The 72,089-nt window shown below is 43.4% G+C and overlaps 1 protein-coding gene across 1 annotated transcript; it reads right to left on the bottom strand.

Moving 5' to 3' along the window:
• Positions 1-22,495: 22,495 nt before the first annotated feature.
• Positions 22,496-56,088, bottom strand: LOC147718263 (nicotinamide N-methyltransferase-like). The gene is made up of 3 exons (XM_086966667.1): positions 55,929-56,088; positions 35,390-35,597; positions 22,496-24,910 (listed from the first exon to the last, which is right to left on the bottom strand). The coding sequence occupies exons 1-3, from the start codon at positions 56,074-56,076 to the stop codon at positions 24,457-24,459; spliced, it is 810 nt and encodes a 269-aa protein (XP_086822793.1). The 5' UTR covers positions 56,077-56,088; the 3' UTR covers positions 22,496-24,456.
• Between the last annotated feature and the right edge of the window lie 16,001 nt (positions 56,089-72,089).

Genomic DNA, 72,089 nt, shown 5'->3' on the forward strand with positions numbered 1-72,089 from the left:
CTTGCTAAGCCAGCTGTTGACCTCACCCTCCATGACTAATGATGTGATTTCATTCTTGAGTCTCGGTGTTGGGTCAATGGTAAGAGGGGCATAATGTCTGGTGTTTCTTAATTGTCGTCTGCACTCAGTATTATTGTCTTTGGATGATTGAATGACAATCGCACCCCCCTTGTATGCTTGCTTGATAGTAATAGTTTGATCTTTAGAGAGGGTCCCTATTGCAACTCTTTCTGCATTGCTTAAGTTGTGGTATAAGGGAGTCCATGGCATCCTTTCCAGGCCATTCAGGACTGCGCCCTTGAACTCCAGGACCTCAGTAGGGACCATGTTGTTAGTAGGCTTGAACGTAGAGGGGTTGCGTAGGCCCGTGTCATCTTTGTCTGGTTCATCTACACCTTGGAAGAACACCTTAAGTCGCTCTTTCCTGAAGAATTGTTTAAGTTCACAGGTCTCGTTAAATCTGTCTGGGGTGGGCGTGGGGACAAACCCCAGGCCCTTCTCCAAAACTGACTGTTCAATGGGGGTGAGGGTTCTAGTAGATAGATTAACTACTAAACTCTCCTTCCCCTGGTCGTGCTCCTGATCTCTACTTGTGGGGTCGGCTGGTCCTTCTACTGCACACCCTTATGTCTTCCCCTTCTGCACCCTCTTCCTTTGCCCCAACCTCTGCCTAAAAAAGGGGGGTTGCTCATGGGATAGTGTTATGGGGGGCTTGGTGGTCGATGGGGTAGTGCCACAGAGGTCGGAGGTGTGCTTGAGGCAGTCCATGGTACATTGGACCATTGTCAAAGCGCTGAAAGGGAGGTGGTCTCTGTTGATTGCGACTGCCCCAGCTGCCTCCGCTAGAGTCGCTATTGGTTGACCCCCTACAGCTGGCTACATCTGTGTTTTCGTCTGAGGAATAGCTGGTCTTAGATATGGTAAAATCGTCCTTGAGATAGGGGTAAACCTTCTCTTTGTCAACTGTAGCCACATCTTTCTGGAGTTTGTTAATTTTCTGTTTTAACAAATATTCTTTATTTTCAGGGATCTCATTATTGATTTCAGTTAGTTTGGTGGAGAAAGCAGTTTTAGGAATAGACCCTTTGAGTGCAGCCTCTGCTGCTTGTATTTTCACAAGGAGGGCATCCACCAACCTCTTAGCAGTGTTAACGATGAGGAAGAGCAGGTCTTTAGTGCACTTCCAGGAGACCTGCCACCAATCCTGTTTGAAGGGTCCATCCTCAAGAAAAATCCTGGGAAGGATGTTAACTATGAGCCTGTGAGGTGCTATGTTCGCTCGCAGGTATTCAGTCATTAGGGCCCCTTGGATCGTAATCCTGAGCCAATCTTTTTTCAGTTGTGTTATCGTCACCCAATCATCCATTGTAGAGCTGAGGCTACTGGTCCCCCTGAGCCAAACAGGGAAGGGGCTGTCCTCAAATCATTGGCTATGGCTTCTTCATCGAAGCTGAGTCCTGGGATATCCTACGTATTTGGTAGGAAAAAAGCTGCTATCCAGACTCCTAGGAGTGATGGTATAGTTCGTAGTAGAGCAATGTGCGAAGCAGTGTATAGTACACTGTTGGTAACCTCAGTGCAGTCCCACGGGGTGGCCCGTGCGAGGATCAATCAACAAAGAGAGGGACAAATAGGGCTATTTTACCGGGGTCCAGTGTACAAGCCCTATAACTCAGTAGACAAAGGTACGCAGGTCCCCAAAGTGTTGCACCACAATTAATTCAAAAAGGTTGTGAAGAGGCCCCAGTGAAAGAAGGGGGAAAAGAAGGGGAACTCTCCCTTTCGGGACTAAAACCCTCACACACCCAGCAAGCTAGGTATCATGCTTCATCATTCGGGTTTTGCTCCTCGTCAAACTGGTGGTGCAATGTCTGACGGGCACACTAAAAGGGGCTCTTTATCCGAGTTCTTTTGTCCCTGCCAGTTGGTGCTGTGGGTGTTAGGCCCCTAGGTGAGGTGTAGCTGTAAGGGAGTGGTGATTATTTGATTTAAAAAAGGTTAGGTAATCCAGTATGCAATTTTAATGTTGTGGCTATCTACCTTATTAAAAGCAAAATAGGAGAGGTCACTATCCGGTACAAAAATCCAGGGAAGTACACTCAACCTAGTGGTCAACATGCTTCATGCTTGGTGCTGTAGGTGAGCAGCAGCTTGTTCAGTGGGTCAGAACTTAGATCAGGGCAGTCCAGTCCTCTTGAAGGTTGAGTCCAGAGTTTAGGCTGTCCGTTTTTAATATCCATTTAAGCTGCTGCTCACCTACAGCCCTCTGCTCTGGGCTTTTCATATGTATATAATGTTGCCCTGCGAATGTCCTTAACTTGCCAAGTTGTTCGTGTTTTATTAATTGTTACTAATGTAATTCTCCAAAATTGCTCACTGTCGCCGTGCACTATTCACCTGCACAAATGCACTTTCTCTTTTCTCACTCAAGCGCTTCTTCCTTGTATCCTACACCCCAATATGGCCACCACGCTGTGAACCCCTTGTCAATTTCCATGCCCTGACACTTCCCTGGAACTATCAGGATATTCCTACCCTTTCTAACACCCCAATATGGCCACCACACTGTAAACTCCTTGTCTATTTCCATGCCCCGGCACTCCCCTGGAACTATTACCCAATCAGGATCTTCCTACCCTCTCTAATCCTCTCCCCGGCAATCCCCACGAGGAAGCCAGGAACCAGACCCATCTACCGACTGACCCGGTAAGTCCAGCTACCCTTGGAGTACGGAATCCTCCCATTCCCCACTTCTCTCAATTCCCTAACGTCCATTTTTCCTTGCAGGTATACTCCTGGTACCGCGGAATTACACTATTGTAACGCGGTTATACTGAATTTCGCCCGATTGTGGTAAGAGTCCTCCCGTGCTCGTCCAAACACACCTCCGTGTGATGGCTGCTCCGGTTTTAATAGTGTCCCCCCTAATTCATTTACAGGGCCACTCTGCCTTCACTAGGCCATCATCCCGCTCGCTGCTGTTCGTACCTACCGGGATATATCCACCCGGTGAGTCCCCTTGAGCCTCCCCCATTCCCCCACTGCGCCGTGAATCCTCGCACTCGCCCTTTTTATTATCGCCGATATACCGAATGAAATGCACAGCATGGTTGATCAGTTTATTCAGTAACTAGTCTCTTCAGTTCCCATTTCAGTCCGTCGCCCACACTACCGGTTTTTCAATATCACGGGAACCTAGACACAGGTGTCATTTTGTTGAGCTTTCCCACTGCGCCGTAAATCTTCACACTCGCCTCTTTATAACCCTGCCGGTATACCGAATGAACTGGCTAAATGCACATTATGTTTTATTAGTTTAATTGTCGCTCCATATTCCATTTCAGTGCGCCACCCACACTACCTGCTCGCCAATGGCACAGGAACCTAGACACAGGTGATCACTGCCCTGTCACTCCTCGTTGTACCTACGCTTAACCTAGTCATTAACGCCACTTCAACAGGAATTCCCCAGCTTACTCTGGTTCTTGTTTCTCCAATCGATCGATGTTGATCACGACTCTCTGTACAGAGGTAGAATTGAGTAGCTAACTCTACTCCTACAGGCAACCCCTTCACCCCTTGTCTTTGGTAATATGAGACACAGAGTCCACCCATCCTCACAATTAACCACTCGACGCCACGTACACTTCGTTGTGCGGTTTTATTTTAAGTTAGGCTCACCTTACACTCAGTCACCTATTAAAATATGCAAATATTATTATGTACATGTCCCAAACTAAATGTATGTATGCCTTCTCTTTTCCTCCCTTCCTTAGGCATTAGAGGCTTAAAACATTAAGGCATTTACTAAGTGTCCTGATAATGGTCCCCATGATTAAGTAGTGGGACCGAAACGCTGTCGACCTGTTGTGCACCTTATACAAAAACTTGATTTATATGTTATGTATATGTAATGGTGCTTACCTGATATTTCTGTACACTTGAATTTTCACAGAAATCGCTGTTTTTGCCTTAAAACGCCCTGTTTTGTCTTGTGTCAACCTTCTGTACTGATCTGATTGTGTCTTGGTACAGGCTTGTGCCCCACACTGGTGATTTGTTGAAGGTATTCCTTCTGTATATAAAACTTTCAATTGAGTAACAATTGAAGACCTCTGTCCGGCTGGACATGTCGCTCCAAATATAGAATTGATTTCGTCTATATTCATTGCTCCGCATATAACTTCTATGCATGGGACCGTTGTTGTTCTACAAAGTATGCTCCCCGAGGTCCTATGCTGACTCACTTGGGGCCCCTTGTTGTCCTTAACATTCAAAGTCTGGAAGGCTTGTTCTGCAGCGTCAGTCTAAAGGAAGGTGGCTCCTTTTCTAGGAAGGTGAGTTAGAGGTTGTATTATCTTGGAGAACTCCTTAATAAACCTTCTGTAGAAATTTGCAAAGCCTAGGAAACTCTGCAAGGCCTTCACACAGGAATAGTACTCCCACTGGATGATAGCTTGTATTTTCTTCTGGTCCATTCGTAGTCCATTAGGTCCAATGACATATCCCAGAAATTCTACTTCTGTAGCGTGGAATAGGCATTTCTCGAATTTGGCATACAGGTCTTGCTTCTTCAGGCGCTCTAACACAGCTAATACGTGATGGGCGTGCTCTCCCTGTGTAGTGGAATATATGAGGATGTAATCTATGTGAACGATGCATGAAACATCCAACAGTCCTCTGAGCACTTCATCCATAAAAAATTGGAATGCGGCGGGGGCGTTACAGAGGCCAAAGGGCATGAATTGATATTCATAGAGTCCATATTTTGTGCGAAAGGCAGTTTTCTACTCGTCCCCCCGCCACACTCGCAGAAGATGATGCACTCCGCCCAGATCCAGTTAGAGAAGATCTTTGCATCTTTTAAATAGTCCAGCAGGATCGGTATCAAAGGTAGAGGGTACTTGTTGTTTTTTGTGACCCTGTAGTCGATACTGCCCCGCAAGCCCCCCTCACGTTTTGGGATAAAAAACACGGGCGAGGACGCAGGGGAGGTTGATGGATGTATGAATCCTAAACCTAATAGTTTCTTCAAATATGGTTGCAAGTAAGTAGTATCTGCCTCAGTGAGGGCATATATCCGACTACAAGGAATGCTCGCACCAGGTTCCAGCTCTATTACACAATCATAATCCCTATGTGGGGGCAGTTTATTGGCCTCCTGTTCGCTGAAAACATCTTTGTATTGTATATAGGCCTCTGGAAGTATGGAGACCAAACAAATGCTCAACTCCCGGCCTCTGCTGGCTAGCAGGGTAGCAGGATTCTCCATCTGGTATTGCTTGTGTACTTGGTCCTGAGTACAATGTTCAAGATAATATGTGGAGTTTAAGGTCACCGTGAGAGCTGCCCATTGGACTACAGGGTCATGTTGCGTCAGCCAAGGCATTCCCAAAATGAGTTTAAGCTGAGGAACATCTATAAGATCCATTTGTATATGTTCATAAGGATTTTGTCTGACTTGCATGACGAGTTGACGTGTATGAAAACACACAGGACCAGATGTTAACTACGTACCATCCACTGCCTTTAGGGGTTAAGGAATCTTTTTTCTTATGCACTGTACTCCCAATCTCTGTGAATATTGTCTGTCTACACAATTACCAGTAGCCCCAGAATCCAATAATGAATGCACCATCACAGGCTCCACTCCAGGCCACTCTATAGAGACACACACATTCACATGAGGCACGGAAGTTTGTATAGTGTTTGCCACTGCATGAAAGACCTCTTCATTATTAGGACTCAAACAAGGGTTCTCTAACTTGTCTGAGCATAACCGTTTCCCGAAACAGTAGATGGGTATTCCACCACGGGTACAGTTCTAGCACTCTTGTCATCTTTGTATATGGCCTTGGTCTTTGATTTACAATCCTTAATAAAATGACCTGCCTTCCCACAATACATGCACAGTTTTTGTCTACGTCTTCTATTTCTTTCGTTGGTACTCAGTGGTCCACGCACACCTCCTATCTGCATAGGTTCAGTTCCATCACTTGATGAAGAGGCTCCTTCAGTGAACGCCCTTGGTCAGGATATTTGATACCTAACTTCGGAACGCTGTTTATCCCCCTTTTTCTCCAATTGTACCGTAAGATTGATGAGTTCTTCACACGTCGCAGGCATATGAACTACTTGGGCCAGGACGTCCTTCAATTCTCCTCTCGATCCTTGGTATTACAAGGAAATTCTTTTTTCTACAGGCCAATCAGTTTAGATGACAAGGCGATTAAAGCTGGTAATGTAAGTCAAAAGGTCTTGTGAGCCCTGTTTAAGTGTTATGAGTTCTTCAGCTAGTGATAGCATATGTGCTTTTCTGTCGAATAGTTTACTCATTTCCTCACAAAAGTTATTAAAATTCAATAGCACAGGATCGTTTCTCTCTTTCAAAGGAAATGACCAACTTACTGCGTTTCCTCCCAAATAGGACATCATAAAAGCTGTCTTTGCTTGGTCATCAGGAAACACAGCGGATTTGCATATGAAATGCAGTTTGCACTGCCCTACGAATGTGCCAAACTTCTTAGGATCCCCAAAAAATCTCTCAGGAGGAGCTAAGGGTAACTGTAAAGGCTGAATAACCTGAATGGTAGAGGGACCTTGTCCTCCCTGTTGTGTGGTGGAACCGGAATGTGCAGGTGGAGGTAATGTATAATCCCTAATGTAACTAACCCCTCTGGTAGTGGTAGGAATTGCTCGGGATAGACCCACAACCTCACGTCTTATGGTACCAATCTCATTACTCATTTCCAGATGCTCTCCTCTAAATGCGTCCACCTCCATTCTTAAGGCTGTTAGGGTTTCCAACACGGAAGATAGCACAGTGTTGGCATCCATCGCTGGTCGCTAGGTAACCGTGGGTGTGTATCTCTGTCACAACAGAGTGTGGTTAACAAACCTTGAAATGCCGGGTACAGCAGGAGCGATGATGAAGCTAGTTAACCCCTACCCTGATTGCGGAACTACCTGCTAGTTATAAGTAATCACTCCCCAGATATGACCTCAGGAGGGGAAGGGGAAAAAAGGGATAAACAAAACAAAAACCCTGACAGCCAGATCACTCTACAGCATGGGTTGAAGGAGTTGTAGGCCTCACTCCTATGACTGTGTCCTGTTCCCTGTGCGTGAGACACAATAGACAGGCATGAGTATACCCCCTTCACGCCCGATATGCAGTCTTTATATATATATACTGAAAAGGTGACCAACTCACATAACATCTGCCAGAATCTTCATGAGAACAAAAAGGCATAAAAATGTAAAGATAAAGTAAAGAAAAGAAAAGATTTCTTTGCCTTTAATTGTTCAAGGTTGCACTTTGTTTCAGCAAGTAAATGTTTCAAAAATTTAGAAAGTCACGGAAGACATCTACTTATCTGAAAGTGCTGTTGTGAGTCTTTCGCTATGCTTCTTGCAATTTGAAGGTATTTCTTGATTCCTGTAACACAGGGTTTAACATCAACACCCTGCTGCTTATCCAGGAAATAAGTTACTGAACCAAGCCTCTCAACATCTCCCATAGGCAATAATCACATGTGTGAAGCAATTTACAAAAGATGTTTGCTTGAAAGACTCTTTCCTGTTGGTGAAACAACCCCATGAATAAAAAGAAAACTAGGAATCTGATTGTTTCCTCACGAGCACGTTTAGGTGGGCCCAGGGAGCAGGAAAGTATCCAACTGGGGAAAAGAATATCCGGGCTCCGACTTGTTCTTGCGCACAAGCGACACAAGTTAGAAGCCCTCCGATGCTGCCAGACGCTGCTGGCGGGTCAGAGGTCAAGGCTCAACGTAAACAATCCAGGTAACGCTCGCGGCTACAAGGTTCCACCGGCGAGAGTACAGGAAGCCTCCTGGACTCACCTAAGACAGGTCTGATATCGATGCGGCATCCTCTCGGCACATCAGCAAACAAGCAGGCAGAAAACAACCACAGCGTTCTTCTCCTCATGAACAGACTTCACCATTGGCCACAGGAGACAAGCACTGCCCCACAGTAAAGGAGGAGCATATAAAGGAAGTAGCAGAAAAAGATAGTAAACAGGGAAGACAGAGCTAATCTCCAGATTTTCTGGCATATGTAGTTCTAAATCTCTTTTCCACATTTATTCCTTCAACCTGGCTTAAACGTGACAGTGACCAACAACCAGAGTGGCCCTGCTGTCTTGATTGTCCCTCTACTGCAGCTCTATTGACAACCCTCCAGCCTGATTTCATAACTTCTGACTGTGTTACCTTGGCCTACAGGTCCTACATCCTGAGCCATCTTTGGTTTCAGTCAAACTTGTCCCCTTGTCTCCCATTGCAGATTTTGTTCTAAGTCAATAGACTCTACTCGGATAGCGCTAGAGGCTACCATCCTGACCAGCACCTCTGCACCCAGACACAACATGACAGGTAAAGATAAATTGCAGGTGGTACTTTAGATCTTGGCCCTCTAGCAACTTAAGTGCCAAATGTCACCTCAGAACTCCTATTTCAAGTGTTAAATCTCTTTTTTTGCAGAAATTGGTCCTAGATTTCCTATTGAGTGTGTGAACCATTTATTGACTGTGTGTACAACAAATGCTTAACACTCCCCTCTGAAAAGGCTAAGCTTCCCAACCACACTACCATATATAGAGCACTTCAGATTATTAAAGTAATAACAAGGGTCATCTGTACTTTCTGTATCATATGCCATTACATTGGCATCACTAAATAAAAGATATATTCCTACAAGCGTCACTTGAGGCCTGTCTCCGAGATTGAGCCTGCTTCTTGGCCGTTTTCAAATGGAGCACATTTAGGCCCACGGGTTTTGGAGGAGCCCCTACTGGATCCCTGCTGGTAGCTCTGGAGCCATCCTTCCAGGCCAGAGCCTGAGCCTTATTGTTATGTGCTAGGACCCGAAGAAGAGTGGGAGGGGTCTTGAACCTTGACGAATACCAGTCATATATTACTAACATGGCCTAGTATGGACTGGATACCTTTCCAGATAGTGCATTACTTTCTCCCCTCAACAAATCTATGGAGGAGGGAGCATTATTTGTAATGGTGTTGAAGAGGGTGGCTGAGGTACTGGACATTAACATGCCCTCTGTAGCAGTAAAGACTAAATTTTTAAGGGCAGTGCTTTAGTTAAGAGTGTCCCCTTGAGAACCAATTTTCCCATTTAACAAAGTACTTAGTGATGTTGTGCTTGGGACCTGGCTCAAGCCCAACACAGGGGCTCTTGTGAACACGACAATAACCCACCTCCACTTCCTACCCTGGAGACCTTGGTGGCCTGAGCTTCAACTTCCAATGCAAACGTGGCACATTCCCAATGGCACCCCGAGATCAGAAATCCAATACATGTGGATGGGAATGTTTTCCCAACCCACATGATATCTGTATAAAGCTGGGGCTTGTCTCAAAGTTTTTTACTGGTGTAGATTTCCCTGCTATCCTAAGAGGCTAATCTTCTTCCACTAGGATCACACCACCATCATCATCAGATATTTGTGACCAAAATATTGCCTTTACTAAACATGGTATGTCCTCTTCAAATTTGTAGGTTTAGATTGTAAACCCTATCAAGAAAATGTACATGTTGAGCTGGAGTCTCGATCTGTATGTATAACGTCATCATTTAGATTTGCTTTCAGAAACCACTGAAGCATCTGATGCACAATAGTAACGTTCACTGTACTGTCTAGAAGTAGTCCCACCCAAATCCTGTTTCGCGGGAATACTTGTAGCTGTATCATCATGTTTCTTAGAAAGTCCTTCTACTTTCTTATTCTTTACTGGGGTTATAGAGTCCAATCCTTTCTTTTCCATCTTTAGGCAAACATTAGTCTGGCATACTGCTTTACTTTTCTACTGTACTCTTCCATTCTTCTGTACTTTGATTGGTTTTCCCACTCTTTTCTTTTAATGTCAGTGTCCTGAAAAAAACATTAAGAATCGCTATCATATTACTGCTACCTTACAGCATTTAATTTTTTTCACTGTCTCTTAAGTCATGACAACTTCTGCCAGATTCATGTGAAGTGGGTGATCCAGTGCATCATTATTCTTTGTCTTTCTGATTTTTCTTCTCTTCCGTGGCAGATTTCTCTTTATTGGGACCCTCTATATCATGCTGTGCCTATCTCTGCTTTGCCGATCACCGCTGTGCTCTTAGCAGCTACAGCACCACCAGCGAGACTTACCACAACGCATCGCCCAGGTAATGAGGGGTATGTCATCAACCCTTTCCGCACTCCTGAGCTTCACAGTGCTTATTGCACCTCCTGCCACCAGAGATCTCCATCCGCTGACGACACTGACCCAGCTCCCGAGCCTCCAAGGGCCTGTTGACAACCTCCTGCAGCCTGACATCTGTACTGATCCAGCCACTGCAGGCTCCCAGTTTTTCTCAATGATAAAAAATGTACTATGCTTGCCAACTTGCAATTCCTTTTAGCCCACTTCCCTGCACCAGAACATGACCCAAGTGGCTCCCCAACCCATCTTTCAAAGACTTTGAGGTAATTTTGTAATTTTGATATCGGTCAGTAGCCCTCGTGGATTATGCTCTACTTTTCAACTCTTGAGTATTCCCTTCAGTCCAGTATGACTATGCACAAACAGTGAAGTACAAGTAGAGCCCGGAGCATTGCATTTTACTTTTATAACCTGAAATGTGCCTATCTTGAAAAGTACATATGGTATTTAAATCGTTTTGGTCTTTTTTTGGTCCTTATACACATATCTATTTTTATAACAAAATTGTGGAGTCTTTTCGTGGTGTATTCATTCTGTCTCTGAGTATGTGTGTTGCACAAATTCCTCGCACATTGTCTCTTTTGATAAGCCTCTCTGCTCTGATCCATGCTACCATAGGGTGAGTACAGGTTATCTCACTTGTGTATCTAGCTTATTCTGACTAGAGTGGTGGTGTGCGCGGGACTTGGGTATATTACCTAGCCAACAAAATCTATTGTTATTTCATAAAAGTGGAGCCATTGTTCAGAAAGACTGACCTCTCATCCTGAGTCTTTTGGTATGAGGTATAAGAACCAAATTCATGTTTCCTGCACTGCAGCACCAGTGATGCCAAGCTAGGTGGCCACTCTTTCTTCATACAAGTTTACAAAGAAGCTTAAAGATGGGGCAACATTGAGGCAGATGAAAAAGTGTTCTTGCAGCTGAGTTCTGAACAATCTGCAGCCCATTTTTACACACCAGATGAAGAATGTTTAGAATAGTCACAAGAGATTTAGAGACTATATACTGATTTGCTGAACCTGGTGATGAAAAAAGCCAATAATGTAATGTAAATTGATACTTGTATAGTGCACTACTCAGCCGCAAGGGTCTCAAGGTGCTTGTACGAATACCGCTGTGGAACCCATCCTGGCTTTCCCTGAGAGGCGTCCACTCCTGGGAACCCCCAAGGTGGAGGCCAGGCATCCTTAGGGGGCCGTTGTGGGGATTAAGCAAGCTATTGCCCAGAGTTGCACAGTGGGACTCCATGATTGGAATAGGTACCGAGGCGCAAATGATCAGGTCCGTGGAATTTTTTTTTTGGAGCCCAGGACCCGCCGACGCGGGGAATTGAACTCTGGTCCCGGGCTAGACCTCTGCATCAGGGTCTGACGCTCTAACCATTGAGCAACACTTCTCCTAATGGATATTATGTTTCTGACAGTAACACTTGTGACTCAAATGATAGTTAATGATTAAGCCTGATGCGCACATATTTTACAGCAGATTTCCTCTTAGGAGAAAGCCTTAACACCCTTAGCCTCCAGTGGTCATACAAGACGTGAGAGTGCTTACCCATCAGGAGAATTCCCATTTTATCAACATTTAGCTTCAGACAGTTAGAATGCATCCAATTAGCAATGGTGGTCATACAATCCTGGAAGTTGACAACACTCTCCATAGACCCCGCTAACTAATTCTATAAGCTGAGCATCATCAGCGTAGGATAACAAAGACAACCAAAAAGATTTTACCAGCCTAATATAGATGCTAAAGAGGGTGGGGCTTAGTGTCAATCCTTGAGTGATGCCATGCTCTAAGGCTTTTTGCACTTGAAAATAGCGATCTCTTATGAAAGAGGTGTACCAAGCCAAAGCCTTGCCCTGCACCCCGATCTCTTGAAGTACTCATAGCAGCACCTCATTAGATACCCTATTGAAAGCAGCACTTAAATCTGAAATAATAAGTGAAGTTGTGCCACCATCACCCGCAGGTAGACGCAATGCCTTAGTACCGTAAGAAGCGTGGATTCTGTACTATAAGAGGGCCTACACCCATTCTTTGAAGAGTCTAACAATTGGTTCTTCTCTAAGAAGGCTGTCAAAAGATTGCTCACATTTCTATTGACTACCTTCAGAAGGAACGGTAGGAGTGAGATTGGTCTATATTTTTCCGACTGGCCGGGTCAAACAAGGTTTTTTTTCATAAAAGCATTTGTACCACCTCTGCGGACAAATTGGCTACCCTTAAAAATGCAGGCATCATAAATCCCTACATTTCAAATATCAGCTCAGGTTTAGTCAATGTTCTTACAGCATTAAGTTGAAGTTGAAGTTGAAGCTGAAGGGTGTTGTTGAGCGCTCTACTACCAGGCGGTTTGTTGGCGCTGTAGGAGGAATCTGAAACTAAGGGAAAGAGGGGAGGGGTGTTAAGAGGAGTAAGTGTTAAGAGGTGTAGGCAGAAGAAAAGAGATGTGTTTTCAAAGCTGCCCAAAAGTCAAGGTAAGAGGGAGTGGATCTGATAGCTAAGGGGAGGGCATTCCAGAAGAGTGGAGCGAGTGTCAAAAACCAGGAAACACCCAATTTCTTTTTGCAGAAGCGGGGGACCTGAAGGAGGGACTGGGTGGAGGAACTGAGAATTGTGGTTGGAGTATAGGCAGTGATTTTAGATCTGATGAATGCAGGGGCAGTGCCGGCTAGGGACATGAAAGTCAGGCAGCCCATTTGAAAAGTGAGCGTTCCCTGATGGGGAGCCAGTGGAGGGTCTTCAGCAGGGGAGTGATGTGGCTGAATTTGGGGAGCCTATAGATGAGGCATGCCGCTTGATTCTGGATGAGCTGTAGGCGCCGGCACTCATAGGCCGGGATGCCTACATAGAGGGCATTGCCGTAATCTAGGCAAGATAGAATCATTGCCAGAGTGATGATTTTGAGGGCTTCGGATGAGAAGTAGCGTGAGACTTTGCTGATGGTTCTCAGGGAAACAAAGCAAGAGGAGACCACCTGAGCTGATTTAACATAACCATGAGGGCCATTAGATCAGGTAATGGTTATTAACGCAGCAGCTTTCTGATGCAGGCAAGATAATCAGCTGTTTGACCAGCCCAGGTTTGACCATACAGTACAAAAGGGGTTGGTAAAGGACGGAGCATCTGAACCAATCAAATACTCACACCCAGTCAAAAGATCTGGGTTTAATCCATCACCGTTCTTTAGCCCACTCTGCCACCCCAGTTCAGACATGGCTATGTGCAAATCAGTCTGACCCTGTGCCTCAAGGGAACAGTCCAGCCCGAACTGCCAAGCCATGCCTTCCCTGGACCGGAAACAAGCTTCCGAGGACCGGTTCTGGCATTCCAGCCGTCTTCAGCCCGGCTTGCTTGAATCCAGTGGCAAAGTGAGCAAGGGACTCACGTCTGAGCATACCCTGCCACACTTATGGTGGCCAAAAGCGGTACAAAAGGGGGTGGTAATGGACGGAGCATCTGAATCAATCAAACACTCACACCCAGTCAAAGATCTGGGTTTAATCCATCACCATTCTTTAGCCCACTCTGCCACCCCAGTTCAGACATGGCAATATGCAAATCAGTTTGACGCTGTGTCTCATGGGAACAGTCCAGCCCGAACTGCCAAGCCATGCCTTCCCTGGACCATAAACAAGCTTTGAGGTCCAGTTTCTGGCATTCCAGCCGTCTTCAGCCCGGCTTGCTTGAATCCAGTGGCAAAGTGAGCAAGGGACTCACGCCTGAGCATACCCTGCCACACTTATGGCGGCCAAAAGCGGTACAAAAGGGGGTGGTAATGGACGGAGCATCTGAACCAATCAAACACTCGAACCCAGTAAAAAGATCTGGGTTTAATCCATCACAGTTCTTTAGCCCACTCTGCCACCCCAGTTCAGACATGGCTATATGCAAATCAGTCTGACCCTCCGCTCTTCTCATCTGGCTTACTCGTTCCGGACCATGTGTTAGGCCAGTAATGATAATGAGATAAGGTTCCCTCAAGTCAGAACTGTTTCCTTAGTCCACTCCTGTTCACCGTAGCTCCCAATCCATGTGTTACTTAGGAGAAAAAAGAACCAACAGTACCCAGGTAAAATCACAGGACTACTTTACTTATTGCGCCAGGCCGCAAGGGCCAACCATATCTTATCCATGCTTGTAGTGTAACATGCAATGTCTGATTCACTAGTGAATATTATGTGTGACAGGCACTCTGTAAAGGTCGGGGGTTTGGAGATTTCCATGCTTTGAAAATCTCTCTTCGAGCTAAAATGACCACATAAAAAATAAATGTGGATGCTAGATCTTTCAAGCAGTAGTATGTGGTCAGGCCAAAAAAGATTGTCCTTGGGTTAATCTCCACCTGTTGTTGAAGAACGTCTTCAACAAACCTTTTTACCTCAAGCCAATAGCTGATAATCTTTGGACAGTCTACAAACATATGGAAATCATCGGCCACCAAGTGCTTGCATCTAGGGCAATGATATACTGACCCTAACGCCTTGGCTAGTTTCCCTGGGGTCCAATAAACCCTATAGACCGTATATAGATGATTTCTCTTGAGGGCAGCTGGTTTTACTGCTGTCTGCAGCAGAGTGAAAGAGTTATATGTGTCTGGGCCAAAGCTATTTCCCCAAAGACGCTGAATTTCAGATGCCACCAGACTTTCATCTTCCACCAGGGCCCAATACCAGAAAGAAATATTTCACTTCCAGCATCCCTTTCTGAAGACCAAGTTAAACCTGACACTTAAGTCTTCATGATCCCAGGACTGGATTGCCAACCACCCTGACAGTTGATAATATTTAAATCTGGTGAGCGTGCCACCTGTGATGTTGGAAAGAGATTCCCAGCTCATCACCTGTGAATCCTTCTGGAGATCACCCTAAAGCCGAATACCTGCGGTTTTAAGAGGCTGAGAGAGATGATCCCTGAAACAAGCATTAGTGCCTGGAGAGTCCCAGATAGGAGCCCGGGATGCATAGTACGGTATTTTAGACTCTTCCTGACATAAATCCAATTTTTTAATGCAGCCCCCAGGACCTTCAGCCTGACCTTCTTGTAAAACTTAGGGTCCCCAAATAAAAAAAAACTCCTGTCATTGAGGGATATCATAGAGTAGGGCCTGAAACAGTAAGCCCAAAGAGGGCGGTACATGTTTATTGGCCAATATTCTGAAGTTCTTAAAATGGAACGCGTGGCAATAATTAAGTAAATCAGGTAGGGCTAGACCCCCCCTTTGTAAGTTCCTCCTGAGCTTTTTTTTTACAATCCCTAGACCTAATCGTGTCAATACAAAACGGTGGGAGGTTTTTGTTACATCATCAAAGTATGCCTGAAAGCCAGTTTTAAGATGTAATTGTTGGTAAAATACAAGGGTAGGTTGTTGCCTAATTAATCTCCCTCGTATCTCCCTTTTATAGGTTAAAAATGATTCTTTAAGCTCTTTTTTTGCAATTGAGGCTACGTACTCTGGTTCTATAAAAATATTACAAGTAAATAGAAGACTAAACCAGTGGTGAATGAAACTTAAACAGGGAATACGTGAACAATGGTCAAGCTTCAGACAGTCCTTGATAATACATTGTGTGAATACTGTTTCCTCTTTTGCCCAAATAGAGAGCCATAGTAAAAGGGGTTGTAGTGCGGCTAAATCTGAGATATAGTTAAGTCCCACTTCCTGGTGCATTAAATCTGTGGAAGCCGATGGTGGAGCACTCAACAAGCATTTAAGAAAGTTGTTTTCATCTTGTTAGAATGACTTTTCAAAGTGGTTGCCCCAGATTCCTGCACCGTAAAGTGAAGAAGATACACATCTAACATTGTATATAGTCACCATATCTTTGACTCTTCGGGCTCCCACTTTTGCAGAAAATCTAAAAATACTATTAGTGTTCCTACTCATTTTGTGATGAATATTATCATATTCGCATAGCTATTTACCAATTCCTGCAAAATTCGCACCAAGATAACAAAATGATTCAACAGATTGCATTTTTGTTCTCTCCAGAAAAAGCCTTACTGGGTGTAGGTGCTGTTTTTCCACATGTCATAACAAATGTCTTGATTTTATTGATTGAAAGTCTCCTGCCATTAATAAATAGTATGAAATTATGATAAGACGCTGGCGGCCGATAGGGGAACGTGATAATAAAACTGTATCGTCTGCATATAATAAAATTGGAACAGCCTTGCCGTTAATCAAGGGGGCATCCGTGGGTATCTGTTTTAGTGTTTCATCAACTTGGTTAATAAATAATGAAAACAGAAGTGGAGCAAGGACGCAGCCCTATCGGATGCCCCTTTTAACATTAAACAGGGAAGTACATTCACCTGCCGGGCCATAGCGTACTTAACTAGATAATCTCTCGTAGACTCTTGCCAAAAAATATATGATTTCTTTCGGGGCACCAGTATCCAATAATATTTCCCACAGTAAGGAATGGTCCACAAGATCAAAGGCGCTGCTAAGGTCCGCAAAACATAAAAACAGATTACACCCTTTGGCCAATGTGTTTTTGCTAATAAGCAGATCCAGGTTAACACAGTGTTTCAAGGTGCCTAAACCCTTCCTAAACCCACATTGGGTTGGTGAGAGGATTTTTTTTTCTGAGGCCAACATTTCGAGTCTTTTCAGCATAACCCTACTCATTACCTTAAGGGACGAATCCAGCAATGATATGGGTCGCTAATTACAGGCCTCTGATTTAGAGCCTTTTTTAAAAAGGAGAATAATTAATGACTGGCCCCTAGATTGCTCTTATATAGATCAATAGGCACCCCATCGGGCCCTGGAGCCTTACCCCCTTTACTGTCTGCTAGACCTTCATAAACTTCTTCAATATGTATCAGTAGGGGTAGTATGGGCCAAGTGGAATCAGAAAACAAATTAATATCAATCCTATCTGGGTTAAAAATAATTGTGTAGTGTTCGATCCAAGCATCACTTTTTACATGCGAGGTTGGTTCTGGTCGACTGTCATCCTTTAAAAAGGGACAATTAACTGCCTCCCAGAACAGTTTGCTATTGTTGGTTGTTGCTGCTAAACGAAGTTTATCCCATGCTTCACATTGCAATTCTTTTTTTCGTACCTCAATATTGTGTTTATAATTAAAGCGTAGTTCTTGAATATGCACTTTGTTGCGTGGCTTGGTTCCTAGTGCTAGCTTCAAATTTTGTAGGGCCTGTGTGCAGCTCCTATCAAACCGGCCTGTATGTGTTTGTTTTTTGGCTCTGTGGTTCGTAATAAAAAGCCCATCTATAAATTCATTATTCCTAAGAAAATTAGAAATCAAGGACCTTGAGTCGACCTCTTCTCTAAGAGAGTGATCTATTTCCTGTCTGCATTTGACTATCACTTCCTTTTATATTTTCTGTGGATCAACACCTGCCAATTTTAACTTCATGCCATTTGTTCTTGTAGGAATAATATTGGTAATGCAATTGGGGTTATTTAGTTGTCTATTACCCCAACATAGCAATGATAATGAGATACTATTATGGTCACTGGCAACCTGTGCTGTGATCCATAGTTAGCATAGTCACCATTACATGATATTAAGACATGATCAAAAGTTGTAGCAGCATCTCTGACAGTGAACATTGGGCATATAATATTGTCCCAGGTCATAGTGCAACTCAAAAGTTCAAGGTCATATTTTGCTATTATAGAATTTAATGCAGTGACGTATTCACCATGAGGGAAATGCATAGAATCAACATTATCCTCTGAAGTGTGGCCCTTTGTAAAGCTACATATTTTTGTGTAGGCCAGTGGGCACGCTTGGATGTTAAAATCGCCAACCCAGAGGATTATAGCTTGTCTATTTGGCACTGCCAATGCCCTATGGATTTCTTTTTCAAAGTTATAAATTGCACATTCTATATTATTGTTAAAGCTGTTATTATAATAATTAACTAGGAGCACATCTTTGCCCTTACGAAATTGGAGCATCATTAACTGACTATACAACTTACAATTTTGCATTCAGCTAGTTTTTTGGAAATAGGTATCAGGAGGCCACCCTTAGCCCATCCTCTCGTAGGGTCGCTGGCTTTAATCCAATTTGAGGTATAGCCCCCTACAAAAATCGGGTATCTATGCCAAGTCTCCTGCAGGAAAATTAGGTCAGTGAGATCTTTCCAAAATGGCGTTTTTTATTTTCTATTAAGGCCTGCTATGTTCCATGTCATGATTGTGTAAACTTCCATTAGCTATGATAGGCATACCAGTTGGATACAAGACGTTTAGGCTCTCATTGGTTGTAGGCACTAACATTACATCACTAGGCAGTATCTGGCTTTCTAATAGCCCCCCTGAGTTTGGTTGTGATACTGTACTAGCTGGTATTATTATTGGATAGCCAATGTAAGGTTTTATTTTTAAGTGCAGCATGATTTTCGCACTGTTCTTTCCCCAATTTGGGCACATTTACCAGAACTGCCACGTAAGCCCCACACTCAGGGGGAAGGTCAATAGACAAGGGTGCTTTATTTGTATTAGAGGGCGTAGTGTTTAAATTGTCTGCTGCAGGTGTATCCGATACAGGGGGATTCCTGACCCCTGCATGTGTTTCCTCCCTTTGGTCCTTATCACAGTTGACAATGGCAACATCCTTAGCTTTGTTCTGTATAAAATGTTCTTTTGATGCTTCGGTATGGTTTGAGTTCTCTTTAGATATCCTCGCGGTATGTTGTTTATTTGAAATGGTTGTGAGTAAATTGCTACCACTGTCGATGTTCAAATTAGGGCCCTCTCCATTAGCACCTGTCTCCAAATGACCCTTCTCAATTCAAGCATAGATTTTCGTAAAGCTTCCACTTAATTTATGGACTCTTTGGCTATATTGTCTATCCTATCATGGAGTGGCCTAAGCAGTACAACTAATTTGTCAAAAATTGTTTCTAGAGAAATAGTATTCAGAACGGCATTTGGAAGTTGTTCTATATTTGTATTTGCTATGCCATCCCGAGTAGGGTATATCTTATCTTTCTTACCCTTAGTATTTCCCTGCCCAGTTGTTTTCTTTTTATTACCAGCAATTTTAGGTGGGGGAGTGGGAGATAGATTAAGTGAAGTAACCAGCATAGATAGTGTAGGTGTATTTGAAATATGAGAGGGCTCATCAGTAGTATCATTTGCATCAACACCATTACCAGTTACATCTTTCACAATAAGGGGTGACTCAGTGATGATTGCTCCTTCTTCATTAGCCAATATAAATTCTCCTCTAGATTTGTCGCAAGGCGCAATGGTAGATCCCATGGACAAACGCCTCTCTGTGTGATTAATTTCCTCTGACAGAGCACTAACTGCTTTTACTAAACATGTATCTATAGTAGTGCACGTCTTATCCAGCAGAGATGTGTTTACCCGCCTCCTTGCCATTTTAAAATATGTTCAATAAATTGTCCTCAACTTGGGGGGAGGTTACAACCAAGTACTCCTACGAGTTATTTATAGAATACGGGGTCAGTCTTTGCCTTTACAGTTTACATGAATTAGAGAAAACAGTACCTTCCAGTGGTTCGAAGTTACAAGAATCAATTTGCTGCAAACATTAGGGGGGTGACCCAGCCCAGCGTCCTCCAGCCTCTGACGGCCTAGGATAGTCCCGCCCTTGTCCCGGGCTTCTCTCGGCGCAGCCCACGAACGTCCCAAATCGTGGGAGCTCTGTCAATCTTGTAGGCGCCACCGGGCGAAAAATGGGCCGGCGCTCAGCTGCAGGGACTCCTGGAAGTTGTAGTCTCCCCCCTCGGTGGCCACGCGACCAGGTCAGAGCATGCAGCGGCAGCAGGGGAGACCAGTGTTGAATGCCCCCACACCTCGGCACCAGGCCCAGCAAGTGCCTCCGAGGGTCAGGGCAGCCAGTAATGGCAAGCAGACCCAGTAAGTTTTCACCCCACACTATCGTAGAGCACTCACTCACTTACATATACATGCATAAACTCACTGACCCATAGACACACTCATGCACTCAATAATGTACCCATACAACACTCATATACTCAATCACCCATACATACACTCATGTACTCACTCACCCATAGATGACTCATACATTTAATCAATCACCAACACACCACTGATTCACTCATTCACTTTCCAATGCGTAAGTCATACACTTACTAGCTCACCTCCACACACATTCAATCAATCAACCAAATACAAACTCATGTTCTCACTTACTCACTGATATATACATACTCAAGTTCTCTCTTACTCACACATGCACCACTACTGCATTCACTCACTCACCTGTACACCACTTATGTACTCAGTCAATCACCCATATACCACTGATGCACTCACTCATTCATAAATACATGCACTCATGCTCTAACTCACTGACCCATACGTGCCTTCATGCTCTCTCTCACTCACTAGTATTAACTTGCCTTTGTGAATACCAAAATGTAGTAAACGTTGACTTAAGTGTAAATTCAATACTCATTGGTATTCACAAATTTTAATTATTACTAGTAACTTTACTCCATTTGAAGTTAATATTAATACAGTGACTAGTATTAAAGTTACTACTAGTAGAATAAATATTAGTAAAGTTACCACTAATATACTTACTATTAGTAAGTACTTGTGGATACCAGAAAGCAGTGAACAATATTTGTTTAATTTTTCAATAAATATTTGTTTGGAAATGTTACCTAAATATCGGGAAGTTTAGAATTTATTTTGCACTGCCAAATGTATGGACATATATAACCACTTATATGTGTTGTCTTATAGTAGTGGTAATGGTTACATGACCGTATGTTGTTTTTCAAAAATCATTCTTTGCTTCAATCTTTCAATACCAACTCAGGATAAATCAATAAGTAATCTATGAATTGTATTAAACAATAGATTCTATTGTTAAAAAAAGTTACGTAAATGCTATAATTAAGAATACAGAAAATGTTAAAACATTATTTAACAAATATATTTTTACACTCTGAATTAACAAGTATTATGGATTTAAATTGTCAGGGTAAAGACACAGTAGTTTGGAGTCCATGTTTCCATAGATTTTTTCACTCAGAGGCAATTGTGTAGAATACATTTGCCACAAGAGTGAATGCTAGTGCCTCACTGAAGAAAAGTTGGGCTTGCTCTTCTTGGTGGTGGTTTTGGTGGAATTATTTCCCACTGATCCAGCCAAATTACCCCTGCTGAGTGAGACTGATGAATCCACAGTTTCAAAGTTTGAGGTGATGACACGTGTCTCCAGGGTTTAAAGGGCGTCCATATCTGTGTAGGAGCATGGCGGAGTGATGGCTCATGTTGAAGGTCTATCGAAAGTGGCATATGAATGTTTAATAGCCATACTGATGCCCTCAAACTATCCTGCACCAGCCAATTAAGGAAGCACAAGCTTGACATCTACCTCACTATAAGGTCATTGCACTCCCTATACAACTAGTGGTTTTGCTCCCCAAGGAACTGATTGTTTGTTTTGAGGATCCCTATTACCTTGTCCACCTGACCTTCATGTCTGGAGACTGATCCATGATATTGTGTCCCACAGTTTCATGAAAGCAGTCGGCACCAGTGGCCATGCTCAGTTGTCTCAATATTAGCCTAACCCCGGCTCACAATACCCTGTGGCCTATGAATAGTGTGTACCGTAACGGTGGGTCCTGATTCAAGATGTTTCACCATAAGGAGCAGAGACAGTTATAATATATGGAGAAGAAGCAGGTTATAGGAGTTAAAGGGTAAGTGAGGCTCAACCTATCAACCTGCCCGGACTTGCCTGACAGACCAGACTGCTCCTCATAATGATCCAGACCAGCAGGAGTTGTGTCTCCACTGAAGGCTTATACAGAAGATTGGGATATTTTGAGCAGATTTTTTAACTTAAATTATGGCTGATTCGTACAATGTAAAGAAGAAGAAGAAGAAGAAGAAGAAGTGCTATCACATATTGAATATTGATTGATTCAAGAACATTTATCAATCTGACCATTAGATTTGAATGATTCTGTGTCTGTAGTTATATCACAAACTCATGTATGTGTTCCTAATGAAGAAATTAAAAAACATATTTTCCACCTTAGATAAACACTACTTTAGTGTGACTGAGATGAGGTTCTACAACACAAACAGTATATACATACCAAGAAGTAAGATGAAAAGAATAGATATAACTTCAAACTAGTAAGTCAGTAAACAACACGTTTAGAAGTATTAAATGTCAGTATATTGGTTCATTGATTTACTTATGAGTCTTCACTAATGTCAAACAGCAAACAAAAAGTCAAATGTATTGTTTTGTGACAAATTACTTCTTCTTTTAATTCAATATGTTGGACACCTAGATGTTGTTGTTGTTTTCAAATACAGTTGTGTATATTTAACATAATTGTAAAATGGCAGATGTATGTGGACCATACTGCACACAACAATTTCCATTGCAAAATGTATCCTCAGTATTATTACTTACTTGAACAAAATAACCAATCTGACTAAATTGTGAATTGTGAATGCAAGTAACCTAAGAGTGATAGCATCCTTATAATGTCACAGAGATAGCTACTAATATCCTTTAGCCTGAAAAGAGTGGTTAAACATATATTTTTAACATTACTATATTACTCCACATTGTCTTAATATTTGTATGACATCAAACATTATCTTGAAAGGATAGAGATAACCTGAGAATTCATCAGTAAGTGTACTAACCTATAAACACCATGGAGAACTGATTATGTATATTTAAAATTGAGAATCAGAGACAACAGGCTAAATTAACATATTTTCAGTATAGTTTTATAGATAAGCACAGTACATGTATGGAGCTGGGGTTAGTGGAGAATTTAGTGCAATGCTGTTTAAAATACAATACAAGCACTTTAACTAGCATGGTGCATTATGGGAGATGAACTAAATTACCACTAATGCTGTTAAAGTAGTCAATTTCTTACCAATGTGTTTCATCCCTCTTGGGACTTCTTCAGGGATTTTTCAAGTTCTGTTTCGGATGTTGATGGTAAGTATGGCTCCAAGCCAATCTTAACAGCAACATTGGTGAAACTGTGTATTGAATTGGTCTGAACGTTGTCGATAATATATCATAATTTCTCTCCAGACACCAGAAAGTCAATCTTATCTTAAAATGATTATGAAGGTAATCATTATTTGTAATTGGGTGACCACTTATGATTTAGTTTCGATAATCCGTGGTAAATTACCAGACGTATCTCATATACTCCCTATTATAAAAATGAAGAAAATTTCTACGTTATCCTTATTACATCCGTGTGTTTAGTGGCCTTTTTCAAACAACTGAATCATCCAGTGGCCAGGTAATTCAAGTAACCTCAAAGTATTCTTAAGGCAGTATTGCATCCTCTGCACGGCCACAATCAATTGGTATCGCCAAACTATGATTATCAAAACAAAATCATAAGTGGTCGCACAATTACATATATATTATGTAGTAGAAACAGAACTTGAGCATGCCCAGAAGAAACAAGAGGGGTGAAACGCATTGGCAAGCAACTGTGTGGTGATTTTAAAAAGGACAAGTGATTTACAATAAAAGATTTACTATAACTACAATCAATATACACTTGAATGAGTTGTATTAGGATATTTATAAAATTTATATTTACTCTTCTCGGGTGCAGGGTCAATTTGTAGCTGTGGGTGACGGGGGTTTGTAACCACCTATTTGGGATGCATGTTGGTCACTGCCCAGACCTGTTGCACAGAGGTTTAGCGCTAATCTAAGAGGCATATTAAGTAGTGACATCTGGTGCTGCACCGTTCAAAGCTCTGACCCTGTCTCTATTGGAAATATATTTAAATATTATAAACTACACATTCAGAATTCATAGATAGTGGAAAGAGGGCTATATCCTATTCTCCAAGGAAAATATAGCCACTATATATATCAAACATCTATTTATGGGCATTAATGAACACACAAATACACATTGCAGAACAAAACACACAAAATGTAAATGTAAATACTTTGAGCAGTTTTTGACTGAGCAACAATCCATTTTATTTTTCAGTAAAGGACAATATGATAATAATTCAATCAGAAACTAATAGATCCAAGGGAAAGTGGTCCCAGTAAAAGCAAAGGCCTGTGGTCAAGAAGTAAGGAGAGACAGAGAGCAGAGCTGATGTCAGCAGCAATAGGTCCAACAAAGGAGGAAACAGAAGGGATTTGATTCAGGGCAGACACAACCTATTCCTTTCCCCTCTGTGGATATTATGTCACTCAATTAGGATTCATAAGTACATGAAACAGGTATTTGTTTTAGAGCATGAACAAGTATTATACTGCTGTAATCTATCACATCATACAATTGATAAACCGTCCTAGGAAACACCTGCAGCGCCTTGATGACATAGTTAGCATCCCCAAGTGCTTTCCTTATAAAACTCTCATCCATAGATAGATGGGGAAACTTAAAGTCCCCAACAGTGTAATAAGTGGTATCGAGGCCCGCTATCAGGACTAAATGTCCTTCATCTTTTACCAGTGATGAAACATTTTTTAAAGCATTGCAGAACCCATCTTTATTTGTCACGTGGGTCTCCAAACAATGAATCAAAATCAGACAGTCAGCCAGTGGCAGGATGGTGGGAGACAAGGGGTTACTTTTGTTGGCATCATATTTAGGAACGTGCTTGATTTTTCTTTGTAACATATTTTGCTTCTCAGGCCATGCGTCACTAAAAAATAAAATACAAAGTTTTTTCATTTAAATATATTATTAATTAAAACATGTTATTTTCTCACAAGTTATGGCATCTTTTTCAAAACTAGTTTGTATGAATATAAACAGTCTGTTTGCAAAGGGACTATATATATATCTCCATCTTTTGAAAAAACAATATTTAAAATTTGGTAAAATAGAAACGACTCCGAAAGGTTCTGTGCCTATAGTAAACTTTACTCTAACCTATATGGGGTTTGTATTATATAGACATTAAACAACATTGTGACTGGTCCAGTCTTTATAGCATGTGCTCCAGAAAGACAGGCACAAACACATGCATCATATACATGTGTACACACGCACAAAAGCATTCTGAATGGTGTTTGTGTTTTACTGACACATTATTTTCTAGGCTTCAGTTTATAATTGCATTACTGCCCTTCTGCACCTCTTTTTCTAGTTTGTAGTTTTACCCCGGAACACCACATATGCTTGATTATGCTCACCTCCCTTTTAAATGATTGCATATCTTCAACAGATCCACAGTCACATCTTAGGAACTACCACTTATCTCTCCTGATCATAGTAATCAATATACAATTTTTGAGTGATCAATATATTTTCCAAACCCTTCTCTCTTGGAGTAACCAGGACTCAACCAGCCTGTGTCATGCCCAGAAGTCAGAGTAAAGAATCTCGCTTATAGAGAATTGTCACAATGAGGTAATAACATCTTCCACATATATGTATGTATTATTTGCAGTTAGGCTTTCCAAAGGCAGGAATTCCTCAGATATTTGTCTGTTAATCAATCAATCAATCAAATACACTTATAAAGCGCGCTACATACCCGTAGGGTCTCAAGGCGCTGGGGGGGGGGGGAGGGTGGGGGTGCCGCTACTGCTCGAACAGCCAGGTCTTCAGCTTCTTCCTGAAGGAGAGGTGGTCTTGGGTCAGGCGCAGGTCGGACGGGAGGGAGTTCCAGGTCTTGGCGGCCAGGTAGGAGAAGGACCTTCCTCCTGTAGTCGCTCTTCGGATGCGGGGGACGGCGGCGAGGGCGTGGTTGGCTGATCGGAGGTGGCGTTTGGGAGCGTAGAAGTTGACTCGGCTGTTGAGGTAGCTCGGGCCTTGGTCGTGTAGGGCTTTGTGTGCGTGGGTGAGGAGGCGGAAGGTGATTCTTTTGTTGACGGGGAGCCAGTGAAGGTCTCTCAGATGTCCGGAGATGTGGCTGGAACGTGGGATGTCGAGGATGAGTCTGGCTGAGGCGTTTTGGATCCGCTGGAGTCTCTTCTGGAGCTTGACGGTGGTCCCGGCGTAGAGGGCGTTGCCGTAGTCCAGTCGGCTGGTGACGAGGGCCTGGGTGACGGTCTTCCTGGTCTCTGTGGGGATCCACCAGAAGATCTTCCGTAGCATGCGTAGGATGTTGAAGCACGCCGAGGAGACGCTGTTGACTTGCCTGGTCATGGAGAGGGAGGAGTCCAGGGTGAAGCCCAGGTTTCGTGCATGGTCTGTCGGTTTGGGTGCGGTGCCCAGGGCGGGAGGCCACCAGGAGTCGTCCCAGGCGGAGGGTGAGGAGCCCAGGATGAGGACCTCCGTCTTGTCCGAGTTCAGTTTCAGGCGGCTGGTCGTCATCCACTCGGCTACCTCTTTCATCCCTTCGTGCAGGTTGGCTCTGGCGGCGGCGGGGTCGTTGGTCAGGGAGAGGATCAGCTGGGTGTCGTCGGCGTAGGAGATTATGCTGAGGTGGTGTTTGCGTACGATGGCCGCGAGGGGGCTCATGTAGACGTTGAAGAGGGTGGGGCTCAGGGATGATCCTTGGGGGACGCCGCAGATGACTTTGGAGGCTTCTGACTTGTACGGTGGTAGGCGGACTCTCTGTGTTCTTCCGTCCAGGAAGGAGATGATCCATTCCAGCGCCTTGTCCTGGATTCCGATGTTGCTGAGGCGGCGTACTAGGGTGCGGTGGCAGACCGTGTCGAATGCCGCGGAGAGGTCTAGGAGGATGAGGGCCGCTGCTTCTCCATTGTCCATCAGGGCTCGGATGTCATCGGTGGCGGCGATGAGGGCGGTCTCGGTGCTGTGTTTGGCTCGGAAGCCGGACTGTGAGGGGTCGAGGGATCCGTTCGTCTCGAGGAAGGCGGCCATCTGCTTGTTGACGGTCTTCTCGATGACTTTGGCTGGAAACGGGAGAAGCGAGATGGGGCGGTAATTCTTGAGGTCGGTGGGGTCCGCTGTTGGTTTCTTGAGTAGAGCGCTGAGTTCGGCGTGTTTCCAGCTTTCAGGGAAGATGGCGGTGTCGAAGGAGGTGTTGATGGTGTCTCGCAGGTGGGGTGCGATGACAGCGTCGGCCTTGTTGAAGACGTGGTGAGGGCAGGGGTCGGTCGGTGATCCGGAGTGGATGGAGTTCATCGTGCGGATGGTGTCTTCGGTGCTGATCGGGGTCCAGGCGTGGAGGGTGGTGGTGGGGGGGGGTGGCTGGTCGGTCGTGGTGTGCGTTGGTTGGTTGTTGAAACTGCTGTGTATGTCCGTGATCTTGTTGTGGAAGTATGAGGCGAGGGAGTTGCAGAGGTCTTGCGATGGGGTGATGTCGTTGTTTCCTGCGCTGGGGTTGGAAAGCTCTTTCACGATGTTGAAGAGTTCCTTGCAGTTGTGTGCGTTGTTGTCCAACCGGTCCTTGAATGCAGTTTTCTTGGCGGCGCGGATCAGCTGGTGGTGTTTCCGGGTGGCAAGTTTGTAGGAGGTTCTGTTGTCCGGTGTCGGTTCCCTTTTCCAGACTTTCTCGAGGGCTCGGCAGTTCTTCTTGGAGCTTTTGAGTTCGTCGGTGAACCATGGGGCCTTCTTGCTGCCGGGTCTGCTGGGCGGGGTCCTCAGCGGGGCGAGTTCGTCCGCGCAGTTGCTGATCCACTTCGTGAGGTTGTCGGCGGCCTGGCTGGGGTTCGCTGAGCTGGCAGGAGGGTGTTGGCTCAGGGAGGTGGCGAGCTGGTCTGCTGTGATCTTGTTCCAGCTTCTGCGGGCGGTCTGTTGCTGGTGTTGGTGGGTCGTCGTTCTCTTGAAGGAGAAGTGGACGCAGCTGTGGTCCGTCCATTGAAGCTCTGTGGCGTGGCTGAAGTCGATGTCTGTGCTGGATGAGAAGACGGCGTCGAGTGTGTGTCCGGCGAGGTGGGTGTTAATAACTTTCTTCCAATTTGATGAATCTCTACAAAACTTGGAAGACCTATTTTATTTTTACTAAATCAGCAGAGGATACAAAGTGTTGTGGTGATTAGTCAACCAGGTGCAAAGAACAAAGAGGGGGCCCAAAACATGTTTTTACTTTATTGAACTTTACATAGAAATGTGTATTGCAGGTAGTGTTAAAAAACAGCTGAATGGATGGTAATGAAACTTGAGAACATTATAGATTATGGTGTGCAGATGAACCTTTTGGGTAGTAGAGGTAAGTAGTATTTTAATACTCATAAGGCATTTGAATATGGAGATTTCTGTGGCCACAGTAATTTGTTTGTCTGTTTTATGAGTTAGGGGCATACATGTTGGTACTTTATTAAAGTGGTAATAGGAAGGCAAAAATTATATATCGTTTCTATATATATATGTATATATTTTTCTATAAAATTCACAGACTACTACGTCTGAAGTACCTAAAAATTAAATATGCAGAGAAAATAAAAAACAATCTAATACACTGACATAGCATGCTTCAATTTTCAACGTATTCAAGTTGTTCAAAAATATTTTGTACATAGTACTGTGGAACCTGCATCCCATTCAAATACACATATTTCACTTTATGGTGTATATAACACTTTGCCCAACTCTGCGCCACTCTATAAAACTCTGCTCCATGCTGCCCCACTCTACAACATTTTACTCAACTCTATACAACTCCACACTGCAACACTCTACTAGACTCTATATCACTATGAAATACTCTACTACAATATGCCCCTTAAGACCACTGTACAACACTGTATGACACTATAGGGCACTCTACTTCACTCTAGGACACACAACAACACAACTCCTTCAATACCTCTACATCCCACTGTACTCTACAATTCCACTGAATGCCACTCCACTAAATCCAGTATTTGTAGAGCGCACATCTACCCGCAGGCATCCGGGCATTGGAGGCCATCAGGAAGATTAAGCAAGCTATTGCCCAGAGTCACATGGTACTGGGCTGACCAACATCCGGTGCCAGGGATCGAACCGTGAGCCCCAGCATCCAGGCTCAGTCACCCTGGCTGCAGAGCCACACCTCTTCCCCCACACTGTATGCCAATCATCTCTACAACTACATATAACACTCTACTCTACCACACTCTATAACACTTTACTGTTCACTACTCCATTCAACAACACTGTTGTGTATGCCATTCCACTCTCTGACACTTTCCAAAACTCTTTAACCTGCCAATCCACTCTAGGGTACTCCACATCATGGTTTTATACTCTATAACACTAAACTATACACCACTTAACTCTATACCACTCTACTCTATGCTACTCTGTTCTATGCCATTCCACTCTACCCAACTCCACCCCACACCACTCCACTCTATTGCACTCTACTCCACTTAACAACACTCAAAGCCATTTCACTATACCACCCATTATTCCTCTCTATAGTTCTCCACTTTCTTACCTTTGCAATAAGGACTCTTTAGCACTCCACTTTATAACATTTGCAATAAGGACTCCAATCTACAGGACTCCACTTTCTTACATTTGCAATTCACACTGATGGACACAGACGTAAATGGGTGATGTCTGCTTTTCGTTGACATAGTTGTACTCAGGCAAGCAAAGGTTTGTTAGAAAGGCAAAAACACTGGGCATTCACCACAGATCAGAACACCAGATCTGTGAAGTATGATGGGCAAGTACGTGTAAGGAAAGTATGAAAAGGCAGGAAAGAAATATAAAAAAAAGATCAGGAGTGTATGGAGACAGTAGCCTACAAAGAATACAAAAGTACAAACATGAATGTGAAATTCAAGCGCAGCACCCAAGGAACGGGACAACAATACTAATTTATACTGTACTTTAACCACTTTTATAAAACCACTATCCCACACCCTATAACATCTCTCAGATATGTAAAATGACAAGAATAAGTGTACGTGAAGTAGTGTGGCTCACTGGTTAGAGGCGGCAGACCCGAGAGCAGAGGACGGCCCGGGACCAGGGTTCGATTCCCGGCACGGCAGGTTTCTGGACCAGGGTCAGCGGACTCGATAATTCTCTCGCCTCGGTGCCCACTCTGATCAGCGTTCACACTCGGCAACTCTGGGCATTAGCTTGCCTCATCTTCACTAACGGCCCCACCAGACCGCCGGGGATGCCTGGTCTCACCCTGGAGATACCCATTAAGCGACCATCTCTCAGGGAAGCCAGGAAGGGTTTCGCAGCAGTCGAAGCGCCTAGGGACCCTCCGGGTAAGTAGTGCGCTATATAAATGCCTATACATTTACATATACATTTACATTTACATTTACAGCAATCAGCCAGAAAATAAGAGACTTCTCAATTAGCAATACACTGGATGCTGAGGATCATATAATAAGATTGAAGAATATGAACCAGTCAAAGTAACATAAGACTCTGACCAGTAGTAAACATAATTGGTGCAAAAGGCTAAGGATGTGTCAAAATGATGCAGTATTTTAAACAGTGTAGCTATGTTTAGTTAATATGTTGGTTAACTCCCGTTAAAAATAGGATAGCTACAACCCATTTGTTCAAGGGCATCTCAAATGTACAAACCTTTAAATATACCCTGGAGCAGATAGACAGATAATGAGGAGGTTTTAATGCTAGTGAAATTATATAGACATACATATATGTGTATATATCTATATCTATACTATTATTGTTAAGAGAGAACTGTGTCCTTTGAGCCAGGTAAACTCGAAAAGTACACCACCAATCAGAACACCCAACACAGCGTTGGAAAGGGGAGGTCCAGGAGATGGACATAGGCTATACATCAACACACCATATACATTGGGGGGGGAAGAACGTTAGGGGAAAAGTAGTCCATATGGGCGTATGCATACAGTGATTAGACGCGTGGCGATCCGCGTCACAACGCTTGCGAGAGGCCCAATGGCATGTGGGCGTCGCGTTACGTAAACGTGGCGTTCGGTGTCAGACAGGAGCGCTGGAAGGAGCAAGGGACCAACACCTGACATGCGGAAGTGCCCAGCTGATGGAGTGCCCAGCGCGGGAATGAGCCATCGCACAATGCAAATATTGTAAGTAAGTAGTATAGATTCACACTTTACATGTTTGACGGCGTGTAAGGAATCACACTTGACCGTGTTAGCAAAACGCTCTTTCGCTCTGAATGTGTAAATACAGCGGGCTGTGGGTGCAGACGGTGCCATTTGCTTCTCAATCTTAGCTGGGGGTGCATTAGACATTTAGACCCCGGCGTGCCCCACCGCAGCTTGCACCTCTTCACATTATCAAGGGGAATGGCTCCCATTCCAGTAAAATGTGCACCCTCGCCACCTTAGGATCTGGCACCCTCTGACTGTTGCATTGCACTATCTCCCCAAAATGATAACACCCCCACCCGCAGCAGGATCGCCACATCAACAGTCAAGTGAGCCCTCCTTCAGACAGCACGGTACACTACAACTGCACTTCGGCAACACCTGCAGGGTCAGAACAACAGGGCGGGCAAGGGTGCCGAGCCACTTCAGCAGGCTTCAGTAAAGTAAAGTATGGGTTCGGACAGGCACTTCAGAAGTGCACAGCAGATGAAGTGGCCAGCGCAGGGAGGAGCGGCGATGCTGGTCAGTACTCTCGAAAAGCCTACCCGGACAACGTCGGGACAGGCTGCTAGTATATATAGATATATGTCTATATATATATGTCCGTTCTGGCCGATCACAAGATACCAGCTCTAATGTTTGCTGATGATACGCTCCTTCTCTCCAAGTCATCTATGGGTATTCAGCAAACATTAGATGCGTTCTTCAATTTTTGTAAAAACAGAAATCTATAGATCGATCTATCTCAAACCAAGTACATGGTTTTCCATGCCAGAAATGTAAATTGTCCACATCCTCATATGGGGGTTTTGGCTCTGGAAAGAGCCTCCAAGTTTGATTACCTTGGAGTAACATTGAAGGACAGGATGGATTGGGGGACTCATCTAACTAAAGTAAATTTGAAGTTAGCTCAAGCCTCCAGTGGTATACTAAGGGTCTACAATGATTGCACATTCAAGACCTTGGGATCCCCGGTGGAACTCCTTAGATCCCTAGCTATGGGTGGAGCCCTTTAGTCTGTTGAGCTCTGGGGCCATATTAACGCTGCTTAACTGAGAACAATAGAGAACGCCTTCTTGAGACGTCTTTTAAAACTTCCACAGAGTACTCCACTACTACCCTTACGCCTAGATCTGGGTTTGGTCTCTATCAGGGACACAATAGCAAATCGCCCTCTGCTCTATTGGAGACGCCTCTGGAGCACTCCAGAACTTATTTGCTACAAGGAGGAATTAAGGGGTCTTTTGTCCAAACTGGGTGTGGGGAAGATCCCCTGGCTAAGGCATGTGAGACAGCTCTGCCATGCAATAGGGAGGGCAGATATTTGTCTAGTACCGGAGGAGACATATCCCCTTATTACTTTAAAGGAACTCACCCAAGCTCTTAAGGAATATCGGTTGGCTGTCACGATTCAATCTGGCTCTCTAGGGACCCTGAGCTCTAGATTCCTAGACGTTAAGGTCAACTATTTCTTTGAGCACTTTATGAACTATATCCAGCCCCTACTGGCAAAAAAACTTTATGTCCAAATTTAGATATGGGACCTTGCCAGTGAGGGAGTACACTAATAAGTGGTCGGGATCCTGTTATTCCTCCTTCGGTTGTCCAGGATGTGACATCAGAGTGGAAATTGATTTGCATGTTCTATTATTCTGCCCCTTATACACCAAATTCAGAGTTAAGTGGATTGTTCAGTTTTGCAAGAACTTGGCCCTAAGAGATTTTCGAGAGGTTTATAGGATCTTAAAATACGACACATCCCAATTGACGCTATTTGTGACTTCCAGATATTTATATGCAATGTGGTGTATCAGAAGTGCTAGAATAGAACTATTGAAATCGAAGGAGTAAAGGTAGTGACTTTTCTATGCGACCCTCTGCTTATTTAGGAGAAGTGTGGCTCACCGGTTAGAGGCGGCAGACCCAGAAGCAGAGGTCGGCCCGGGACCAGGGTTCGATTCCCGACGCGGCAGGGTACAGAACCAATGTCAACGGGCTTGATAAATCTCGCCTCGGTGCCTCTCTAACCATGGGTCCCACGCTGCAACTCTGGGCAATAGCTTGCTTAATCTCCACAACGGCCCCCTCGCCCCCGGGGATGCCTGGCTTCACCTTGGGGATGCCCAATAGGGACCATCTCACAGGGAAAGCAAGGACAGGTTCGCCAGCGGTACACAGCACCAAGAAACCCCGGGGTGAACGTGCGCTCTACAAATTCATACTAACATAACTAACATTTAACTGGGGGTTAGGTACCTCTCTTTTATAATTGTTGACAATTATATTAAATGTAACCTTTTAAAACCTTGTGTAGACTGGTTTCTGAGATAATTTTTAAAACAACATTTTTTAATTCACAAACATGTTATTCAGCAGTTTTCATGGCGTTGGATTAACAATATGTATAAATGATGTATAATATAATTTGAACCTTGCAATTTACTGCGATTGAGCTTTCATGGCTTATAGCCGATAATAAAGTTGTTTTTGACTGACTGACAAAAGCATTTTCTGAACAGGCACCTGAATATTTACTTAGATTTGGTATCTTAAAATGTGCTCTTTATTTGTTATGGCTGCAATTGTACAATGATAAAATAGGTGAGAAATGTTCTAAGCTTTTCCATTTTTAGGGTTCTCTTTCTATTTTGAATACAAAATATTGAAATTTCATCTTCTAAGCTTAGGGCGCGGTGTAGAAACAGCTAGAGGTTGGGAGTTGATCACCACGCTCTTTTGAACTCTCTGAAATACAATCTATATATTGATATAGTTGCATTGCGAGATTTCACTGTTTGTGACTGCCATCGACTGGCTCCAAACACAAGGATGAATGATTACAGGGAGCAGCATACCATGATCCCTGTATTTGAATTCTGAAATGTGTTATTTTTCAAAGGAACCTGCACTACTGTTATAAACAAAATCCCATTTGAGAATTCATTTACAGAAGCAGGCACCCCAACAAACTCCATGGAGAGGAAACTGACCAATGAAACAGCATTCCTGTTTGAATGTTTTATCACCTCCATTGAGATTTAAGCAACTTATTTAACTTTTATGAGCACAATTGCAGTAACGAACCAGTGACACACCTCGATGCTAATCCTAAAAACAATAGAGATGCCCAATGTATGACTTCCCCTATTTGTGATTCAGAATGAGTTGATAACCTTTTGTGATACAGAACAAATTACCAAATCACAATCACCAAAAAAATGCACTTCAAGAAATGGTGAGAGGTTTGTCATGCTTTCTCACTTACTGGTTCAAAGATGGAAAGCAGTTTGATGAACGCCCTACAAATCCCTAGTTTCAAAAATGGAAAAGTGGCATTAAACTGTTGTTCACCAATTGAAACATTGAAATTAATTTCATGAAACTAAAACTGCTGCCCTCGGCGTTAGGAAGGCATTTGTAATACATCATCAAGTGCAAAATATATACTAAGTATTGGCGAATTTTGCGGATTTGCAGTCTGCGAAATCTCGCAAAATGGCATAAAAATCTGCAAGTTTGCACAATAATCCGCGAACTCACGGATTTACACAAATATACTAGAGTACTGTTTCTACTGGCTAATCAGTAAGTGCTAGCACATTGGGAAAATGTATAGTGCTTTTCCTACACTGCAGCTTCGTAAAGGGCCAGAAGATTTGTCTCCAGTAGCCATGTGTGCCTGTAACTTTGCCACAGCACCAAAAGGCGCCGATGTCCCCTGAGTGAGCTGTCCATCATAGTTGGGAAACGGCGGGAAGATGTTTCATACAGCTAGTGTGTGGTGGGTGGGGCCAAACCCACTGGACTATGCAAGTTCACATGTCTCTTGTCTATAAAGGGTCAGAGACCGAGAAGGGCAGCAGATGAGGAGAAAGCAGCCTCCTGGTCACAGGAACTACATGGGGGTGGCGCTTGAGAAACTCTTGGATGCAAAGACCTTCTTCCGGGATTACAGCTAATTTTCGACGGCAGATATGGGGATAAAGCACACTTGCTCAGCCTCGACCGTGCTCACAAATTTTTTGGGCTGATTAAAACATTACTGAATTTGAGCTTCATTTTGGGCATGTGGAAAAACAAAAAAAATCCGCCTGTGTGCGGATTTGCAGATTTTTCAGCAATTTCGCGAGAATCGCGGATCGCGAAATTGCCAAAAATTCACAAATTCTGCGAGCGCTACTGATTTTCCACCCACACTTAATACATACCTGTTGCCCTGGTGCTCACAAAGTGCCTTTGCTACATGACTCCAGTCCAGAGCTCCTGGTTCATTTCTCCACCACTTCTTAATCTCTGCAACACACTGATCAGTTGAGCCACCAAGAACGATTTCTGAAAAATAGTCGCAAGCTGGAAAGGTCCACTGTAAGAACGGACCATAGGACAGCTCGATCAGGAGCTCCCCTTTCACAGCACCTGGTAAAAAAAATGTACAGAAATGGATTATTGATCTCGATTTTTGAAGTCAATAGATTATATTAACCTCTGCTACCCTGGTAACTTGGCACAGATCAATCAGGTTTATTTTTAGAGGCAGCGTGTATATTATTTGTGCAGCACCTCAAACAGTAAAACAGTGAAAACACCGCACAAAAATATAGTTTAATTTCATGAACAAAATTAGACAACAGCTACACTAATCCAAAAAGAACTTGAGTCATACATTTTTAAAGCATAAACTGAAATGTAGCGCTTAAAAGCTTAAAAGCACAATTCCACAACCAGGGCTATCTGGTCATACTTCACTGGAAAAAATACAAACGATCAGGCCAACCATGATGGAGCTTATTCTAGATAGATAGATCAGGATTGACCTGATGCAAAGTTTCTTAAGTGCATCATTGATGGGGCAAAGATGCGAGAAGCAACAGGGTGATTTGTCATTGTTAATCTCTATGATGATGGTGATGCATCAGCTCTGAGTCGCGCAATGTCGAAGATGCATCAGAAATGTAGTCACTGATTTGCAGAGTCAGTGATACATCACAGTCAATCATAACAAAGGTGGTGATGCATCTGCTGTTGCAGTGGTACACTGGTTCTGAGATGCTGTGTCTTTGGCAATGCATAGAGTCTGCTGGAGCAGCACCACAGGCCCATTTCAAGGGTCCAGGACTGGGCTGGCACCACTTGGCAAGGCAGACCCACGGATAACAGGTGCTGCTACATGCTGGTTGGGAGCCTTTCATTTCCCTGAGACTTCAGAACAGGATGTGACCCAGCAAGCCCTTGGAGTCTCTCTGGTTCTAAGTTCAAGGGATGTGGGTCCAGTCCTTCTCACCCAGGCAAGGAAGACAGAAGGCAGCAGATTAAAACACCAAAAAAATCCATTCTTCCAGCGCAGCAGTCCAGCAGAGTGATACTCCTTGAGGGGAAACAACCTTTACAATATAACCATTACATTGCACTACACTAACAACGCAGGCATTAAATCACAACATCCTTTAAAACACATGAAACGACATCGCATGTCACTACAACACAGGCATTACAACGCATACGATTACAACGCATTCCATTGGAGTTAGAATGGTAATTTGTAACCCCTACATTATCCAGAAATTACCCTACTGTTGCTTCCCCTGGAGTTAGAATAGTATTTTCTACCCCTACACCATCCAGCACTTACTCCACTGTTGCACCCCCTGGAGACAGAATAGTAATTTTTACCCCTATACTATCCAATTCTTACCTTCAATGCAATGCAATGGTATGCATTGTAATGGTATGCATTGTAAAGGTAGTATGCGATGTAATGGAATGTGTTATTAAGGTAGTTTTTTAAAATGCGATGTAATGTCATAGTATGTAATGGAATGCGTTGTAGTGGATGTTGATATGTAAATACTGTGTTTCAAGTGCATGCGTTGTAAATGTATGCGTTGTAACATCATACATTCATCCTTGAGCAGCACATCAGTCCTTATTCCTGCCAGACAATCCACAGCTCAAGAAATATACTGAGTTGGTGAGTTCAGAAGTCTAGTTCTTTTACCCAGTGATGACTTTGAAGTAGGCAAGTGTTGGACTTGGAACTTTTTCCAGGGTCATTCCTGAACTTTTTGCCTTCACCCTATACTTTTTCTGACCTGTTCTTGGCTGTTTTATGACTCTGGGCACTTTACCACTGCTGATCAGTGCTAAAGTGCATATGCTCTCTATTGTAAATTGATGTATGGATTAGTGACTCCATGTTTGGTGTATTTGGTTTACTTGTCAGACCCTAGTACAGTGTACTGCATGTGTGCAGGGCTTGTAAATTAAATGCTGCTGTTGGGATTGCAACACGTCAAGTCAAGTCAAGTCATAACATTTATATAGCGCACTACATACCCAGAGGGTTTCAAGGCGCTTAGGAAGGGGGGTGGATTATTTGTCAAATATCCACGTTTTAAGCTGCTTTCTGAACGCTAGGTGATTCTGGGTGAGGCGAAGGTAGGCGGGAAGTGAGTTCCATGTTTTGGCAGCCAGGTATGAGAAGGATCTGCCTCCCATGGTGGTTTTGTTGATGCGAGGTACAGTGGCGAAGGCTTGGCTGGAAGAGCAAAGTTGGCGGGAGGGGGTGTAGAAGGATAGTCGAGAGTTGAGGCAATCTGGTCCGATGTCGTAGAGTGATTTGTGTGCGTGGGTGAGGAGTCGGAAAGTGATCCTCTTATTGACGGGTAGCCAGTGGAGGTCTTTAAGGTGACCAGAGATGTGTTCGTTGCGTGGGATGTCTAATATGAGCCTGGCTGAGGCGTTTTGGATTCGTTGTAGTTTCTTCTGGAGTTTAGCGGTGGTACCAGCGTAGAGGGTGTTTCCGTAGTCCAGTCGGCTCGTGACTAGAGCGTGGGTGACTGTTTTCCTTGTTTCGGAGGGGATCCAGCGAAAAGTTTTTCTGAGCATGCGAAGAATGTTAAAGCAGGAAGAGGATACGGCGCTGACTTGTCTGTTCATTGAGAGTGAAGAGTCCAGGATGACGCCAAGGTTCCGTGCGTGGTCTGTCGGGATGGGTGCATTTCCGAGGGCTTCCAGCCACCAGGAGTCGTCCCAGGCAGAGGGGGATTTACCTAAGATGAGGACTTCTGTTTTGTCTGAGTTCAGTTTCAGACGGCTTTGTTTCATCCAATCGGCGACTTCTTTCATTCCTTCGTGTAGGTTAGTTTTAGCGGTACTGGGGTCATTGGTGAGAGAAAGGATCAGTTGAGTGTCATCCACGTAGGAGATGATGTTGAGGTTGTGTTGGCGGGCGATGGCCGCGAGGGGGCTCATGTATACGTTGAAGAGGGTGGGACTGAGTGATGATCCTTGTGGTACGCCGCAGATGATTTCAGAGGCCTCGGACTTGAATGGTGGGAGGCGGACTCTTTGGGTTCTTCCGGTGAGGAACGAGGTGATCCATTCCAGTGCCTTTCCTTGGATTCCGATGTTTCTGAGGCGTTGTAAAAGGGTGCTGTGGCAGACTGTGTCGAAGGCTGCAGAGAGGTCGAGGAGGATGAGGGCGACTGTGTCTCCATTGTCCAGTAGAGTTCGAATGTCGTCTGTTGCTGCGATGAGGGCGGTCTCAGTGCTGTGTTTGGCTCGGAAGCCAGATTGTGAAGGGTCGAGTGATTTGTTGGCTTCGAGGAAGGCGGCGAGCTGGTTGTTGACAGCTTTCTCGATGACTTTGGCCGGGAATGGAAGAAGCGAGATGGGGCGGTAGTTTTTGAGTTCGGTGGGGTCTGCTGTTGGTTTTTTCAGAAGGGCGGTGAGTTCAGCGTGTTTCCAATCTTCTGGGAAGGTAGCGGAGTTGAAGGAGCAGTTGATGACGTCTCGGAGGTGCGGTGCTATGACGGAGTCTGCTTTGTTGAAGATGTGGTGAGGACATGGGTCTGTGGGGGATCCTGAGTGGATGGAATTCATCAGGCGGATGGTGTCCTCAGTGGAGATAGGGTTCCAGGCGTTAAGGGGGTTAACAGGGGGAGGGTGGTCAGCTGATGGTAGGGTGGGTTGGCTTCCGGGTTGGTTGTCGAAGCTGTTGTGGATGTCAGCAATCTTGTTGTGGAAAAAAGAGGCTAGGGAATCGCAGAGGGTTTGAGAGGGGGTGATGTCGTTGGAGTTGGCCGAGGGGTTGGAAAATTCCTTGACGATGTTGAAAAGTTCCTTGCTGTTGTGGGCGTTGTTGTCAAGTCGATCTTTGAATGCTGTTTTCTTGGCTTTTCGGATCAGTTGGTGGTGAGTACGGATGGCGCTTTTGAAGGCGACCTTGTTGCTGGTGGATGGGTCTTTTTTCCAGGCCTTTTCAAGGGAGCGGCACAGTTTCTTGGATTTCTTGAGGTCGTCGTTGAACCATGAGGCCTTTTTGATGCCAAGTTTGTGTTGACGTTTTTTCAGAGGTGCTAACGTGTCGGCAGTGTTGGATAACCAAAGGGTGAGGTTGGAGGCGGCTTCGTTGGCGTTAGAAGAGAGGGCTGGGGAGGATTGAAGGAGTGATGTGGAGATCTGCTCTGTGGTGATTTTGTTCCAGTTTCTTTGTAGAGTTGGTTGGAGGTGGATGATGGGTTTCGGCTTGTTGTAGGTGAAGTGAACGCAGCTGTGGTCAGTCCCGAGGAGATCCGTAGTGTGGCTGAAGGAGACATGATTGCTGGAGGTGAAGATGGGGTCGAGAGTGTGACCTGCGATGTGGGTGGGGGAAGTGACCAGTTGTTTAAGTCCGAGGTTGGCGAGGTTGTCTAAGAGGGTGGCGGTGTTGCGGTCGTTGATCTTTTCAAGGTGGAAGTTGAGGTCTCCCAGAAGCATGTAGTCTTTGGAGGGGAGTGCGTGTGGAGTGACGAAGTCCGTGATGTCTTCACTGAATTTTGCGCGGGGTCCTGGTGGTCTGTAGAGGAGGGTGCCTCTGAGTGTGGTCTTGGGGTCGATGTGGATCTGGAAGGGAAGGTGTTCGGAGTTAGCGAGGTTGGTGTCGGAGCTGGTTGAGATGCGGATGGATTTCTTATGGGCGATAGCGATTCCACCTCCTGTGTGGTCGGTGCGGTCCTTGCGTGTGATCTTATAGTCTTCAGGGATAGCGATGGCGATGTCAGGGGCGGAGGAAGCGTTCATCCATGTTTCCGTTAGGAAGGCGACGTCAGGAGAGATGGTGTCAAGTAAGTTCCAGAGGTCAATGGCGTGTCTGTGGACCGAGCGGGTGTTGAGAAGGATGCATTCTAGGTGGTTGGGGTCGGGAATTTGTGGTGTGGTCGTAGCGGAGATGTTGTCGGTGCCGATGAATTTGCAGGAGTAGCAGGAGAACGGTCCATGGGTGCGACCAGGAGCGGTTTGGACGCAGTTGGTTGTGCCACCCACCGGAGCAACTTATAAAGTGTGCCATTGCTAAACCTGTGTGCAGTCTGGCACTGCCATGTTGAATTTGGCAAGTGCACCAACTTGCCAGTCCCTAAATCTTCCCTTTTCTATGTATTAGTCATCCCTAAGGTAGGCCCAAGGGCAGGGTGCATTGTTTGTAAATGGTAGGCCATGCCCTGATGAGTGTGGCATGTCCTGATAGTTAGTGATACTATTGACTGCTATTGCTTGCTTTTGACTGCCTGTCTTATCAAAACACTGATAGTCCAACCCAGAAACGCTTCCCAAGTTGCCTCTTTTCATTCTGAATACAAACTAGCAAGAAAGAAATGGGAGAGTTCCTGACGGAGGAGATTTGGGCTAAACTCGGGCGATAGCATAGAGTTCTGGGGGATAATAAACTCCGGGACCCTTCTTTAGACACTAATGTGAAGAGGAATGGGTGGATCACTTTGTAAACATCTCTTATCCCTCCACTTCCCCTGGTTCACCTCCCGCTATTATCCATTCCAGCAATCAGGACACATTATCCTGCTTGCTTGCTGAAGTGAGAAGTGGGTTAGCGGCAGGTAGTATCGGGAAGGCCCCAGGCCCCGATCAGGTACTGATTGACTTTTTTCAAGACAGTGTAGATATCTGGTTCCCTTTATTGACCAAAGTTTTTAATAACAACTCCTTAGTAGGTCCCCCTCCCTCCTGGAAAACATGTGTAATCTTCCCGATACATACAAAAGGTGATAGGGGAAGTCCTAAGAACTATAAGACAATCTTGCTTATAGATACAATAGTCAAACTGAAGGGCCGACTTCTCTTATCTAGGCTGGAGTCCTGGGCTCAGGAGAGGAACATCCTAATGCAGCCGCAATACAGGTGTCAGAGGGGAAAAGATACAGTAGATGATTGTTTGAACCTCTCAATAATTATGGACAAATATACAAGAGCGAAGGTTGGGTAAGTCTATCTTGCATTCATGGATCTCTCAGCAGCATTGGACTGCGTCTCCCACTCCAAGCTCTGGTATATAATGGAAGAGATGGGGTTCAAAACTGCCATAATTGATTTTATTCACCAATGTTTCTGCATGCTCCTGCAACGGGAAAAATGGGAAAGGCACCTGCCCCTTTAAGAGCTCAAGAGGGGGTAAGGTGGGTTGCATTTTCTCCCCTTTCCTTTTTTCTATTTATACAAACAGCAATAAAAAGACGCTCACAGGCGCAACCCTGTATGGTCATGTGACCGATTCCCAACAGCTACAGATTCGGGCCTATGCTGACGACGCCGTACTGATCGCCAGAATAGGGTTAGGCCTCCAATCTCTAACATCAGCCTACGCAGCTTCATGGACTCATTGTACCTGAAAGTAAATCAAACACAATCATTTGTAATTATAGCTGGGGCTGGTAAACAAGATGAAACCCTGCATCTCCATATGCAATTGGGAAAAACTGAGGTTGGGGACTCCTTCCCTTACTAACAGTGATAAACTCTTTTTCCAAAAGGATGGTCACAAAGCCATTACTTCCCATTAAACAGATCTATCATGCTAAAACAAAGTCTGTGGCAATGTTGGGGCAGGCATTTGGGGTATGGCACTGATTGACTCACTTCAGACAACTGAAAATAGTGTATTTAGGTCCCTGGTGTCTCTCCCACAGTCTCACTCAAATTATATATTACACATAGAACTGGGCATACCCTATATCAATGATTCAACAAGAATAGCCCCGATCCTACGGTGGATCTCCATATGGTTTCCGGATACAGTGACCCTAACCCAAAATATAATAAGAGACTGCCTAAGATTGGCGGAATACAGCAGGATCAGATGGCTGAACAATATAGAATGGGATTTTACTTCAATGGGACAGAAAGAAGTATTTAAGGACCCAATAGCCTTCAAAATGATGTCAAGGCAGAGCCTTGTTAACATATTTATGCAGAGGGGCCAACATATCCGAAGGGTGAGGAATTATAATAAACAGTTGGTCCTTTCCTATCAAATAACTTAACTCATGCTAGAGGGAGGATACTAAGCATGAGCGAATTTTGCGGATCTCGCGTTCGCGAATTTTGCGGATTTGCGGATTCGCAATCCGCAAAATCCGCGAATTCCCGCGAATTTGCGGATTTTTTTTTTTTTGTGTTCGCCCGTGTTTCTGCCAGTTCGCGAGGGTTTTGTACACTTTCGCAAATTGCGAACTTACCTGTCGGGTCGCAAGTTTCGCGAACTTGTTGTTTCTACGTGTCCAGCCTGTTTGGGACACTCTTCTTCATCACTGCCACTCTCTGTCACCACTGCCACTCTCTGACTACTCATGCCACCCTCTGGCCCACCCATGCCACCCTCTGTTTCATCACCACACCCTCTGGTTGTCCAGTGTACATTATTTTCGGCAAAGCAAAGCACACCTTCCCTGCCTCAAGTGACCTGAATTAATTTGGGGCTGATTCATGTGTCACAGAATATTTTTTTAGCTGGCACCTGCTTCCTTAGTGCGCCCTGATTAGTGATCTTTTGCACTTGCTAAGTGCTTTCATTGTTGCAAAATTAGTTACAACACCTGCCCTGCCCCAACTGACAATAATGAATTAGGGGCTGATTAATGGATTTTAACTTCCAGCCTGGCTCCTGCTTGTCTCCCTTAGCTGTAATTCAGGACCTTTGTGGCATATGTGTAACTATTCTGAGGTTCAGAGCAGGGTCACATAATAGTTTCAACTGGCAACTGAACTCTGGAGGGGCCCCTCAGGAAGCACTCCAGGAAATGGCTACTAATGATGAGCCTGAACTTTTGAACCTGGTAAGTAGTTACTTTCAGTTTTGCTAAGATCGTATTTCTGCAATTTTGCACTTATTCGCGGGGCGCGAACTCACGCGAACAGTGCGAGCAGTGCGAGCAAAATCCGCTGCTCGCGGATTTGCGGATTTTGCGGGAAATTCGCAAATCTCGCGGATTGCGGATTTCCCGAAAATCCGCAAAATCCGCGAGCGGAACGGATTTTCCGCCCACGCCTAGAGGATACTCTTACATAGCAGATATTCCAACAATTCATCACAAATGTATTTTATTGAGATTCTACTTGAACTCGCTGCCACTGATAATAGGGAATTCTGCGGAAAAAGGTTTAAGCACTCAGAACTGTCACAGTGTCCATGTGACACACAATCTACCAAGACTGATCTTCATCTATTATATTTTTGCGGGTTATATCAGAAGGAAAGAAAGGAATGTATTGCTCTGATTTTAAAGCGGTATCATTTGAAACAATGTCTGGTTTTACTATATTCCCTAAAATCATTGTCTGACCATTTAGTCTGTTTTGCAGTAATGACATTTTTGTGGGCATTTATGAAAAAAAGAACGCAGTTGTGCTCATAATTGACTATGGTAATTCTTGCAAATTTGCTGCCATGATTTTAATATTAGATAAATTAAATTGTACCTTATATTTTAAGTGGTTGTGTGTGCATATGTATCTGGAATTTTCATTATTAACTTTTTACTTGGGCTTTCTTGAACCAACATGAATCAGGATTGTATGCTGACTGCTGCAGTCTTTTGACAGTTTTCTGGTTTATGTACTTTCATGATCTTAAGTGGAAAGATTGAATAAAGTTTCTAAAGTAAATTAAAGACTGACTGTTTGCTTACCTGCTTACCTGGATCACCTGTATTAATTATTATTATTAGACTGTCTGAGCAGAAGGCAGGCCAGACTAGGGCCAGTCTAGAGGAACCTTATTAGCCCTGTAAGTTATTAGAAATTTGAACAAGGAAGCTTGAGGTCATCCCACAGCATGCTCCGATGTGGATTGAGTTTTTTATTTTAAACAAAATTGTTTCTGCCCCTTTTAAAGTGTCTGGGAAGGATTCTTGACTGGTTGTATGGATTTTCAGTTACGTGTAGTTTAATTCTAACATTGAGTATTGTAGGATTTAAAATGGGGAAGAAAAAAGGCAGTAAAAAAGGTAATGTCCAACACCTCTAGAGATTGCATGCTCGACAGGGCAAAAAGGCATGTTAGGACTGAGACAGTATGATAAGAGAGGAGGGTTATCGCTAAGTTCAAGATCCGCTCCTCTGGTATCATATCTCTCCTTAGAACACCCAGAACTCCACTTGGACCCTGGGCCAGAAGTTGTTTCATCCTAGTGTTTGTGCTTAGCTCTAGCCCAGAAATACTAACTCAGCTACAGCGAACAACCCAAAAGTGCAAAGATTGATAACAACTCTTGGATTCACTACCACCCACTCCAAAAGTCTTACCCAAATCAGACCACTAGTAGTGGGAAATGTCTAGTCCCTGAGTCTCCCAAACACCCAACTCCACAACTGGATAAATGTTCACAGTGTAGTGATCTGGTTTCCAAGTCACAGCCCCGAGTGGCAATCAAGCTTTCTCAATAGCTGCAATCACAGCTTTTATCTAAACTGCCGGAAAGTTGTGTAGATAGATTCAGGGATATAATAATGGCAGAGCTAGCCCCCTTAGTGACACACCTTGGTTTGCTGGATGCCAAAATAGAGGCCGTAAAAGCTCTCTTCCCCCAGCTGTAGGCAATAGACCTCTTCGAACTACTGGGCTGAGCACAGTGAGCCAGTGCAGAGAGAGACATATTATAGAACAGATATTGACAATATTAAGTATGTTATGTCTCTTCCTTTGACCCAATGTACACAGTTAAATCACTTGCTGCCCTCCATGTATAACATGCATTTTAGGTGCCTATTTATGTCATTTTCATCAAGGGATAACCCCACATGATGAGATAGCAATGTATTTCACGTTATCAGGTATATTGATGTGTGGCCCTCCACTGATATGAAAATAGCAGTGCATACAGCAAACACTGGCTTCACATTAGTAAATGGTATGCACACAAATTCATATACCATTTAACGCCCAATATGTATGTATTGATATTTGATGATTCTCAATGCTGGCAAGGCCTTGTAAGTTCCACGTATGTAGCTAAACTATAAGTTGCTAGTAGGCGTGGACAACCATTACCACTATGTAATCTTTTAGGGCCTGATTCACAAAAGTAATCTGAGACAATATCCCAACTTTATGACTTTCAGTATTCACAAAGAGCATTTAGGAGTACTAAAGTTAGGATTCCTAACTTCAGTATACCTAAATGCATTTTGTAAATACCGAAAGTTGTAAAGTTAGGACTTTGTCTCAGATTATTTTTGTGAATTGGGGCCTTTGTGTTTATGAAACTCCAAAACAAATGTAGTTTAGTATAATCCATATATAAACTTGTGCAATGTATTTTGTACAGCTGTTATGAATGTGGATGAAAGGAATATGTCTGCTTCCTGCAAAGCATGATATGGAAGTCTTAACACCTTAGCAGCTATGGAACGTCCAGCTCCAGTGCTGGACGTTCCATTGCGCAGGTGCAGTTGGAACGTCCAACGGCCGACGGCAGCACTCCCGAGGTAGTGTTGCCGTCGGCCGTTGGACGGGCGCAGCACTTAAGGTGTTAAGAATGTGGCAAGAGGCTTTAGAAAGATCACATGGGCAACATTTGCTGCACCAAAGCTGCCTATAAAATGAACTGGCACAGCCAAACCCCATGGCCATCTCCCAACGTCAACAGGCACCAGCCAAAACAACTGGATAGAAGAAAAATCCACAAAAAGTTGAGCAAGAAGCGACTCTCACTAGTCGACATTACATGGAAGCACCAAAGCAGTGTGGACATCATCACTGCCCAGATTAACAAGATCAATCACCTTACGTTGAACAACAGATGATTGCTTCATGGATGCTAGAATGCCCTGTTCATGATTACACAGAAGTAATTTCCCTGGACACTCCCTCCTTTTCCTCCCTTTAACCAGGTGAAAAGCAATTTACATTTTTATTTAGATTTTGTTATTAGATGTAGCTAACGTGTAGGATAAGACAGAGTTAGTGTTATGTTTTACATTTATATTTTGTAAGATAAGTTATTTAGTGGGGCATGATGTTAGGATTGTAGAATATATGTGTAGGAATATATGTTTAAATCAGTTGATGTTTACCATTCAGTATCAGTGTATGTTGTATTTTTTCATATATATTACAGGGATTGGGGATTGATGTTTAAGATATGTTGTGTTACATATAGATAAGTAGTAATATGTTTCAGTGCAGATAGAGGTATTGAAATAAGTAGATATGTTTTAGATAGTCGTAGTCAGGATTTTAGTCATGTGATAGTATCTTTTATTGATTTTTGTATTTTTACCTTGAGTGTTTGATGTGTTATGGCGCAAACTACACAAAAACCATATCATTAGATTATCATATGTATCAAAATAAATAATTTAGCAGTTCTACATTTATTTATTTATCTATTTATTTGAAAAGTTTTATGGAGAGCGAACAAGACCCCGAAGGGGGATCAGAGCGCTGTATAGTGTTGACATCAGCACTTATACAGAACATAAAGAAGGTGAGTGAGATTACAGCCTGAGGGGAAACATTCACCAATAAGGAGTAGGGTGTATCAGCGGTGCCCTAGAGCGTTTCGTGTAAAGCATCATACACATAGAACATCCCGGAATAGAAAAAATCAGCAGTTGATGCAGTTAAAGGAGCTGTTGAGGACGAGAACAAAAAGAGGGTGAGAACATATCATAAAACATCAGTGAAAATATTTCACTTTTTAGGTTATCAATAGAACATAAGAGTATGATCAGCGCATTAGCGTTCATTCATTAGTAGCATTTTGACCAGTGTTTTAAAGGAGATTGTGGAAGGATTTGATCTGTCCTCAGTTGGCAAGGAGTTTCAGATTTTAGGAGCAAGACCGGTGAATGCACGGTTGTGCAATCTTTTCTTTTTGAATTTTGGAGGTTTCAATAGAAGGGTGGACATAATTCTAAGATTCCGGCTGGAGCCCGATAGCTCACGTTTGTTTGCTAGATAGTGTGGGGTATGGCTTTATGAGTCGGATACACTATCTTGAGTTGGATTCCAGAAACAATAGATAACCAGCTTAACTGCACAAGTTCCGGTGAAATGTAATGACATTTCCTAGAACCCGTTTAAAGACTGGCCGATGTATTTAGGGTAGCTCTGAGTGGGGCGAGGCTGGATATAGGAAGTCCTGCGAGGGTCACCAACCCATATTCCTATCTTGGGGTAATCAGGGATTGGACCGTGGACCTGAGATCTTTGGGGGGAAGGAATAGTTTGATTTTATTCAGTGTGCTGAGTTTGAAATTTGCTCTCCTAATAGTAATACTGATGTGTGCCTGCCTGTTTAGATGTTTATCCAAGGAGATATCTAAAGCTTTGGCAGAGTCTACAAGGTGAGGCAGTTAGGTGTTTAATCCAGTCAAGGGTAGGAGCGGAGTGATTAGGAGGGTTGACCAAAGGACATTCTGTTGTGAGCGTATTTAATAGGAGATGGTTCAGAGCTAGCCATTGTTTAATTTGGGCTAGTGCGGCATTTAAATTTGTTATGTCCTATTGCAAGGAGATCTTCAGGCACATTAGCGTGTCATCTGCATATATGTAGTATTGGATGTTGGCTCTGTTCAGAATGACCGCAAGAATATGTTGAAGAGAGTGGGCATGAGTGCATAACCTTGGGGGATTCCAACCAGGGCAGGGGTGCGGGATGCCAGGCTATGATAAACGTTGATCCTTTGCGTGGGGTTGTTAAGGAAGGAGGCAAATCAATTTAGAACCAGGCCCAACAATCCCATCCTATGTTGTAGGAGATCAATCGTGTTTTCGTGTTTGATGGTATCGAAGGCTTAGGACAGAACTAAAAGGATCAGGAGACAAGGGACATTTTTGGCAAGGGCTGTCGGGGCATCATCCACAATGTGAGTTAGTGCTATTTCAGTGCTGTGCCCTGCTCTGAATCTTGACTGATGAGGATCCAGGAGTTGATCTTTTTTAATATGTTTGCACTGTTGCGAGTGAACGCATTGCAAGCAATTTCGCTAGAGCCATGCTGCTGGTAACAGGTCAGAAGTTGTTTTGATCTGATAGGTCAGTTTTGGGCTTTCTAGGAATGGGAGTAACTTGCCCAACTTTTAGTTAGTCTGGAATCTTTCCCTGTGAGAGGGATTCATGAATGATCATGGACCAAAGAGGTAAAACGGCTGAGAATAAATCTTTACATAGCTTGGCCGGTAAATGATCACCAAAGTAGTTGGAGGGTTTGATGGATGTCATGTTGCTAAGTATCTCAGTACAGTCTGGTTGGAGAAACCTGCTCCAAGAGGCATTGTTTTTGAGTCCCATTGTCGAGGATTCGGCCGTCTCCCATAATCCTACGGGTTGACTCTTGGATAGCAGAGTTGGGGTGATGGGTAATAGCTCCAGCTCTATTTTCATTATTTTTTCAGCAAAGTGAGCTGTAAAATCATCACCAATAGGGAGCAGGAATAATGGAGTAGAGCTTTGGTTAGAAGATTGGTTATCTGTTATGTTGCTGCTCAACATGATGTTTACATATGGATGAACTCACTCTGACATTGGACACATTCCCATACATATTATTGGTGTAGGGTAAGATAGTGTTAGTGTTAAGATTTACATTTATATTTAGTAAGGTACATTACTTAGTAGGGGGCGATGTTAAGATTGTAGATTATATGTGTAAGAATATATGTATACATTAGTTGATGTTTATCATTTAGTATGTGCATGCGTTGTATTTGGGGATTGATGTTCGAGATATGTTGTGTTAGATATTGATACGTACATTTGACACATGTCCATACTATGCAGATTGTTATGCCTCTCAGTCTCAGGGTGATGTGCTGCAATGTGTGAATGGTAAAAGGGAACACATAGACTTATAGACATGTTTAAATCTAAATTCTACTTCCGTTCTGCTGACTCATTATATGATGTTCTTACTACATTTCCACATCAATTTTCACAGAAAAACTGCTGGTTAATAGGTCTGCAAACTGGAGCATGAGGAGGGGCTACCCTTTACTTTCAAACCTCTCTCTCAAATAACAATAATACATAGCAGGGCATGCGCAGACACTGAAGTATTTGCTGAGACCCTTCTCTTGCAAGCCCAGTGTATATAGCAGTGTATATAGCAGGGTGTATCTTGGGGCTGTCCTTTTCTTTTAGGACTCTTTTTAGATGACAGGTGTTCATAGTAGGATATGTGGAAAGAGGAAACTCTCCTTGAAACTTCTTTCATATAATGCTGGTGTGCATAGTAGTGAGTGAAGGGACTGCAATTTCCTCTTGTATCTCTTACTGAGGTGACAGATATATGTAATAGTGAGTGGAGAGGGACAATTCTCTCCTTCTAGACCTCTCTCTCAGATTAGAGGTATGTATGGTACAGTATATGAAGAGAGACTGGCCTTTCTGTTGAGACCTCTCTCTCAGATGATAGGTATGCATACTAGGGTGTGTAAATGGACTTGCAATTCTCTGCAGCACTCTGTCTCAGACGACGGAAGTGAATGGTAGTGTGCAGAGAATAATGGTCCGCCATTTCATACCACTCTCTCAGATGACAGGCATGCATAGTAGTGCGTGGAAAGGGATTGGCCTCTCCTGTCAGACCTCTCACTCATATTACGGATGTCCATAGTAGGGTTAGGGAATGGCTGGATACTCTTTTTTGACCTCTCTCTCAGATGACAGGTGTGCATGGTAGGATGTGTGATGGACAGGCCATTCCTTTCAGACCTCTATCTCAAATGATATGTGTGGGTAGAAGTATGCAGACAATGACTAGAGAATCCCTTCCAAACCTCTCTCATTTAATGTGTGTGCTATCAGACCTCTCTTGGGTGTGCATAGTAGGGTATATTAACCCCTCCCCTGCTGGTGACGGAACCACTCCATCATCAGCCGCGGTCGCGCTGTGCTGATGACGGAGCGGTTCCGTCACGGCCCGCTCGGAACGCCTGCGCAGCGCAGATTCCGTGCCTGCGCTGAATGTTCTGTTGAGCGGGCGGGGCCTTGACGGAACGGCACCGTCATGAGCACAGCACAACCGCGGCTGGTGACAGAGCAGTTCCGTCACCAGCATGCGCCCGCTGTGTGCCCGCCCCGCCCCCTTAGCACTGCGGCGGAATAGCTGCCGCAGTGAAGGGGTTAAGTGGCTTTGAAGGAAAAGTGACTCACACCTGGAGTCACCCAGAAACCCATCAGGGTTCGGACCTCTCGACTAGTATGCGCCATGGTGGTCGACTGAGGGTAAATAGTGGGTTATTACGTGTGGTTTGGGATCACTCATACTTTAAGCCTTTCTCCCTTGGCTGTTTTATATGGAAGGATGACAATCATGTGTGTGTGTTTGTTTTATATGTTTATTTCAGATGTGAAGACAACGCATGTCCAATGCAGTGGCTTAAAAAATTGTGACGCCCTGAAGAAATTGCCTAAATTTGAATTGCCAACGAAACATGTCGGCAAGTGGAGTGTATCTAGATAGGTATTAGCCATTCTCACTTTTTTAACATCCCGCAACCAACAAGAAAGTGACAGAATAAAGATAAGTTCCGTGTTGTTTGTGGTTTTTATATGTTTGTTGCTTGACACGATTTGTGTTGTTCGTGGTTTCTTTACACTGCATTTCCTCACAAACACTGTTTTGTTTGTTTTTGGACACCTGTCTTTCTTTTGAGCTTGATGGTGCCAATGATGAGATCAGGATAATCCTGGTGAGTACCTGCCAGGTTCCCGTTGGTGGTGCGCCCGTGAGGCGCCATCTCGCTCACACACACTTTTTTCTATCTACTTGAACTTGGCACATAGGTGTGTGTTATTTGTTGTCTCACAACTGTCTTCACTTTTTTCAAGGGATTGGGCATATGTTTTTAAACATGGCATAACATAGATGAACCTCCTACCTCATCAATTAAAAGAGAGGAGTTATTTGCAAAAGCTTTGCATGTGATGGTACACCATTAAGTGATTAATTCATGGATGCCTTTGTGGTCTAGGTCTTGTTTTGTGAATACATAATTGAGTGGAGGGCAACCTATGACCACTGCTCCCTCTAAGCTCCTTGTTGTTAGCTACATTCTCATATTTACCAACAGTGTTTCACCTGGCAATGCACTAAAAAGATGTGCTTCCACAGGGGAGATGTATGAGGAGGAATATATGTATTCATCCCTGTTACCTTCCATTTCTATGTGTGCAGCAATTTGAGAAATATGCCTCCCAGGATTGCTTTTGTGCATGAACGTACCCTTTCCTGCACAGAAGCAATCCTGCTTGCATCACTGGCACCCTGGTGTAACGGTGACTGCAAAGGCACTATGTAGCCAAAATGCCACATTCTTGTCATGCCATATTCTTGTCATTTCCCTATTATGTAGCCCTAAGTGGCTAAGAGGCACTTGCTCACGGAGCCCCTGTAACCAACCTACACCCAAATGACAAGGCCTAATCTGGCTGAACCCCTTCTTGGGATGTTCATGTTCCATTGTAGGGAGGGCCTGTCTTGACAATTTCGGATGATTTTTTTTATATTGAAGCAGTGCCAAGAATAATTTGCATATAGCTGGGACTGGACAAATCTGAGGTGGCATGGGAAGCAAAAGAGCAAAGGCGCAGAATATTACCCTGAGTGATTGCCAGTGGGTAGACTAACTGCAAACACTTCTCTTATGCTCTATTGTGTGTCTGCTGTCATTATTGTGCCAGCAGCCTTTTGGGAAAACTAGATCCATTGCTCAGTGCCCACAGTACCCATGCTTGCCAGAATCTACAGAGCAACACACACAGCGGTGTCCCTGGAGCATAACAAAAACAAATACTTAACCCTGTATCCAGGGAGTGTTTCTACTATGGTGTGAGGTCAATATTTCTACCCACACCAGGGGCATATTATCAAGGGGGTTTATCTCTGCTTTTTTGGCTTTAAAAGCCAAGAAAACGGAGATAAAATGATCTCCCTATTACCTAGCTGTTGCAAACACCAGTTAGCGACAGCTAGTAGGAGATAGCGACCATCTTGGGCCCCACTTTGCATGTCAGTGATATTTATCACTAATGACATGCAAAGTGGGTATGCCAAGATATTAGCGACTGGAAACAGTCGCTAACATCGCTATCTCCTATTACCAACTTTTGGAGATATTCGCGCTCAGCGCGAATATCTCCAAAAGCTAACACCTGCCTTGAGCAGTTCTTAGCCATGTTATCCAATGGGAGGTGGATAACATGGCTAAGAGCATTAGCTCGGTAATGCATGAACATCGCTGACTTTTCAGCGATATTCATGCATTGCGGCCAATTTTTATCGCATTTGCGATAAACCTCGGTAATACCAAGGTTTATCTGCGGTTAAAATCCCCGCAACTCAGCGATAATTTTTTAACGCTAACCAAGCAATAGCGATAATTATCGCTATTGCTTGGTAATATGCCCCGAGGTTTTACCTGGCTGTTGGAAACATAAAAAGGACTCAGACAGTGTGCTTTAAGTGATGTGGGCTGTGTGAGGTGCTACCTGAAACAGCTCCTATTACATTGGGGGATCAGAGGTTGCTTTCCATCAATGTAGGGCTCGGTCAACAGAAATCTGGTGGTCCTCCCAACACTGAATAGGGAAGGCAGGCAATCAGTTAGTTAAATATATTCAAATAAATTTACATTATTTTTCTGAAGTATACAGGACAAAAAAATTCCTCACACAGAATAAATCTTGTATTTATTATTATGTATTACTACTTATTATAAGAGATGTATAGACATAATTTAAAGTAATTCAATTAAATTTCAGTAAAACCTAATGTCACCTTAAAAATAAAATGTTGTTAAAATAATTTATTATAAATTATATGTTTTTAGATAATTTTTAACCATTAAATAAGATTATGTACATTTAACTTTTATTTTAAGTAAATACTTTTTTTTTAAGTCACAACCATCATTATTTTCTGTGGGAAGGTTTTTATTTTTAGTGGTGGGCCATGCATGGTGCTGGACTTACTACTGTTCCTTTCTGGCTGTAGTAACTTTTCACTTATAAATGTGTCCCTTCCCCCTGTTTCAAGGGTGATGGAAAAGTAAGACTATATTTTTGAATAATTTTACAGTCTGATTTTGTTAATACCCCAAAACAATAAATACACAACATTGTAGGACTAGTAGTAACTTACCCAAAATATTCCAATACATCGGCTGAAGAGGGGAGTGATTTGCTTATGGACTGTGGAGGCTGGAATCAGTACGTACAAAATCAAAATAGGAATGGTGCCTCCCAGAATATTAATCAAAATTCACTCTCGTAGAAGAAACCAAAAAGGTGTTCCTTCTATGGACTTTGATTTGACCCACTAATATTTAAATATTCAGCCCAAGTTATACACTCATATGTATCACACCTTTATATGTGATGTGTCCATTATTGATTCGTAATGCTTCACTGAAGCTTCTCATGAATCTTAGCATTTTTTCTTTGCTTGATTTTGGTAGAAACAGACATTTGTAAGGAAAACATCATAACATTTACAGACATAATAACAAGAGACAAAACTTATATGAATAACTGACATCACAAGATTTCTTGGATACATGTACAGGGTTAATTCAAAAGACAATTAATATCTTAAATCTTATATCCAAATACAGTCCATGACTTGATTGATTGGTGGGTCTTTGCACGGGCACTGAAAGGTAACATTTTAAGTAGGGTGATTCCTACGCGGCCCTGTTCTGCAGCCCTGCATGTTTGTTGCGACACAATGTATGTTAGAAATGTGTCATCTATAACTCATTTGTATGGTAGATTCAATTTATGGTACAATTAACATTAGCTCAACACGTTTAACTTCAATTGAACTTAGAAGCAGTTTAATGCACAATCTAACACAAAAAATCGAAATATAACACAACATTTAAATATGTGACAATAGAACCACTGCCACCTTCAGAAATGTGGCAGGCTGACATACCTTTGAATGCAGCCCTTGAACATACCCTGTTCATCCTCTGTTACAAAAGAACAAGGAAACCCTCTAGGTATGCAAGGACCTGGGGTATTAGTTAAGTAAAAGAACAATGGTCCTTGACAAAGAGAATGATAACCACAATAATTATAGGCCACAATCTGCACTATAATAAACAAGAAGTCCAGCCGGACTTAGGAATTTATTCAATGGTTGAATATATTGGTTCTGACAAAAGACATTGGAACAGTGGGACACAGTCCTGTATCCACAGTGCTACACATTAATAAGACAATACATACATATAAGGTATTTCAGGCATATAAGGAACGGGAGCAAGAGAACAAAATTTACAGTGTGTTTGCTTTACATATGTGGGAAACACATGGTTTTTTGCCACATAATAGTGAGCTAGTGTTTAAACCACATATTGTGTTGACGACGTTTCGATCCTGCTACTAATAATGGATCATCATCAGGACAATCATTGCCTGCCTGAATTTAAAACTTGAGCGTGAAGGACCTCAGAATTGGGCTAGGCGTCTATGGAAGGCAGAGTAGATCCGGCTGGTGCAGAACCCACTTGGGTCTACCACTTCAGTCCTGGTTACAGTGGAGGGAGGAGTTGGTCTGGTTAATGCAGACCGGGTTGGTATGCCACCTTTCAACCTGGTAGGTAATGGAGTTAACCTACAGTCCGTTGGTGAATAGGGCGGCTGATCTGGCCATGCTGTACCTTGTGGAGAGAATTATGCTCAGGTTACGGGCGACGGCAGGAGTTGTGGCGAAGGAGCCTGTGGTGGAGCTACTTGGCAATTGCTGCAAGAGATGGAACCTAAAAAGAGTCTGGAGGCTCCATATTCGGAGTCCCCTAACCATAGATAGGGCTCCTGTTAGTTCACAATGGAACAAAGAGATACATCCCTGTGCACGATCGCGCCGTGTTCATCTTCTGGGCAAGGTAAAGGGTGTGGGGGTCTAGGCTCTATGTCTGATGTGATGTTGAGTCTAGTTTACATAATCTAAGGTAAAATACCTCCAACTGTGCATGTATACTCCAGGTATCGATGTGTTATCATGAAATAGTGAGGTAAAAACATATGCATTAAAATAATTAGGGGAATATATTTGTGTATTGCATTTATGAATCATCTGAATTTTAATGTCACTAATATTTCATGGGAGCAGATCTGTAATACAATTTGTCTCTTCTCAGTCTCTGGTGCATTCTATGTATTGAGTTGCAGAAACAGCCTCCTGTGTGTTATTACAATTCTCTATTCTGTAAATGTATATTATTTGTGCAACATCATGGAAAGTAAGGGACATTTATGTTCTCCATCTTGCGTTTTAATACACAGTGTACAAGACACTATGGATGAATGGTAAATATTGATATACTTTACAATGTACTTTTCATTATCAATGTGTTTTTGCCCAAAGCACAAGAATGTACATTTGATCATTCATGTCAATTGCCTATCCCTGGTTTTGATTTCTCTAGCAACATGAAATAAAAATACATTTATTCTCAAAAACAGACCTGAGGAGAAGATTTTGTTGAAAGAAGGTAACATCCGTGTAATCACATCATCAAGGAAGACAGAATCCTTTGCCATGTATAAAGCCACTGCCGCGGCTGGATCCAAGTATCGATCATGGAGCTCTTTCTGTTCAGAAAATGATGCCATGTTCAAGGATGAAAACTTTCAAACTTTACTTCTTCTGTGTGTGCACCTATTCTTATATTAAATCATCTAAATTGCAAATTATTGATGAACAAATGTCAGTTTCATGAGTGTGTGCTCCAAACCTCATTCCAAATTGAATTCTTCTTTGATGTCAGCAGAGTCAACCTTATACATATTTAGCATTCTGTTTACAAAGCTTAATGCTATAAAGTGGCCCACATGTTCCATCACCTAAATTGAAACAAATACAGCAATGCAATTTCTGCAACTACAGTGAAAAGGATTTTTGTAAAAGTCCTTTAAACTGTGTAGGTGCTATTCATTCTCCTAGCAAGCTTGGATTTGGGCTTTTAGTGGGTTTATTGTTCAAATAAATTATTAGTATCACAAAAATACACAAAACGTAGGCCCTAATTATGATGTCAGTCAGACGAGAGTCCGACAAGCATCAAATCAGAAACGGGACCACCAGACTAGGAGTCAGCAGTCCTCCTTCCACTATTATGATGCGGCCACCTACACACTGGTCGGAGAGCATATCATTTCTTGTGAGGCCTGTGCTGCAGGTTGCAGCACCGGCCTCAATAGAAAATATACACTTTTATACCATCCATGGACCATATGGCAGACACCATGCAGTGCCTGTCATATGCTGGAGGAAGTATGGTGCCCACCCGGCCCTATAGCAGAGAGCCATGAAAGGGCAGGTACAAACTTGTAATTACATTATCAAAGAAGGCAGAATCCTTTGCAGTATATGTATCCATCACTATATTTGCATCTAATTATCGATCGTGGAGCTCTTTCAGAACAGAGAACGATGCCATTTTCAACTATGCAAATCTTTAGGCTTAAATTCTTCAGTGCGCGCTCTTACAATTATACAAACAGATCTAAATTCCAAATTATTGTAGTATAGAAGCCAATGTGATACCCATGTGCTCCAACACTCTTTCCAAATTCAACTTTTGTTTGACTTCATCTGAGTTAATTTCATTAATGTTTTTCAACCTGTTTGCCAAACATAGTATTGAGCCAAATAGACACAGCAACACTATTTCAGAATTCTGCTACTTCAGTGAATAGGACATTTGGTAAAATTAACAAGAAAGACATGCACTTGCTATTTTATGAACAAGATTTGTTTTCAGATTTTAGTTTTTCTGTTTTTTATTGAGCAATGAAATTAATTAGCATTAAAGTGTAATTGTGTGCTTCCTATGAGTGTCACTCAGACTCCACGGAATGTTCCAATATAGGAAATCACCAAGTTGTGAATATTTCTTTAGACATAGGTTAACACATGGGAGGGTACCCTTACCAACTCAATGAAACACCTTATTTCAAAATATAGTACTGAGAAAAGCCCCCTGGTAGGTGTACTCCCCGAGAAATGTGTTCTATGTTCAAGCAGTACCAATAATTTCAAATAAAAAAAACCACAAATAACAGTTTCAAAACAATGTAGATAGAACAATAAATAAAATGCTAGTGAGCAGAAATACTTAAAAACAATTAATATAGAACAAATGGAACTAGAGATATGATTTTTCAATACCTGTAGCATAAAATAAAAAATAACAATTGTCACTGTTATGGTTGTACTGACACATTTACGATATCAGACTAAAATAAAATGAGCAAATCATGGCTGAAGGCATTCAAACCTTTTACTTTCAAATTTAGGGAAGGGTTCACCTAGACTGAGCGTGTTTCATCTAGTGCTTTGTATGTGTGGTTGAGGAGCTTAAATTGTGCACAGTGATGTATAGGGAGCCAGTGTAGTTCCCTCAGATGAGGTGTGATGCGGACCGTCATGAGAGGTCCAGGATCAGTTCGGTTGCTTCAGTTTAGAGCGTCTGAAATATTTTTGTAAGTTGTTGGTGCTTCATAGAGGTATTCCATGTTCTAATTTGATGACAATGAGGTCCTGGTTGATAGGTTTTCTTGTGTTCTTAGGTCGCAACTTGAATATCCTATTCAGCATTCTCAATGTGTGGAAGAAGATTGGGGTGAGAGCATTGATGTAGACAGACATGTCCAGCTTGCTGTTATTAATGACCCCCTGTTTTTTTGCTTGTGTTCTGAGTGGTCCTAGGTCCATTGTCCATTAGGCAGAGTCTCAAGGTGAGGTATAATTTCTGAAAATGACCACTACTGTCATGGTCAAAGTGAGTTTGAGGCAGTAGGAATTCATCAAGATGTCTACTTCATTTATGTATGAGTTGAAGTTGTTCCTGGCATTGGGTGTTTTTTCTGGGAGGGACAGAACCAACTGTGTTTGTTATAGTGTAGGTGAGTATGTTAATGTTGTGTGCGTGAATGACATCTCTCCGACCCCACGGAAATCAACTGCGGAGTCCCACAGGGTTTATCCCTTTGCCCCACCCTCTTCGACATCTACATGGCCCCCCTTGCAGCCAACGTCTGACAACATGGCCTCAACATTGTATCCTATGCCGACGACACCCAGCTCATCCTCTTCCTCATCAAAGACCCCACCACTGCCAAACTCCAATTCCCGAAAGGAATGTAAGACATTGCAGTCTGGATGACCAACAGCTGCCTGAAACTTAACGCCGAGAAGATAGAAGTCCTCGTCCTCGCTACCATCCCTTCTGCATTGGACAGCACCTTATGACCAACTGCCCTCAGAAGTCCACCTACCCCCTCAGACCACGCCAAGAACCTTGGCATCATACTCAATTCATCACTCACTATGAACCGACAGGTCAACGCCGTCACCTCCAGCTGCTTCAAACCATCCACATCCTCTGCAAGACATTCAAGTGGATCCACCCTGAGTCACGGAAGACAGTTACCCATGCACTCATTACCAGCGGACTGGACTATGGAAATTCACACTACACCGGCATCAACAAGTCCCTACTCTGCAAACTCCACACAATACAGTACACCGCCGCGAGACTCGTCCTCGGCATCCCCCGACAGACACACATCAGCCAACACATACGAAGTCTCAATTGGCTCCCTGTGGAAAATAGAGTCACTTTCAAAATTCTCACTCATGCCTACAAATGCCTACACAACAACGGACCCAAATACCTCAAGGACAGATTCAACTTCTACGTATCCAAAAGAAACCTCCGATCTTATAATCTTGCACTAGCCAAAACCCTGCCAATCTACAGAGCCAGAGGAGGTGGAAGATCCTTCTCTCACATTGCAGCCAAGACCTGGAACGAGCTACGAGCAGACATCAGACATGCCACCTCCCTGAACACCTTCAGGAAGACCCTCAATACCTGGCTCTTCATCTAAACAGATCTGCGGACCCTCCCTCAGCATCTTGAGACCCTGACAGGTGAGTAGCATGCTTACAATTACCTGATTAATTGATTGATTTATTGAGAGGCATCGTATAGATTTTGAAAAGGATTGGACTAAGTGGGGAAACTTGAGGGACTCTGCAAATGAGTTTCTGGAGGGTGACATGTTGACTGTCTTCGCCGGGTAAGAAACCTGCATAGAGGAAGGCTGGTTCTTACCTTGTGTAGTCATCTAATCATGATGGATGTATATAAAGCTGCGCAGAGTACAAGTAGGATGAGTTTTGCAGTCTCCTTGTTGCAGATCATCTAGATGTCATCTGTTACTGCTACCAGGGCTGACTGTGCTGTGGTTAAATCTGAAGCCTCATTGCATTTATTTTTTATTTATTTTTTATTTATTTATTTGTTGCCATTTATAAAGCGCGACAAATACCCGTAGGCGTCTCGGCGCTAAACGCATGGTGTTGAAGTACTAGTGTTTGCTGTGGAGGTCTAGAAGGCATCTTTTGAAAGCTGTCCCTAGGCTGGGTAAGAAAGGCAGGTCAGTTTTCAGATGGGTTTGCAAATGGTAACTGCTGTACAAGGCACTATCCCAACCGTTGAACACCAATGTCCTAAATCTAGGTAGTCTTTTGAGATTAGAACACTCTGACCACCTCAATAAAGACACTGTGGTTCGGTCAAAGCACAAGTCTAAGTGAATCTCTGCTCAACCCCTGGTAGCGTTGATTCAAGCAGGTGGCCATCCCTACAGAAGAGTATGATAAGTTCAAGTAGTACTGTTAGAAATCGAATTCCTATTTGGCTGACGTATCCTGTGGTATGCACCCTAGATGGCACAGAGCATACAGGCTTATCTAATTAGGAGATGGATAAAGTGTTTTTGCAACACACACACAAAATAACACAAATCAAATTTAAATAATCTTTATTAGGAAAACTGTCTTTAAAAGATACACACATAAAACACAATCATATGCATAAAGTGTAATTAACAATTTAAATACATGAAACATAAAACAATGGGCAAATGCAACCATGTTACAGCAGTATAACAGGAAAATGATATACTGATTAAAGAGAGTGAATATTCCGTTTAAAAACAGTATACTTTCAAAAATGAATAGAGATATTAGACAGAGTTCTATGAAATACACAAGAACTCCCTTCAACTCGGTGTTGTCTTCCAGGATAGCTGTGAGGGGTTATCGGTACACAGACAAAATATCGATTTTAAAATATCGATATACAAAAATATCGAAGTTTAAATATCGATGGGACGAAATATCGAAGGTAAGTAATATCGACAGTCTTAATATCGATATTAGTATGATATCAGTAATATCGAAGATTTAAATATCGGTGTCAATAATATCGAAATAAATAACTTCGATGTTACTAATATCAATTTTTAAATAAATTTAGTGTATATTATATTGTATTAATTATGTTTTATTATTTATTTTTAATGTAATTTAATTAAATATTGTGTTTTACTTCTGTAGCGGGTTGTGGGTTTATAGGGGAATAGGGTGGGAAGCAATTTAATTATGTTAAATTAATTATTAATTAGTAGGAATTATTAATTAATTCATTGAGTAATAATGTTTAATTAATTTTAATTAATTGATTAATTGATAAATATGTTCTGTAGCGGATTATGGGTTTATAGGGGAATAGGGTGGGAAGTAATTTAATAATAATTAATTAATTAATATATGTTTGTACATATTTTAATTAATAATTAATTGGTAATGAATTAATATTATTTATTTAATTACATTAATTATAGTAATTTTTTTATATATAATTTTTTGTTATTCTTAATTAATTAATTGAGAAAAATAATATTAATTATTAAATTAAATTAATTACAGCTAATGTGCTAATATATTTACTTTATTGTTATTGTTAATTAATAATTAATTGGTAATTAAATAATAATAATTAATTTTGGGTAAAGGAGTATTTTTAGGGTTCAGGGTCAGTTTTCACTTTTTGGGTAAAGGGGTATGTTTAGGGTTCAGGGTCAGTTTTCAGTTTTTGGGTAAAGGGGTAGTTTTAGGGTTCTGGGTCAGTTTTCAGTTTTTGGGTAAAGGGGTATTTTTAGGGTTCAGGGTCAGTTTTCAGTTCATGGGTAAAGGGGTATTTTTAGGGTTCAGGGTCAGTTTTCAGTTTTTGGGTAAAGGGGTATTTTTAGGGTTCAGGGTCAGTTTTCAGTTTTTGGGTAAAGGGGTATTTTTAGGGTTCAGGGTCAGTTTTCAGTTTTTGGGTAAAGGGGTATTTTTAGGGATAAGGGTCAGTTTTCAGTTCATGGGTAAAGGGGTATTTTTAGGGTTCAGGGTCAGTTTTCAGTTTTTGGGTAAAGGGGTATTTTTAGGGTTCAGGGTCAGTTTTCAGTTTTTGGGTAAAGGGGTATTTTTAGGGTTCAGGGTCAGTTTGGGGTTTTTGGGGTACAGGGATATTTTTAGGGTTCAGGGTCAGTTTGGGGTTTTTGGGGTACAGGCGTACAGGGTAAAAACAAAAAAATATTACATTAAATCAAATAAATAACATAAAAAAAAATATTACATTAAATTATTACGTGTTTTATTCATTTTAAATGTATATGTATTAGTTTTAATTTTGTTTTAATATTTTTATTTAATATTTGTAAAATTATATGTATTTTAAAATTATTTTTACATTATTATTAATACATTTAAAAAAACGATATTTTTGATTCCGATATTTTTGTACTACGATATTATTTTTTCGATATTTTTGTACTTACCTTTATGAAGATAGGATTCCGATATTTTTGCTGTCGATATTTTTGCTCCGATATTTTTGTATTTCGATATTCTGTCTGTCGATATTATGTCAGACATTCGGGGTTATCAGTACCTTGTGTGTGGGAAGGTAGCTACCTATTGAAGTGGGGTGTGAGCCCATCTTACCACTCCGAGCACAGGAAGACCCATCATAATGGAAATGGATGCAGATGTAGTTGAGTGATATGTGTTGTGGCTGTCTAGAGGGAATGGACATATTTAGCTGTTAACTAGCCCGACCCAGATCTGTATTGGAGTCAGTCTGTCAGGCATATAGAGCAGTAAGTGTGGAGCATTGCCCCCTTTTTAAAGGTGGCATTTATAAAATAGTAAAGGTAAATCCAACCTTACCAATAAGTAGGATGTATCAATGCCATTACAAACATGCAACATCAAAAGGCTACTCCTCTCTGATCAGGAATTGTAACTTCAAAAGATATAAGGGAATTCCCAATGCTAACCTATGAGAAAGGTACACTTCACAGTAGTGAAAAACAAAACAGACAGGGTGTTACTACAAGGACATTTAAACCACAAGAGTACACCTCTTACCTACATAGCATCTTACCCATAGCTCTACCTACGGCCTACACTAGAGGTGGCTCCTATATAATTAAATGGGAGTTTATATCTTGACAAGGAGTTGTAAATGCCAAGTCAAAGTACCAGTAAACTGCAAACACAGGTACTGCAGTGGCAGACCTGAAAACCCACTAAGAACATAGGTCATACCCTTCGCTCCAAGCTCTGTGACCGTCCTTCGCTCCTCGAAGGCGGTCGCTCCCCAGGCTGCTCCCAGCCCAGTACCTGACCTGGTATCGTAGCGCTGCTCGCGCTGTTGTTGCTCAACTCGATTGAATTGGAGCTGATCTTTGACCTGGAAGCATTGTCCTCGCGCTGCTATTGTTTAATTGCATTTTGTGGGATCGCTGTACTGCGCATTGTTTATCTATTACTGTACACTGTGGTATCGCTGTACTGCACATTGTTTATTTATAACTGTACACTGCTGCATTTGCTTGCTTGCTCCGATTTGTGCCTGATTGTGCCGATTTCGCTGGCCATTCCACTGCCATTCGCTTTGCCTGTGCCCCAATCTCGTCCTGGTAGCCTTTTGGCTTGCTGCCATTTTGTTGTTGTTGTTGTGCCTCCCAGCCCGGCTCTCCGCCCCGCTCCCGCCTCCCAGCTGATCCTCCCTCGCCCCTCCCCCCTCCACTACCCACTTATGACAGATGCTTTTGCGCGCAGCGTTCACGCGCAGCGGTCGCGCCCCATGCTTGCCGAAGGTGCGCCAAAGGTAAGCCTGTCTACGCCCGTCCGTGCCTGGACCGCGCCCAGCGCCAGACCCCTGGTCCTCGCAAAACCCACTCCACCCGCATTACGTATGACGCCACTACCCTCTTTGCCCTTAACCCCGGACGCACACCGCAATGCTGCAAAGCTGCCCCAGGACACACCCATGGACCCTTCGCCTGCCACTCCTGCAAATTTCCTGCGTCAAGACCCACACCAAATCCATGAACTCCAAACACAGCTCCCACTCCAACCACCTGAAGTGCATCCTGCTGAACACCCGCTCGGTCCACAGACACGCCACTGAACTCTGGGACCTACTCGACACTGCATCACCGGACGTCGCATTCCTTACAGAAACCTGGATGAACGCATCATCAGCCCCCGACATCGCCATAGCCATCCCGGACGCTTACAAGATCATCCGAAAAGAACGCACAAACCAAACAGGAGGAGGCATCGCCATCGTCCATAAGAACACCATCCGAATCACGACCAGCACCGATGATAACCTCGTGACCGCCGAACACCTTCACTTCCAGATCCACACCGACCCCAGGACCACACTTAGAGGCACCCTCATCTACAGACCACCAGGAACCCGCACACAATTCAACGAAGACATCACTGACTTCATCAGCCCACATGCCCTCACCTCCGAGAACTACATCCTACTGGGAGACCGCAATTTCCACCTGGAAAAGAAAAAGAACAGCAACACCACCACCCTTCGGGACAACCTGGCCAATCTCGGACTCAAACAACTTGTTGACACCCCCACCCACCTTGCTGGACACACGCTCAACCCTATCTTTACCTCCAGCAAACACATCTCCTTCGATAACACCACAGCTCTCCATTGGACGGACCACAGCTGCGTTCACTTCAGCTACAAAAAGACCACGACCCACAAACCCCCACAACCTATTCCTCAAAGAAACTGGAACAAAATCACCACCGACCAACTCTTCACATCGCTTAACCAAAACCCTCTTGCCATATCATCGGACCCAAACCATGCTGCCACCAAACTCACACAATGGATCATCCACAACGCTGACGAATTAGCACCCTTGAAAAACCACCAGATCAAACAAGGTAACAAAAAGGCCCCCTGGTTCAACGATGACCTTAAGAAATCCAAGAAGTTATGTCGTACTCTCAAGAAAACCTGGAGAAAAAACCCAACCACTGACAACCTGACCACCTTCAAGGACGCCACCCGCAAACACCACCAATTGATCCGATCCACCAAGAAATCAGCATTCAAGGATCGACTCGACAACAACGCCCACAACAGCAAGGAACTATTCAACATCGTCAAAGAATTTACCAACCCCACCGCCGGCACCAACTACATCACTTCCTCTCAAGACCTCTGCGACTCTTTATCCTCTTTCTTCCACAACAAAATCGCCGACATACATAACAGCTTTGAAAACCAATCTGAAGAACAGTCTACTCCACCCACCTCTGAACCAAAACAGCACTCTAACAACCTTTGCGCCTGGAACCCCATCACCACTGAAGACACCATCCGCCTAATGAACTCCATCCACTCAGGTTCACCAACCGACTCATGTCCCCGCCACATTTTCACAAAGCAGACTCCATCATTGCACCCCATCTCCGCGATGTCATCAACTGTTCCTTCAACTCCGCTACCTTCCAGAAAGCTGGAAACATGCCAAACTTAGCGCCCTTCTGAAGAAACCCACAGCAGACCCCTCCGAACTTAAGAGCTACCGCCCCATCTCACTCCTCCCATTCCCTGCCAAAGTCATTGAGAAAGCCGTCAATAGTCAGCTCGCCGCCTTCCTTGAATCCAACAATTTCCTCGATCCCTCACAGTCCGGTTTCCAAGCCAAACACAGCACCGAAACCGCACTCATCGCAGCTACAGACGACATCCGAACGCTACTGGACAACGGAGAAACAGTCGCCCTCATCCTAATCGACCTCTCCGTCGCCTTCGACACATTCTGTCATAGCACCCTCATACAACGCCTCAGCAACGTCGGAATACAAGGAAAAGCTTTGGACTGGATCATCTCGTTCCTCGCCAGAAGAACCCAGAGAGTCCACCTCCCCCCATTCAAATCAGAGGCCACCGAAGTCATCTGCGGCATACCACAAGGATCATCACTCAGTCCCACCCTCTTCAACATTTACATGAGTCCCCTCGCATCCATCGCGCAACAACACAACCTCAACATCATCTCCTACGCAGACGACTCCCAGCTGATCCTCTCCCTCACCAAAGACCCAAACACCGCCAAAACCAATCTACACGAAGGAATGAAAGCAGTAGCCGAATGGATGAAGAACAGCCGTTTAAAACTAAATTCAGACAAAATGAAAGTCCTCATATTAGGATCATCCCCCTCATCCTGGCCCTGGGTACAGCACCCATACCTACAGATCACGCACATAACCTCGGCTTCATCCTAGACTCCTCCCTCTCGATGACCAGACAAGTCAACGCCATCTCATCTTCATGCTTCAACATCCTACGCATGCTCAAAAAAATCTTCCGCTGGGTCCCCACCGAAACAAGAAAGACAGTCACCCACGCTTTGGTCATCAGCCGACTTGATTATGGAAATACCCTTTACACCCGAACCACTGCCAAACTACAGAAAAAACTCCAACGCATCCAAATCGCCTCAGCCAGACTCATACTGAACATCCCCCGTCAAGCTCACATTTCCGGTCACCTGAAAGACCTCCATTGGCTCCCCGTCAACAAGAGAATAACATTCCGTCTCCTCACCCACGCACACAAGGCCCTCTATGACCTAGGACCCGAATGCCTCAACACAAGACTGTCCTTCTACACACCCACCCGCCAACTACGATCATCCAATCAAGCCCTCGCCGCAATTCTGCGCATCCACAGATCCATCATGGGAGGAAGATCCTTCTCTTACTTAGCGGCCAAAACCTGGAATTCTCTCCCCACTCACCGCCGCCTTACACAGAACCACCTCTCCTTCAGAAAGCAGCTAAAAACCTGGCTTTTCGATAAGTAATGCACCCTCCCTCCCTCAAGAGCCTTGAGACCCTCTGAGTGAGTAGTGCGCTATATACATTCTTGAACTTGAACTTTGAAAGGTTACTTCTGCGGGTGGCACAATAAATGCAGCATCCCACTGGTAGCATGTAACTTACAGGCCATGGTTATATGGTGTACCACTTCACAAGGGACTTGCAAGTGCATTAAATATGTCAACCAGGTATTCAACAATAACACACATATTTATGGAAGAAGCACAGGCACTTGATTAGTAGCAGCAAAGTGTTCAGAGTCCTAAAGTGAAGAAAAAGATACAGCAAAATGTGGAGGTAAAAAGCAAAATGATTGGGAGAAGACCAACCTATGGATGCCAGGTCCACCAAGTACCAGCAATATTAAATCATAGAACAAACTACAATTCCCAAAAAAGTTTAGAAAAATAGAGACAATGGTGGAGGATAATAAGTCATCCATCCCCACACTCTACAGTCCATCAAATTTGCAGATGACAAATGGCCCTGCATTCACATTTATGCCTTGAAAGGTACTCACAACACAGACGTTCCCCTCATGGTAAGAACGTTTGGCAGAAGGCTGCAGTCAGATTTGATAGTTGTTAACCAAACATTTAACTTTTCTTGCATCACAGAAACAAAATCCCATTGCCGGAATGTGTTTGTCTAAAACCAAAACATCTAAAGTCCCCCACACCATTGAATGTTTCTCCAATGGTATGATGGTCATAATTATTTGTCCTGTCCCTCACCCCAGCCTTTTCTTGGTGAGATGGAGAGAAAAAAACACATGTTTGACTCTAAATTAAGTGGGAAATGTGATGCACTTACTTCACCTGTCTCTATGCTTACAGGCTGTCAGAGTAAGCTATTTGGAGAAACAGTAAAAGGGGGTTCTACATATGCAAAAGTTACAGTTGCCCACGTTTGATGAGAAACAAACTGCTTTTTATGGGCAAATTTCCAGAGGAAAAAGGTCCAAGTTTGTGGCTGGCTAGAGTCCTTCGAAGTTATATGAGCGTTGTCTTCAACTCCCACTGAAGCCATTGGTTTTGTCACCGAAGGCTCTGAGCGTAGTCACTTAGAGTGATTTGTTGATCAGATATATGTCTCGCCTCATCATTTCAGAATTTTTTCCTTCTTGCTTAGCCACTTTTTGGAAGCCTAAATTCTTCCAGTGGTGCAAGTCTTTTAAGCATGGTAAAAAGCTACAAAAGAGTTAACCCTGCACGTCTTGATGTGAATTCCCAAGGCTCACTGCAGTAGCATTTCCTAGTGACCCGTAAGACAGAATAATTACTCCCAACCATTTCAAAGCTTAGGAAAAGTTAATCTTAGTCAGTCAGCAGCCCCTAGCTTCTCAGGTCAGGCATCTAGGCACTCAGGTATCTCCGCAGCCAGGTCACCTGCGGTATCCATTCCTCGGATGTCAGCTGAACGGTATTGAGATGTGGAGTCCCTTTGCTTTTTATGTCCCCAGCTGCAACAACAGCAAGGTGATAGTTGAAATGCTTGAATTAATAAAGTTTTAACTTTTAAAAGCGCATTCTATACTGATTAAATACGTGATTACTCACAGTAATTTTTTCAGTCCCATTCCCCGGACCACCACAGCTCTTGGATCACCGATTGTTGTGGCAGGAGCTGGGAAAGTCAGGCAGGCCAAGCAGCATTGGAACTAAGCTTGAAACAGCTGCCATTTTAGGTTGATTGCCTCTCTAGTCATTACACAGCCAGACAGGAAGACTACTTAAGCTCCCCCTGAGGCAGACGAGCAGCAGAAGGTAGCACACAGGCATACGCGTTGTTATACCCCACTGCTGCACTGCTATAATTGCTAATTTGCACATCGACCTGCACATTTACCTGTTTCTTGCACTGATTGCTTTTAGATTTTTAATAATGTTTTAACTCTCAAAAGTGCATTGTCTACTGTTTTAATACCTGATTACTCACTGTAATTTTTTCAGTCTCGCTCCCCGGTCCACCACGGCTCTTGGATAGCCGATTGTTTTGGAGGGAACTGGGAAAGTCAGGCAGGCCAGGAACCATTGGAACTAAGCGTGCAACAGATGCCATTTTTATGTCGGTTGCCGCTCTAGTCGTTACGCGGCCAGACAGGAATGCTACTTAAGCTCCCCTTGAGGCAGACGCGCAGCGAAAGGAAGTGCACAGGCATACGTGCTGAAAAAACTCCACTGCTGCACTGCTTTACTTGCTAATTTGCACATCTACCTGCACATTTACCCATCACTTGCACTGATTGCTTTTAAACTTTTAATAATGTGTTAATTCTCAAACATGCATTGTCAACTGTTTAAATGCCTGATTACTCGCAGTAATTTTTTCAGTCCCACTCCCCGGTCCACCACATCTCTTGGATAGCCGATTGTTTGGAGGGAGCTGGGAAAGTCAGGCAGGCCGGCACCATTGGAACTAAGCGAGCAATGGCCACCATTTTAGGTTGGTTGCCTCTCTAGTCATTTCATGGCTAGACAGGAAGGCAACCTAAGCTCCCCCCTGAGGCGGACACAGCACTGACAGTCCAAAGGCGCACCAAAGGCAAGCCCATCTGCACTTGTCTGCACTTGTTCTGAGCCCAGCGCCAGCCACACTGCCGGTTTTTGGACAGAATGGCGCCCTGAATAATATACACCAGAGCTGAGTGCCTGGCACTTTTTTACAGATCCCCTATATGTCCTGGGCCAATATTAGGAGGCAGTAAGAATACTAGGAAGCATATTTGTCCAAACTGCAACCTTAGGCTCTCAGGCATCAAATGTATGCTTTGTGCTGTTCAGGCCCAACCAATATCCATAAGGGATTTTCTGTAGAAATAAGGAATGAGCACACTACCCCTAAGACTTTAAAACAGACCCAAGGGTTGTCATGTGACAACATTGTCATGTGAGGAACACCCTTTGTCGTATTGCTAGAGCTGTAGCTGCGACAGATTTCAAACAGGCAGGCAAACCTTGTGCAACAGGGTCAAGAGTGCTAGAAAAATAAGCACAGGGACGATGTTTGTTGGCTTGTGTTTGTGTGAGTACTGACAAGGCTGTACCTTCCCGTCCTGTGACAAAAAGGACAAAAGGTTTGGCGTAATCAGATGTAGCTAGGACAGGTGCAGAGCATAATGCTTGTTTAAGGGTGTCAAAAGCAAAAGTATGATCAGGTGTCCATGGCAATGGGGAAGAGGTTGTGGTTGTTAGCAGTATCAGGGGTTTATGCAAATTGGGGAATCCACTGTCTACAGTAGGACGTAAGGCCAATAAAGGCGCGGACTTCTTTCTCTTTCTTAGGGACAGGAATGTTAAAAATGAGTTGAATTCGTTCAGGTGTGAGGGCCCTACCCTCCTTTGACAGCAGGTGTCCAAGGTAGGCTACCTGCTGTAAACACAAATGTAATATCGAGGGTGACACCTTGTGGCCATGTTGTGCTAGGAACATTAGGACAATTTGTGATGCTTGTTCACATTCTGGTTAAGAGCGTGCATTGATCAGTATGTCATCGACATATTGTAACAATGTTGTATTTGAGGGCATAAAAATGTCGTCTAACTGTCTTTCAAGTGCCTGACTGTAGATACTGGGACTTTCTGTGTACCCTTGAGGAGCTCTTGTGAAACAGAAACTACGACCTTGTAGTGAATATCCGAATAGGTACTGACTGTCTTGGTGAATGGGTACATTGAAGAATGCATTCTTCAGGTCGATTACAGTAAAATGTGTGGCTTCAGGATCTACAGCTGTTAGCAGAGTACTTATGTCAGAGACCACAGGGTATTGAGGTACCACACACTTGTTTAGTTCACGTAAGTCAACTACTAGTCTGTATACTGGTGGTGGGCAGTCATCTGTTTTCTTTCTTACTGGTAAGACTGGCGAATTACATATGTTGGAAGGTACTTCTCTGACTACTCCTTTCTGTATTAAGTCATCGATAATATGAATGAGGGCTTGTTCTGCATCTGGAGGTAACTTGTATTGTCGGACACGAGGTAGGACGACACCTTCTTTTAATGTGATCATGTGTGGTGTAATGTCCATGAACCCTACGTCAGTCGGATCTGTGGCCCATAATGTAGCAGGAATGTCTCTTAGTCTGACGTCTAATTCTTGTGTGGTAAAATGACCTTTGAAATCTCGGAGGAATAGTCGTATTCCTTCCGGGGAACAGCATATCACAGCACCCAGTTCCTTTAATGTCTGGATGCCGAGTAAGTATTCGGGACATGACTTAGTAAGTACCAAATCAGTGGATGTAGTAAGAGGACCAACTTGAAGTGATACTGGTTCAGAAACCTTATTGATGACTGGTGTACCTGAAAAGCCCAAGGAAATACTATTCGAGCCAGAGAGGGGTACCTTGGGAACTTTGTTGTGTTGTACTGTCGTCCTACTGTGGTAAATAAATATTTACCGTCTGAATTTCTATGCGGTAAAGTTCAATAAAATAACTCAATCGGAAATTAGAGGCAGAGTCCGTGGTATCTGAGTTATAAGGGTTTTATTCCATAAAATGGAATGGTTCGAACCATGGTATCATGTTCCTTTCACCGCTAAGGTTCAGGAAGGGATAGACAATACTTTATTAACAGAGTACAATATATATAGTCAATGCATATAGTGGTGATGGATACAGAAGGCGTAACAGCTGAGAGAAACGAGATAAGAACACATGTGCGTAACAGAAAGGCGTGCACGAGGGCGTACACAGAGGTGTGTGCTAGAAACGTCACATGAAAGTGTCACAGGTGGGTGGATACATAGAGGAATCTTGCAGTGTCAGCAGAAATCTGTAGCAAGGATGCGCGCGCAGCAACATGACGTGTGACTGACGTGAGGCTGGAGGGTGCAGGGGACTTGACATTTAGCACTAGAGGAAGAGACAGAAGTCTGGCATGTCTGATCGACTCGTTCCCAAATCATATCTGATATCTTGTGTTTGGGGAACTATATTATCTAGAAGGAAAAGGTCTCTTGGGCAGAGGCTACTCTATACTGACTATTAATGCGTGCATATGTGACTACGTGTCTGCGTGTAATGCGAGGGGCCATGGGCCTACCATGGTAACGGGAGCAATGAATTACTTGCATGGAGACAGAGAGGCCGGGCCCTTTGCTCTGCAGCCGGGGAATTGTTTATCTATTCTGTTAGACTGGAATGTGTTTTCGAGGAGCTGAGCTCGGCTATACTGATAACTTGAAGGCAAAATACTGTCTTTGGCAGGCAAGCAGGCCGAGCCGGGCACCGCTCGCCACGCAGGGAGTAGGACAGAGGTCAGGGATGTATCCCACGTTGCAGCTTTCAGGAGGCAGTGAGCAGAAAGGGCTCGATGGCAGAAATCAGGGCCTAGCTCTGCAGGGCTAGGAAAACGTGAAAGTGCACCATGAAAAGACGTTGGCAAGGCATACTTAGGAACTGAATTATTAATCCATTCATGGTGGATCTGAAAGAGGACATGTTAACGTTGGACGCAAATGTATTTGCATCTTCATAACTGGTCGAGGAGGGAAGTTACATGCACTTTAAGCTCGTACATGGAGACGGTGGGGTTCACGTTAGGGGACATTTCTTGAC

This window comes from Lissotriton vulgaris, chromosome 4_1, assembly GCF_964263255.1.
Source record: "Lissotriton vulgaris chromosome 4_1, aLisVul1.2, whole genome shotgun sequence".
Lineage (NCBI taxonomy): Eukaryota > Metazoa > Chordata > Amphibia > Caudata > Salamandridae > Lissotriton > Lissotriton vulgaris.

Excerpts from the sequence above, each read along its gene's own strand:
- LOC147718263 (XM_086966667.1), bottom strand. The coding sequence starts at position 56,076 with ATGGCATCATTTTCTGAACAGAAAGAGCTCCATGATCGATACTTGGAT. Across the intron at positions 35,598-55,928 it reads CAACAAAATCTTCTCCTCAG|GTGCTGTGAAAGGGGAGCTC; the intron begins GTCTGTTTTTGA and ends TTTTTTTACCAG. Across the intron at positions 24,911-35,389 it reads TGTGAGCACCAGGGCAACAG|TGACGCATGGCCTGAGAAGC; the intron begins GTATGTATTAAG and ends TTTATTTTTTAG.